General features: G+C 42.5%; 1 pseudogene; it reads right to left on the reverse strand.

Annotated features, from left to right (window-relative positions):
- Positions 1-25,878: 25,878 nt before the first annotated feature.
- Positions 25,879-34,031, reverse strand: LOC137502873 (uncharacterized; annotated as a pseudogene).
- Positions 34,032-72,089: the final 38,058 nt, after the last annotated feature.

A 72,089-nucleotide genomic window follows, 5' to 3' on the forward strand; every position in this document is an offset into this window, starting at 1 on the left:
AATTTGATGATGTAGTTAAAGATTTTCTTAATTGTTGACTCTCGTTCATTCTTGTGAGGTGCCTATAAATCTTCGGTCTTCCTCTTACGTATGGTGTCTCTGATCTTCTCTGTCTGTTTGTCTGTACAGACCTTCCTTTCTCCTCTTCCTCCATGTACCATCCTTTCTTTTCTCGGGCCCTTAGATCTTTCCCTTTCTTTTCTTTCTTAATCGGTTTACCCTCCAGGGTCGGTTTTTCCCTCGGACTCAGCGAGGGATCCCACCTCCACCGCCTCAAGGGCAGTGTCCTGGAGTGTAAGATATTGGGTCGGGGGATACAACTGGGGAGAATGACCAGTACATTGCCCAGGCGGCCTCGCCTGCTATGCTAAACATGGGGTTTGGTGAGGGATGGAAAGATTGTATGGGATAGACAAGGAAGAGGGAAGGAGGCGGCCGTAGCCTTAAGTTAAGTACAAAACCACTTCCAGGATGATGAGGTGGGATTCGTACCCACCTCTGTTCAGATGTGCTCCCGAGGCTGAGTGGAACCAGTTCCAGTCCTCGTACCACTTTTCAAATTTCGTGGCAGAGCCGGGAATCGAACCCGGGCCTCAGGGTGTGGCAACTAATCACATTAACTGCTACATCACAGAGGCGGTTAAGATATTTCTCAAGATTTTTCTTTGTTTCTTCTCCAGCTCATCCAGCCATATGAACTGTAAAGTCCTTCTGGCTCGATAACCGTGGCACGAGTAGTGTCTGATCCACCGAGCTCGATAGCTGCAGTCGCTTAAGTGCGGGTAGTACCCAGTATTCGGGAAATAGTGGGTTCGAACCCCACTGTCGGTAGCCCTGAAGATGGTTTTCCGTGGTTTTCCCATTTGTACACCAGGCAGATGTTGGGGCTGTACCTTAATTCAGGCCACGGCCGCTTCCTTCCCACTCCTAGCCCTTTCCTATCCCATCGTCGCCATAAAACCTATCTATGTTGGTGCGACGTAAATCAAATAAAAATACTCTGTACGCAGCAGTAATCCTATCTACCGGAGATGAGGGGCAACAGAAGACACAAAGCACATCACGACAAACAATGGTCAATGTAATGGTATTGTTGATCAATGTTATGAGCTTTCTATATTGTAGGCCTTCACATTTAGTTTTCTTTCAACTCTGTGATTTGTAAAATATTTTATACCCTCAAACTGTAGTTTCTTATTCTCCGACTTTACAAACCGATTTTCATTAAACTCTGTTTACCCATTTTCTCGTTACTCGGTGCTGATATGGACTTAGTAACAAAAAACCAAATTCATGAATATCTTTGTGATCATAGCCAGTACGGTAACAATGTATAAGACATGAATAATAGGAAATTTAATATTATATAACCTTTGTTATGTAGCATTCATCGATTACACTTCTAATAAGAAATATTTGAGAATTACATTTTAGGCCTTCCCCTAAACTACCGTTTTTCTCAGCGTGAATACAATTATTGATAGCCTAGATTGTAGCAGCTTATTCCCCGACTTTGAATACCCATTTTCTTTAAAATACGACCACTAATAACATAATTGTTGAGAAATCAATTTTAGGCCTTCCCCTGAACTACCATTTCACTCAGCGTGAGTAAAATGATTTATAGCTTAGATTGTAGAGGTTCATCCCCCGACTTCATATACCGATTTTTATTAAATTCTCTTCAACCGTTTTCTCGTGATGCGTGTACAGACAGACAGACAGACAGACAGACAGACAGACAGACAGACAGACAGACAGACAGACAGACAGACAGACAGACAGACAGACAGACAGACAGACAGACAGACAGAAATTACGGAAAAGCAAAAAGTGCATTTTCTTTTTATTATGGGCATGACCGATACAGAAATACCATTATTTTCAAATTCTGAGCAGTGTACAGACAAAACTCTTATTTTATATATACACTGACTGACAGAGCAAATGCAACACCAAGAAGGAGTGGTCAGAACTTTATGCCAATTGCAGGGTAGACTGACGTCACTGAGGTATGCTCATGATGTGAAATGCGCCGCTGTGCTGCGCACGTAGCGAACGATAAATGGGACACGGCGTTGGCGAATGGCCCACTTCGTACCGTGATTTCTCAGCCGACAGTCATTGTAGAACGTGTTGTCGTGTGCCACAGGACACGTGTATAGCTAAGAATGCCAGGCCGCCGTCAACGGAGGCATTTCCAGCAGACAGACGACTTTACAAGGGGTATGGTGATCGGGCTGAGAAGGGCAGGTTGGTCGCTTCGTCAAATCGCAGCCGATACCCATAGGGATGTGTCCACGGTGCAGCGCCTGTGGCGAAGATGGTTGGCGCAGGGACATGTGGCACGTGCGAGGGGTCCAGGCGCAGCCCGAGTGACGTCAGCACGCGAGGATCGGGGCATCCGCCGCCAAGCGGTAGCAGCCCCGCACGCCACGTCAACCGCCATTCTTCAGCATGTGCAAGACACCCTGGCTGTTCCAATATCGACCAGAACAATTTCCCGTCGATTGGTTGAAGGAGGCCTGCACTCCCGGCGTCCGCTCAGAAGACTACCATTGACTCCACAGCATAGACGTGCACGCCTGGCATGGTGCCGGGCTAGAGCGACTTGGATGAGGGAATGGCGGAACATCGTGTTCTCCGATGAGTCACGCTTCTGTTCTGTCAGTGATAGTCACCGCAGACGAGTGTGGCGTCGGCGTGGAGAAAGGTCAAATCCGGCAGTAACTGTGGAGCGTCCTACCGCTAGACAACGCGGCATCATGGTTTGGGGCGCTATTGCGTATGATTCCACGTCACCTCTAGTGCGTATTCAAGGCACGTTAAATGCCCACCGCTACGTGCAGCATGTGCTGCGGCCGGTGGCACTCCCGTATCTTCAGGGGCTGCCCAATGCTCTGTTTCAGCAGGATAATGCCCGCCCACACACTGCTCGCATCTCCCAACAGGCTCTACGAGGTGTACAGATGCTTCCGTGGCCAGCGTACTCTCCGGATCTCTCACCAATCGAACACGTGTGGGATCTCATTGGACGCCGTTTGCAAACTCTGCCCCAGCCTCGTACGGACGACCAACTGTGGCAAATGGTTGACAGAGAATGGAGAACCTTCCCTCAGGACACCATCCGCACTCTTATTGACTCTGTACCTCGACGTGTTTCTGCGTGCATCGCCGCTCGCGGTGGTCCTACATCCTACTGAGTCGATGCCGTGCGCATTGTGTAACCTGCATATCGGTTTGAAATAAACATCAATTATTCGTCCGTGCCGTCTCTGTTTTTTCCCCAACTTTCATCCCTTTCGAACCACTCCTTCTTGGTGTTGCATTTGCTCTGTCAGTCAGTGTATATAGATTATTAATATTATTATTGTCCGCCTCTGTAGAGTAGTGGTTAGTGTGATTAGGTGCCACTCCCGGAGGCCCGGGTTCGATTCCTGGTTCTGCCACGAAATTTGAAAAGTGGTACGAGGGCTGGAACGGGGTTCACTCAGCCTCGGGAGGTCAACTGAGTAGAGATACGTTCGATTCCCACCTCAGCTATCCTGGAAGTGGTTTTCCGTGGTTTCCCACTTCTCCTCCAGGCAACTGCCGGGATGGTACCTAGCTTAAGGCCACGGCCGCTTCCTCCCCTCTTCTTTGTATATCCCTTCCAGTCTTTCCATCCACCCGAAAGGTCCCTGTTCAGCATAGCAGTTGAGGTCGCCTGGGTGAGGTACTGATCATCCTCCCTAGCTGTATCCCCCGACCCAGAGTCTGAAGCTCCAGGACACTGCCCTTGAGGCGGTGGAGGTGGGATCCCTCGCGGAGTCCGAGAGAAAGGCTGACCCTGGATGGTAAACAGATAAAGAAGAAGAAGAAGAAGAAGAAGAAGAAGGGTATTATTATTATTATTATTATTATTATTAACCAGTTCTGTGGTATAGGGGTAGCGTGCCTGTTTCTTATTCCAAGGCTCTGGGATCGTTTTCCGGCCAGTTCAAGTATTTTAATTCTGGACTGAGGAGTAGAACGGGGTTCACCGGGGAGATAGTGGGTTTGAACCCTACTGTCGGTAGTCGTGTAGATGATTTTCCGTGGCTTTCCATTTTCACAACATGCAAATGCTGGGGCTGTACATTCAATAATGCTCACACTAAGGCCGCTTCCTTCCCACTCCCAGCTCTCTCCTGTCCCATCGTCGCCATAAGACCGATCTGTGTCTGTGCGATGTAAAGTGGACTGCGTTCAAGGCCTCGGACCACTTTTCAAATTTCGTGGCGGAGTCGGGAATCGAACCCGAGCCTCCGGGGGTGGCAGCTAATCACACTAACCATTACACCACAGAGCTCATTAACTACTAACAGGGTTCATCTGACCCCATTGTGCTAACTATGTATGAGTTTTAGAAGTATGGTATTCCGGGGTTAAAAACCTGGCAGTACCGGCAATCGAACCCGGGATGGCGCCTAATGGTGCTAACACTACGGAGTTGGACTGAGAAGTGGTGAGAGGCAGTTTTTGACACCTGTAGGAGGAATGGCGGTGTGTGATGTCACACATCCGCTTGGTGCCTTGCCGTACTGCGCATTCCGTCACAAATGCTGTCCATGAAGGTGGCACGGACACTCTTCAGACGGTCAATGACCTACTCAGGCCCCGTTCACCAGAATTCTTGAGAATTTAAATCTACTTCCTCTTTTTGAGATAAATTCGACTCCAAGAAGAGATGTATCACAAAACAGACACTGCATCATTACGTATGAAGATAAATTCAGAGCCCGGAATTTTATTCATTAATACGTTAGAATGCAAACTTACTGAAGCGAGAAGCAAGTATATTCTACCTTCACAACGATTATGCTATGGGGATTGCATAAACATTAGGGGTACGACCCATCATAACCCCTATGGTTTATGTTACTCTTTCTACGTTATGGAAGAGCGGGTGGCCGGCATTTCCTACTAACCAAATTAGTTTGCAATCTAACCTATTACCGCACGAAAATCCGGGCTTTATATATAATAAACACATAGATCTTCATTACAGAATGTTATGCCCACTCTGTTTTTTTTTGGGGGGGGGGGTAGCTAGAATAACATCCACGGTATCCCTTACCTGTCTTAAGAGGTGAACAAAAGTGGTCCCCGGAGATCACTTCCCGTTAATTTCATTATTATTATTATTATTATTATTATTATTATTATTATTATTATTATTATTATTAACAAATATATCGTAGTTGGGAAATATCCCGATGGCAATGGACACTTACAGCAGTGTGATAATAACGTTAAAGCATAATTACCCAACAACAACTGCAACAACATCTACAACAGGAGTACAACAAGCAATTCCACGGAAAGAAAATATTGCAGTAAATACTACTAGTTTAATTTTCTAAATACAACATGACCATATACAAATTCATACACAACTTTAAGTATTTCCAGTACTTAACACTAAAGATTACAATACTATAGCTTCAGCTTACTACTAGCTTAATATTACAAGTGATAATACCGGGCCAGTTGGCCGTGCGGTTAGGGGCGCGCGGCTGTGAGCTTGCATCCGGGAGGTAGTGGGTTCGAATCCCACTGTGAAGGTGGTTTTCCGTGGTTTCTCATTTTCACACCAGGAAAATTCTGGGGCTGTACCTTAATTGAGTACACAACCGTTTCCTTCCAACTCCTGTGCCCTTCTTCTACCATAGTCGCCTTTAAGACTTACTTGTGTCGATGCGATGTTCATCAAATTAAAAAAAAAGTTTTCTGATAATATTTGACGTGTTTTCAACTGTCTAGTGCGAATAAGTGGAAAATGCACACTATTCTATAGTACACAAGAAAATATTACAGATCTCTTCATATACAGTACATTTGAGAACATTTAGGCGTTGTAGTAAAGATGTAAAGGCGAGGGAATATAAATATCTGGTAAGACCCCAATTAGAGTGTGGTTCTAGTGTATGAGACCTTCACCAGGACTACTTGATACGAGAACTACAAAAGTAGAAAAGATCCAAAAGGAAGCAGCACGATTTTTTCTGAGTGATTTCCGACAAAAGAGCAGTGTTACGAAGATGTTACAAACTTTGAGCTGGAAAGCCTTGGGAGTAAGGAGACGAACTGCTTGACTAAACGGTATGTGACGAGGTGTCCAGCGGAAAAATGGCGTGGCATGACATTAGTAGTAGCTGGGCTCAGTAGCTCAGACGGTTGAGGCACTAGCCTTCTGACTCCAACTTCGCAGGTTCGAACGTGGCTCAGTCCGGTGGTATTTGAAGGGGCTCATATACGTAAGCCTCGTAAACGAACGGATGTGGGACTAAATTCCGGCACCTCGGCGGCTCCGAAAACCGTAAAAGTAGTTAGTGGGACGTAAAAACCATTAACATAATAATAATAATAATAATAATAATAATAATAATAATAATAATAATAAAATAATAAATATCTCGGAAACGTCATACTACCGTCTGGACTGGGCAGTAAAGTCAATTTGTCAATTTAGAAAGAGCCACCATCATTGGCTTGATGAGTTTCGCCTTCCTATTGATTAAAAATCTCTTCATGAACTCACTGTGTTGCCTCTTCTGGTCCTCTGACCACTTTGTACCAGCTCTGCTACCAGTTTTCACAACATGTGTGTGTGTGTGTGTGTGTTTATTTACTAAGGTCCTGAGGACTGCGATTTTTCATGTCTTCCCTGATGTGGATTCCATTCAGGTCTTCTCTTGTTTCCTCGAACTAATTTATTCCTCTGTTTTGGGAATCAATTACAATGAATAACCTCTTTGTGAGTCTATTATTATCCATCCTAAAAATGTCTCCACCGAGCTCGATAGCTGCAGTCGCTTAAGTGCCCTAGTATCCAGTATTCGGGAGATAGTTGGTTCGAACCCCACTGTCGGCAGCCCTGAAAATTGTTTTCCGTGGTTTCCCATTTTCACACCAGGCAAATGCTGGGGCTGTACCTTAATTAAGGCCACGGCCGCTTCCTTCCCACTCCTAGCCCTTCCCTGTCCCATCGTCGCCATAAGACCTATCTGTGTCGGTGCGACGTAAAGCAACTAGCAAAAAAAAAAAAGTCTCCAAAATTTTTCAAAAAAGTCTCCTCTGTACAGTATTACTAAAAATACCTGTGTAACTATAAATGTCTACAGTTCATCTTTTGATCCAAATTTCATTTTCTTGTATGGGACCAAACATTATCCTAAGTATTTTAAGTTCTTGTTTTTCAATATCAGCAGTTTTGGAATGACTTCCTAAAGTTAAGGTTTCTGACGCATCGCCGTCAGTAGATGCAGAGTGGGTTTCGGCCGTTGGGTTTCGTCCCTTAAGAGGCCACGGCTTGTCTGTGGTCCTACAGATCTGTACTCTGACCGGCTAACCGAGCAGAGGAAAGTTGGCCACGGCTCTACCGTGGCTCTACGCCTCTGCATTCGGGAGACGAGCCTGGGGCACAGTGCCGGACTTCACGCCTGGCCCCACCTGTCGGCTGTCCTGAGAATGGTTTTCCGTGGTTTTCCATTCTCCTGCACTAAGGCGAATGCCGGGACAGTTCGTAGTATAGGCCACGGCTGCCCACCCCGTCACCTTGTCCGCATCTCCTTCACCGTAACAAATCTCCCGGCCCGAGAGACGGCGTCACCGTCCAAGAGGCCCGCCTCCCCCTTCAAGGGAGGAATGAAAACGTAGTTTCTGATGCATATAAAGCTTCCGCTAGAATAACTGTTTTGTGATGTTTCAGTTGAGCTTTATGTTACATTATTCGTTTATTGTCCGGCTCCATGGCTAAATGGTTAGCGTGCTGGCCTTTGGTCACAGGGGTCCCGGGTTCGATTCCCGGTAGGGTCGGGAATTTTAACCATCATTGGTTAGTTTCTCTGGTACGGGGGCTGGGTGTATGTGTCGTCTTCATCATCATTTCATCCTCATCACGACGCGCAGGTCGCCTACTCGCGTCAAATCAAAAGACCTGCACCTGGGGAGCCGAACATGTCCTCGGACACTCCCGGCGCTAAAAGTCATACGCCATTTCATTTCATTCGTTTATTGTGGTGGCCCCAAGTTAGTCTAAATGCCCTCTGAAATTTTGAGGCCCTTTCTGTATTGGCTAACAATTATGTTGATTATGAATATTAATATTATTACTTGGAAATGCTATTTGTTCGAGGCGTCGACCTATAGAGATATGAACCAGCGTGTAATTGGCATGGAGGAAGTGTAGTGTTGAATGTGAGGAAAGGAACGTTAAGGACGACACAAACACTCAATCCCAAGGCCAAGGATATTAATCATTTACAGTTAAAAAACCCTGACAGCCGGGAATCGAACACCGCCCTACACTGCGTGGTCGGACAATATTATTACTTTCTTTCTTTATCCGTTTACCCCCCAGGGTTAGTTTTTCCCTCGAACTCAGCGAGGGATCTCATATCTACCGCCTCAAGGTCAGTGACCTTGAGACTTTGGGCCAGGGATACAACTGCGAAGGAGGATCAGTACCTCGCCTAAGCGGTCTTACCTGCTATGCTGAAGAGGGGCCTTGGGAGTGGGGAATGGGAAGATTGTAAGGGATAAACAAGGAAGAGGCCGTGCTCTTAAGTTAGGTACCATGCCGGCATTTGCCTGGAGGAGAAGTGGGACACCACGGAAAACTACTTTGAGGAAGACTGAGGTGGGAATGGAACTCACCTCTACTCATTTGACCACCCGAGGCTGAGTGAACCCGTTCCAACCCTCGTACCACTTTTCAAACTTGGTGGCAGAGTCGGGAATCGAGCCCGGGACTGCGGGGGTGGGAGCTAATCACGCTAACCACTACACCACAGAGGCGGGCATTATTATTATTATTATTATTATTATTATTATTATTATTATTATCGACGTTAGTAGATGAATAAGTACGGAGTAAGTTGGCCGTGCGCTTAGGGGCGCGCAGCTGTGAGCTTGCATCCGGGAGGTAGTGGATTCGAACCCCACTGTCGGCAGTGCTGAAGATGTTTATCGGTGGTTTCCCATTTTCACACCAGGCAAATGCTGGGACTGTAGCTTACGGTCACGGCTGCTTCCTTCCCACTCCTAGGCCTTTCCTATCCCATCGTCGCCATAAGACCTATCTGTGTCGGTGCGACGTAAGGCCAGTTGTAAAAAAAAGGAAAAAGAGAAGAATAAGCTTCTAAAGATAGAGAAGATCATAGTATGAAGATAAAGTTGGAATTCAAGAGGACATAGTACGGCAAATATTCTTTTATAGAAAGAGGTACTGGGGATTGGAATAATTTCCAAATTCTTCGAAATTGTTTAAGAAACAATTGATAGAGAATCTCCAACTTGGACAACACTTAAATGCATATCTATTATGATTGATTGATTGATTGATTGATTGATTGATTGATTGATTGATTGATTGATTGATAACCGAGCTCGATAGCTGCAGTCGCTTAAATGCGGCCAGTATCCAGTGGTCGGCAGATAGTGGGTTCGAGTTCCACTCTCAGCACCCCTAAAGATGGTTTTCCATGCTTCCCATTTTCACACCAGGCAAATGCCGGGGCTGTACCTAAAATAGGCCACGGCCGCTTCCTTCCAGTTCCTAGGCCTTTCCTATTCCATCGTCGCCATTAAGACCTATCTGTGTCGGTGCGACTTAAAGCAAATAGTAGTAGATTCATCAACCGGAAACGTGGCTTTAGCGGAACATGCCTTGGTCCCTTGCGTTTCCGTTTAATACAATTTTAAGTCTATATTTTTCTAATCCCTGGGGGTATTCTTGTGAATTGAGGTGGTCTAGTATATGAATGGTATTCTCTCTCTCTGCCTGTGTGAATGAGTCAGTAAGGAGGGCAGGGTTGAATGAGGCCCACGTATTTCTTTTCCAATTCCAGAGCATACTCGCGCATACCTCAGTGTCTGCCCAGGGGCTCAGCAGGAATGTCAAACAACGGTTCCGCGCTGTTCGGTACTCCTACCGGCAGCCCGCCGAAATACTCCCCGGAGTAGCGGTCAGCTTTCACAAGTTGGCAAACCCACACACACTCACTCATTGTAGTTTGAATAATTCTAGCTACGTCTCTATTTTATCAACTTACAACACACGAGAATGGATGGCACTCACTGCTTTCCCTTCAGATGTTGCGACAAACACTGTAAATCACGAACGAGTTAAATATAGACTTTTTCGGATTCCTTATAAATAAAGAAAGCCTGCTGTCAACTGCTATCCACGAAATGTTGAAGATTATTGTACCGAAACGGGTTTCTGAAATACAATACTGTGCGTATCATAAGATATTATTCTTTTCTGCGACCCTGGCTACTGGGGGTAGTTAGTTTATTGTTTGAAGTGGAAGTACAATCAGGTAAATATCCTCTCGTAATAATAATAATAATAATAATAATAATAATAATAATAATAATAATAATAATAATATAATAATAATAATAATAAATATCTCGGAGGAGCCATACTACTGTCTGGACTGGACAGTACAGCCAATTTAGAAAGAGTCACCAAACTCCAGAAAGCGTACAGAGTAACGTGAAATCTTCTTTCTTCATCTGCTTACCCTCGGACTCAGCGAGGGATCCCACCTCTACCGCCTCAAGAGCAGTGTCCTGGAGTTTCAGACATTGGGTCGTGGGATACAACTGCGGAGGGTGACCAGTACTTCACCCAGGCAGCCTCATCTGCTATGCTGAACAGGAGCCTTGCGGGGGGGGGGGGATGGGAAGGTTGGAAGGGATAGACAAAAATAGGGAAAGAAGCGGCCGTGGCCTTAAGTTAGGTACCATCCCGGCAAGTGCCTGGTTGAGAAGTGGGAAACCACGGAAATCCACTTCCAGGATGGCTGAGGTGGGAATTGAATCCGCCTCTACTCAGTTGACCTCCCGAGGCTGACTAGATACCGTTCCAGCCCTCGTACCACTTTTCAAATTTCTTGGAAGAGCCGGGAATCGAACCCGGGCCTCCGGGGTAGTCAGCTAATCACGCTAACCACTACACCACAGAGGCGGGCAACATGAAATCACTACAGTAAAAGAGTGATATCGCGTAATACAAAACTTTTTATCACAGGCCTGTTATTTTGTCGGAAGCATGATATGCCATATTTAGGAGGCTACTCTAAAATTGATGAAATTGGAAAGTAAGAACGAAAATTTCTCAGGGAAATATAGGATCCCACTCATATAAATAGTATACGGATTAAAAGAAACAGGTACACAGCAACAGATAAGTTTACTAAGGCTGTACTTAGGAGACGCTGAAATTCTATGGTCACATTTGTAGAATGGACAATAATAGATTTTTCTTTTTCTTTCTTTTCTTAAAAAAAATGCTATTTGTTCGGGGCGTCGACCCCTACTTGCACCGTATGTTAGAAACCTGCGTGTATTTGGAAACTGCCGAAGTGTAAAGTGTTGAATGTGAAGAAAGGAACGTTAAGGACGAAACAAACACCCAGTCCCCAGGCCAGGTTTGTTAATCATTTACAATTAAAATGCCCTGACCCGCTCGGAAATTGACAGGCGGACACGTTGCCCACTACACCGCGGGGCTGGACAATAATAGATTTGCTAAAAAAACCTACTAATTATAACCAAATCAAAGAAGGTGAATATCAACTGGTTGAAAGAAATTAAGCAGGATTTGCAAGAAATAAACGCTACAGTCGATATCACAAATGATCGTAAAATCATTGGAATTCTGGTTGCACATCACACATTCATGGAACAATCTAAAAAGACCATTGGAAAACAGTGGACAGAAGAAGAAGAAAAAACTAAACACCACACAGAATTCATGAAGAGATTTTGGAAGCGGAAGAATAAGCAGAAGAAGAAGAAGAAGAAGAAGAAGAAGAAGAAGAAGAAGAACGGGAAGAGTCGTCAGACGAAGATAACTAATTCAAACGTGCTCTTTAATTGGGAATTACGAAGAGAGAAATAATAATAATAATAATAATAATAATAATAATAATAATAATAATAATAATAATAATAAATTACAGAAGGTCTATAGATTCAGCTGGATCAGACAAAACAAAATATCGACATCCAGGAACGCAAAATTAATTCATTACAACTGGTAACTTATGTCCGCCTCTGTGGTGTAGTGGTTAGCGTGATTAGCTGCCACCCCCGGAGGCCCGGGTTCGATTCCCGGCTCTGCCACGAAATTTGAAAAGTGGTACGAGGGCTGGAACGGGGTCCACTCAGCCTCGGGAGGTCAACTGAGTAGAGGTGGGTTCGATTCCCACCTCAGCCATCCTGGAAGTGGTTTTCCGTGGTTTCCCACTTCTCCTCCAGGCGAATGCCGGGATGGTACCTAACTTAAGGCCACGGCCGCTTCCTTCCCTCTTCCTTATTTATCCCTTCCAATCTTCCCATCCCTCCACAAGGCCCCTGTTCAGCATAGCAGGTGAGGCCGCCTGGGCGAGGTACTGGTCATACTCCCCAGTTGTATCCCCGACCAAGTGTCTGAAGCTCCAGGACACTGCCCTTTAGGCGGTAGAGGTGGGATCCCTCGCCAAGTCCGAGGGAAAAACCGAACCTGGAGGGTAAACAGATGATGATGATGATGATAATAATAATAATAATAATAATAATAATAATAATAATAATAATAATAATAGTAATAATATATTACAGAAGGTCTATAGATTCACCTGGATCAGAAAAAACAAAAGATCGACATCCAGGATCGCAAAATTAATTCATTACAACTAACTTATCAAACCTCAAGCATTGTACGCCTCGGACACCTTGATCATTGGAGGCAGATCATTTATTGAAGACGAAGAAACAGGAGAGGAAAATATGTGGCCCAGTCCCCTGAGAGCAAATCTGGATGAAAGAGAATTCTCGGGAGCTTTATTAGCATTCTGAAAAATCACCGGGACCATCGGAAAAGGCGATTAAAATTCTATGGCCACATTCTCGGAAAGAACAATGAGAGGGCCGGGTTGAGTGGCTCAGACTGTTAAGGCGCTGGCCTTCTAACCCCAACTTGGCAGGTTTGATCCTGGCCCAGTCCGGTGGTATTTGAAGGTGCTCAAATACGACAGGCCCGTGTCGGTAGATTTACTGGCACGTAAAAGAACTCCTGCCGGACTAAATTCCGGCACCTCGGCGTCTCCGAAGACCTTAAAAAGTAGTTAGTGGGACGTAAAGCAAATAACATTATTATTATTATTATTATTATTATTATTATTATTATTATTATTATTATTATTATTATTATTATTATAACAATGAGAGGCTCACCAAAAGGATTCTCAACCTCGCTCTCTCAATGAAAGTCAAGAACAACTGGCGTAGTGAAACAGAAAAAGACTTTCAGGAAATTGACATCCCACAGCAAATTATTCAAGATCGACTCCAGTTCAAAAAAAAAAGCAGTCAACAACCATAATTTTGCTGAGAAAATTAATACCAGGGCCAATAAATCATGAACTGAAGGACGGAAGAAAAGTTTTCAGTGCCCAAATGAAGAGATTTTGGGAGACGAAAAATCAACATCAGTTACATAAGTTCTATCATCATCATCATCATCATCATTTCGGTACAACCACTGATCACTCTGCAATTCGTTTCATTTGTGCGTAACCTTGGCACCCCATGATCTCAGTTACCTCTTCTGGGATCTTCTTGCATCGTTTTCCTCTACCTTTCTTACCCAGTACCTTGCCTTCAAATATATTCTGCAGGATGTTTCTGTGCCGGAGAGGATGACCAAATACCGATGTTTTCCTCTTCTTTACTGTTGGCAGAAGAAGCTCCGGAGTGTTTATTTCTTTAAGCACTTCAGCATTGATTTTCCTATATGTCCAGTTCGTTCTCGCCATCCTTAGAACGGAAGAAGAAGAACGTTGAAGATGATGGCCTTAGAACAAATCTAAATTCGTGTCGTCTTGACATGAACTTTCTCCCCACAGATGTTTTCAGTTCTTGGAACCTTAAGGTTTGCTTCCAGCGCCTTTCTCTCTTTGGTACGTGGACATCCTTACAGAGAGAATTTGGTCTGCTTGTCAGGATTTAAGAGTTTTGTCGGCTTGTGTGACCACATTGCCTTCTAACCCATATAATTTCTTCAGTCTGTCGCGACAATCCAAGGGATTACCCTAGAACACTAACCTTCTTTCACCACACATTATTACCGAAAACCTACAAGCTGTTTTCCAGTCATTGACTGGGTCAGGGATGTAATGAGGGTCGCCACTCCCAAAGTGATTTATTAATGATTGATAGATGCTATGAAATGAGAATGGAGAGTGTTGCTGATATGAAAGATGACAGGGAAAACTGGAGTACCCGGAGAAAAACCTGTCCCGCCTCCGCTTTGTCCAGCACAAATCTCACATGGAACGACCGGGATTTGAACCACGGTATCCAGCTGTGAGAGGCCGACGCGCTGCCGCCTGAGCCACGGAGGATCTTCCACACTATTACTAACCCTTCGTAAATTTGACCACTCCAATTTACAATTGTATGTTTTCTACGTAACAGCTAATATTTTGTGAGGTTTTTGAGATTTGGTGTTCTAACAGAGTCATAAACTAATATGAATCAAAATACGTAATTGTTTATTAAATATAGCAAACTTGTTACGCAGAAAAGGGACTGCCTGGCCGAGGCGGTAAAGGCGTGCTCGGTTCGCCCGGAAGGACGTGGGTTCGAATCCCCGTCAGGAAGTCGTAAAATTTAAGAAACGAGATTTCCACTCCCGGAGGGTGCATATGGCCTTGAGGTTTACTCAGCCTACACCAAAAATGAGTACCAGGTTAATTCCTGGGGGCAAAGGCGGCCGGGCGTAGGGCTAACCACTCTATCCCATCACGTGCCGAGGTTAACAATGGTGGAAGCCTTTACCTTCCACTCCTCCAAGGGCCTTCATGGCCTGTACGGAGGTGACTTTACTTTGCTTTGTTACGCAGAAAACATTACATTAACACGTTTTATAAAACTTAATATTATTATACAACATATTAAAAAACCATAAAACTACTATTGCTATTTGCTTTACGTCGCACCGACACTGATAAGTCTTATGGCGACGATGGGATAGGGAAGGCCTAGGAGTTGGAAGGAAGCGGCCGTGGCCTTAATGGGCCTTAATTAAGGTAGAGCCCCAGCATTTGCCTGGTGTGAAAATAGGAAATCACGGAAAACCATCTTCAGGGCTGCCGACAGTGGGGTTCGAACCCACTATCTCCCGGATCCAAGCTCACAGCTGCGCACCCCTAACCGCACAGCCAACTCGCGTGGTAAACCATAAAACTATGAATGTGTTTTTATAGCACAAAGAATCCAAAACTACCATGGAAAAAAATAAAGCGTATATGTAAACAAAGGCATAAATACATATTTTACAAGTTCAACGGCAAGAATTTCCTCTCAGTTCTAATTTGTTGACATGCCTCTCAAAAACATCCTTTAATGATTCGTCTTTTGATAAATATTATTTTGCGATCAAGAACCGAATTTTCTGATTAATCACCTCCAGAGGAATCATATGTAACTGGAGTCTGTTGGGGGTCTGAGGATGACAAAGGGTGAAGTGATGTACCACAAACGCTATTTTTGTATCCTCCTTCAAGACTTTGATGCTCTTTCTCATCTTCGTAATTCAAATATTGGTCACTATCGCTGGCATTACGAACACATTATCTTCCACGAAGTCGTCTTCTTCACTCTTTGCCTCATCTTCATCTGATTCGTAAAATAATCGCTTATAATTTTATCTGGTATTCTGGTAGTCATTTGCGTTCTTCTGATTTTTCTTCTATAATGCCTTATGATAACAAACACAGAGTTCATAGAAACATACTGGCTGAGAAAGTTTTCATTCCCCATCCCTGAGGGTGGGGCGGGCCACCTAGAAGGCCGGGCGAAGTGAGAGAAGCAGGAGATGTGTAGGACGAAGAAGGCGAAGTGAAGAGTAGGGAAGATGTTATGTTGGGGTCTCTTGGCTGGGGGAGATGGCTATGGATGGAGATTTATACAGGAGTGTCGAGAAGGAAGTTGCGTGGAAGTGTAAGGTGGTGAAGTGTTGAAGCGATGTGATAGAGGACAGTTATGAGGTGTCGGAGATGTTCAAGGGTCGGTAGTGGTGGTGGGATGGAGATATTAGCAGAAGAAGGAGGTGAACGGACATAGATAGAGCGCTGGAAGGGAGGATGATCAGGCCGGGTATGGCGACGAGATGTGGAGTGGGGATATCTAAGGCGGGGAGGTGAGCGAAAAGGTTCGACGGGATGATGACGGCCGTAGAGAAGTACTCCGTTGGAGGTCAGATGGTCGACGGCTGCTGCGCTGGGGAGCTGAAGTCGGATTAAGTACGTTGGACCGGTGGAGTTGTAAATGCGGAACGCACTCCGGACGGGTATTTCTTGAAGGCGGAGTTGATCTGGAACGTCGGTTGCCGGGATGAGTGGGCTTACGCCGCGGATGACGCAACTGAAGACTACAGGTGTGGCTGATGTTGCTGACGGTGATGAATGGTGTCTGGCGGCTGCTGCTGCTGGCATGCTGGACGGCGGTGGTGACGTAGTGGTTGGCAGGGCAGACGTAGACGGGCGGGTGAAGTAGCGGGGAGGAATGCGTAAGAGTAGAGGTGAATCAACTTGAAGTAGCGGGGGAAAGGAGATTGATACAATCGGTGATGGATGGGACGACGTAACAGTTGTGATGGAGAGAGAGGAGAAGGTGGGAGCAGGGGTCGTAAAGGTGGTGGTGGTCGTCATGATCAGGCGTAGAAGGGAGGCTGACATCCAACGAGGAGTCGGCCTATATGCTGATTCGGGTCGGCGGTAGCTTGTAGTATAGATGAGTAGCCACCCGGTCGATCAAAAATATGTGGAGTTTCTTCGACGAGGATCTTGGATGTCCGTGTCGGAGATGTCGTTGAAAGACCTGTAGAAAGATAAAAAGTACGTGTATACTTAAGGGACAGTAAGTGTTTAAATCTTAAGGATAACGTACTTACCTTTAAGTCCACTGAAAACAAAGTCGCTGTTAGATCCCATAATTTCATTCTATTTTGCACTATCATTAACGTCAATATGACGACACCTACTCAATTATCATAGCTATGAACAAAGATATCACCAATCGCACACGCCATAGTAAAAAATACCTCGAAAAATTCAGCTACATAAAATGGCAGTGTACTACCTACCGTCGTAAAAATTACGAGCCGAGCTGAGTGGCCCAGACGGTTGAGGCGCTGGCCTTCTGACCCCAACCTGACTGGTTCGATCCTGGGTCAGTCCGGTGGTATTTGAAGGTGCTCAAATACGTCAGCCTCCTGTCGGTAGATTTATTGGCACGTAAAAGAACTCCTGCGGGACTAAATTCCGGCATCTCGGCGTCTCCGAAAACCGTAAAGGTAGTTAGTGAGACGAAAAGCAAATAACATTATTATTCATTAAATATTACGAAGAGTTATTAATATTGTAGTGTTAACAGAGTGCTTTCCACCTCGCTGTCCCGGGTTCGATTTCTGTATCCATCACGATTTTAAAACTAGGTTGAGGAAATGGAAATTAATACACACAAACTCAGATAACACAAAATTGTGCATAGAATTGAGTTTTAAGTACCTTTCATGGGCATTGTCGGTTTTCCGTTGTTTTCCACGGAGACAAAAATACATGTGTAAATTTCAGGAATAGATTCCTCAAATATAGAGAAGAAAAATATGTTTAATCAACATGGTTCCGGAAATGCTTACTTTCTCAGATATCCAACAGTCAAGCATGTAACTTCAATGTTTTTGGTCTCCTTGAAGATAATTTTGAAGCAATGGTAGTAGTGTCGTTTTGCACTGACTATCATTCCCTAAGTGCATCTATGTTCACTTCAAAGTATTGTAAAATTTGTATTTACTGAAACGTTTTATTGACAAACAGTTAGACTAGATGCATCTTCTGAATATCTTGATAAATACAAGTATTTTCAAATTTATACTTAAACATAATTTCCCACTGGCGACAAAACAGATATATTCAACATATTGTGTGAAATGCCTTTCTTCGAAAGGGTGGTCATATTTGATCTCGAACAGACATACAGTCAAATTGACTGACAAACATACATTCTGGGGAGGCAAATTGGAATGTTGAGTTTCTTTATGTGTACCCTTTCATTCCCACTTGATCATTGTTATTTTTTGCCATTAAGTTATCAAGGTAAATGTTCGATACATTTTTCCAAATTCTTTGAAGTCATTTCAGAAAATGCTAGGTAAACATTTGATAGGGCGACAGCCCAAAACGCAAATCATTGATGATTAATTGACTAATTGATTGAAGGATTGTTTGATGGAAGTTTCATTTTACAATTTTCATCTTTCTTTCAGAAATCGGAACAATGTCGTTGCGGTCAAACTGAGCCCGCCTCCTTTCGGCTTGGCAGCCTCTCGAATAGAGAGTTCTATTTTTAAATGTTGGTCTCTAGAATTCTATGCAGTTCTTATAAGGAACCACAATGAAGTTCTCAAGTTTTCTTTGCAGTAGCAGCGACAGGATATGAAAGAACAGGATGGTTCGAATCGGTACTGGGAATAGCGACCAGGTACAGTAGCTGTACCATCCAATAAACCACAGTGCCAGCGGTCTGTTGTAGCTATAATCTCTGGTCATTTATTGAGGATATCCTCTCCTGGAGTCTTGAGAAACTTGGGGAGAGCCAGTGGTGCGTTAAAAGAGGAAGTGGTCTCGTATTTAGTTGTATTAGCACCAATCACTTTGCGCACGTGAGGACTCGGCTAGAGTTATACTGGTTAATTCTACCAATTGATTAGAATAGCCTGTATAGAACCTGTAATCTTAGACTTCCCTACATACTTGATAGTCAATCATCATCAATCACCATTGATCTCCATTTAGGGCAGTCACCCATGTGTTGATTTCCTATCTCCTTTTCTTAATTTGTTTTACATCGTACCGACATAGAGAGGTCTGATGGCGACGGTGGGATAGGAAAGGGATAGGAGTGGGAAAGAAGCGACCGTGGCCTTAATTAAGGTACAGCCCCAGCATTTCCCTGGTGTGAAACTTGGAAACCATCTTCAGGGCTGCCGATAGTGGGATTCGAACCCACTAGCTCTCGGATACAAGCCCCTAAGCGCACGGCCAACTCGCCCGGTATCTGTTGTTTTCCTAGCCTTTTCTTAAATGATTGCAAAGAATTTGGAAATTTATTCAACATCTCCCTTGTTAAATTATTCCAATCCCTAACTCCCCTACCTATAAAAGAATATTTGCCCCAATTTGTTCTCTTGAAGTTCAACTTTATCTTCATTTTGTGATCTTTCCTACTTTTAAAAATACCACTCAAACTTGTTCGTCTACTAATGCCGTCTCTCCACTGACAGCTCGTTACATACCACTTAGTCGAGCAGCTCGTCTCCTTTCTCCCAAGTCTTCCCAGCCCAAACTTTACAACATTTTCGTAACACTACTACTTTGGCGGAAATCACTCAGAACAAATCTAGCTGATTTTCTTCGGATTTTTCCAGTTCTCGAATCAAGTAATCCTGGTGAGGGTCCCATACACTGGAACCATAGGCCTAGTCTAGTTGGGGTCTTACCAGAGACTTATATATCCTCTCTTTTACATCCTTACTACAATCCTTAAATGCCCTTATAATCATGTGCAGAGATCTGTACCCTTTATTTACAATCCCATTATTTGGTTACCCCAATGAAGATCCTTCCTTATACTAACACCGAGGTACTTACAGTGGTCCTCGTAAGGAATTTTCACCCCATTAACGCTGTAATTAAAACGAAGAGGACTTTTCTTATTAGTGAAACTCACAACTAGACTTTTAACCCCATTGCCTGCTGTCCATCTCACAATAGTGTCGAGGTCTTTTTGCAATTGCTCACTATCCTGTAACTAATTTATTACTCAATGCAGAATAACATCATCCGCAACATAACATCACTCACCACCAATTTACTGTAGGGAAGCTAAAAAATATTTATTTATTTATTTTATCGAACACCACTTTTACAGAGCATGTTAAATCAATACTTCAGTTCTTGCTATGTTCCTTCTTTCTCTCCACTCACATTTGTTTCATCCGTTCTGATCTCTGTTTCCGGAGCTGTTCTATGCTATGTGGTTGCTTTCTTTTTCTTTCTTGTTCATCCGTGAAGATTACTTTTAGAATTTTGTCCCTCAACAACTTCTTATTATGTGTATCCTAAATGCAAAATTTTTGCTTCTTTGATGTTATTTAATGTTTGTGTAAACCATGCTGGTTGTACTTTAAGATTTACGATTTTGTTAAAAATTTGTTTTTTTTCAGTCTGTCATTATTAATTCTGTTCAAATATCCGAAAAACGACAATCTTCTTTTATGCCTTGTATGTACTATATTCTCCACATGTACGTAGATTTCTTTATTAGAGCGTGGTCCCTTTTATTATGCTTCTTTTGCCCTTGGACCAAGAAATCTTGTAACCAGTCTTCATTTTATGTCCATAATTTCATTTATTTCACTTTTCCGCATTAGTTTTAGAGTTTCGGCTGCTTAAAGGGCTTCAGGTCTCAGCACTGTATTGTAAATAACGTTCAGGAAACTCAATCGTCAATTCGCCCCAGTGTGGCATGGGCTCATCAGTTGGATACCACACCTTCCCAAGATACTGTCCGACTAACACACCGGTAGGGTCACCACTCCAAGCTATACATGTGATAAGCACAATGCAGTGCCGGCTACTAGAGGAGAATTGCACCTCCAGTTGCATCATGTGTATAGCTCGCACTGGTGTCGCTATCGGCGTGCTGGCCGGCCAGTGTCTTAGGAAGGTGCCTTATCCAACTGATGAGCCCGTGCCGCACTGGGGCGAAACACTGGTAATTTTTGACGATTGAGTTTCCTGAATGTTATTTAGCTATCTCTGTCAGAAGCCATATTTTTGGCCACTGTATTGTACTGTTTAATTCTGGCGTCCCACGACAATGCCCTTTTCTTTTGGGTATATATTTCTAGTGATCTGGAATGCTACGTTCACCTTCTTTGCTCTTACCTCCAAACTGGTGTTTTTGGTTGTTGTTTATCTTTATCCATTCACATACGTTAAGGGAGTTGAATTTTTTGATTTCTGTTTTGATTTACCATTATTCCATCAAGACAATTGACCTTCGCTATAAATTCTGTCTTTGGGAAGGAGGGTTGTAAACCTATTTTTCCTGCTTGCTCTAGTAAGTTTTCGATTTGGATTTTTGCGTACTCCGGTGTGTCCGTAAACAAGGCAATGCCATCCGCGAAACCAAGCAATGTATACCAGGCGGCTCGCGAGCGCCATACTTCCTACTTACAACTGTCCTGCATGCACTAGTGATGTGTGGGATGCCTAATCACTCGTTTTCGGAGGAGTGCTACAACGTGCTGTATTCTGGATGTTGTGAAACAAATAGCAGTCATTTTACTGCCCATGTTCCATAACAGGGTGTATTTGTAAATACGCCAAAGGTGCAAAAAAGAAAATTTCATAACTCATTAATTTATACACGTGTAGACATTCCACTCTATAAAAGGAGTTGTTTGTATGAAACAAAAACCAATACTGTTAGGCGAAATACGTGTGTAGAAGGCAGACGTCTGTTTAGAGTTTCGGCTACCCTCTCACTAGATTCTCCACAGATTAAAATGATGTCTGTGTATTCGTCGTTGCTGAATACATTAGCTATTGCCGATATGCAGACGGCAAATGTAGTGCTCCTGTACACTAGTACATATACCAGCCTAGTACTATGCGGTCTTAAACGAGGTTGCATTAGACGGGTAGCGCTGAGGAACATGCTGCGAGCGACTGTCCGGTTGTTATCTCTTCATATTCTGATGCAACCTGCCTGCTGGCAGTTTTGCCCCTTTGTAAATCAGTTAGTAGATACCTCATTCATCATTTGTGCATGTGGGACATTCATAAGTAGAAAGGACGACGTTCGCGAGCCGCCTTGTATATTTGTTATCTTTTTGATATCCCAATTGAATACCTTTCTTGTCTGATTTTCTCCACCCGCTAATCACATTCTCCAGAGCATAGTTAAAAAGTAATGGTGAGAACCCATCTCTTTGCCTGACTCCTCTTTTTGTTGAAAAATTATTATTATTATCAATTCATTAATTCATTCGCCGTCTGTGGGGCACCTCTACACAATCTACCGATCCTTCTCTTCGCACTCTCACTAAAGATCTTTAAATCCTTGGCTTCTCCTTTTTCGTTCTTCCGCTGAGATGTTGCATGGCTTTTTGGCTGCATCCCTCACTCCTAAAACCAATTTCCTCAATGTTGTTCTGCCCTGTATCTCTTGCTCCTTGACACCCACTGCTAGGTCTTTGTGCACCTGTGCAAACAACCCAGGCTATGTTTTGAATTTATTTATTTATTTATTTTTTTGCAGAAGGAGTATTCTGTTGGCCATTCTCACTTGATTCACCATACTAATAAAAGGTCAGTCTTACTTTCTCCATCGTCGTAATTTTTTCGATGGTTTTATAGATTTACTGGTTCGATTCCAACCAGGAAGCATGTTTGTTATTTTGTAACTTCTTTGGGCCCAAGATTTTTCGTAGGAACTACCTTGTCAGTGTTTCCTGCTTCATAAAGGCACTGCGTTTTGACCACTCTGCAGTAATGTTTTAATTTGGCTTGAATGGAAATGGACTTGGACTTGGACTTGTACGTCTCATGGCATTGTCCATCTCCATCCTCCTGACCCTCTCCTTTAATGCCTCCTTTTCATTTCTATTGGGAGTGAGAATTTCTCTCAGGTATTTAAATTTATGAACGCGGTGGATGTCCCCAAACTCCGTTAACATTCTGTCCGTGAGATGTGCTTTGGTTCGCCAGCATGATTAGCTGCTACCCCCGGAGGCCCGGGCTCGATTCCCGGCTCTGCCACGAAATTTGAAAAGTGGTACGAGGGCTGGAACGGTGTCCATTCACCCTCAGGAGGTCAACTGAGTAGAGGGAGGGAGGGGGTTCGATTACTTCCTCCGCCATCCTGCAAGTGGTTTTCCGTGGTTTTCCACTTCTCCTCCAGGCAAATGCCGGGATGGTAACTAACTTAAGGCCACTGCCGCTTCCTTCCCTCATCCTTGTATATCCCTTCCAATCTTCTCATCCCCTACAAGATCTGTGCTGCATAGCAGGTGAGGCTGCCTGGGCGAGGTACTAGTCCTCCTTCCCATTTGTATCATCTCGACGCAATGCCCTTGAGGCGGTAGAGGTGGGATCCCTCACTGAGTCCGAGGGAAAAGTCAAGCCTGGAGGGTAAACCGATTAAGAAAGAAAGAAAGAAAGAAAGAAAGAAAGAAAGAAAGAAAGAAAAGATCTGCTTTGTCTGAGTCTATGAATGCTGTGATCTTTTCAAAGGAAAATCTTAATCCTGATCTGGCCGCAACATTTTGTAGTTTTTCCACCTAATTCTTGGCTGTGTGAGAGTTTTCTGTCATCAGAGCGACGCTATCTGCGAAGTCTAGACTGTCCAATATGAGGACACCGAGCTCGATAGCTGCAGTTGCTTAAGTGAGGCCAGTATCCAGTATTCAGGAGATAGTAGGTTCGAACCCCACTGTCGGCAGCCCTGAAAATGGTTTTCCGTGGTTTCCCATTTTCACACCAGGCAAATGCTGGGTTGTACCTTAATTAAGGCCACGGCCGCTTCCTGCCCACTCCTAGCCCTTCCCTGTCCCATCGTCGCCATAAGACCTATCTGTGTCGGTGCGACGTAAAGCAACTAGCAAAATATGAGGACATTGTTCCCAAAAACCTATCTTTACCTCATTCTGAGTTTCATTTTCAACCACTCTCGATCTCAATTACCTTGTGAACTTTTCTAGGATGCAATGAAGGAGGGGTGGAGAAAGTCGATCTTCGTTTATTTTTTCTACTTGTTTAAAATCGACGACGGATGGATAAGAAAGGGCTAGGACTTGTGAGGAGCGGCTGTGGCCTTAATTAAGGTACAGCCTAGTGATGGCATAACCGAACACGTTTAATATTGGAATAACCTCCATCCAATTATTTAGATAATGGAATAAAATAAACGAATGAGTTTCAGATATCATTCGGTTGTATCGCATAGAATATTCGGATGCGTCATTAATCTAAGTGTGTCGGATGGATAATCGACTGAAATATGCGAGTAGATGAACTCTTGTTTTGAAACTAAATGAGTGAAATAACTGTCTTAATAACATCACTTTACATTCGAAAGCATTCACTAGCCAGTTGCCTCATTGATTCGAATGGAGTTTCGAATGAATAATTGAAAAAATATTCGGATGGAAAAAATGTTCACTATTCGATTCTCATTCATTCGAAGGAATAGGAGCCTAATCAAAAAAATAATCGAATAGGAAACATAATCGAATAAAATTAAACAATCGAATAAGATATTATTTTGTATTCGATTATTCCATCACTAGTACAGCCTCAACATTGTGCTGGTGTGAACATGGGAAACCATCTTCAAGGCTGCCTACGGTGGAACTTGAACCCACTATCTACCGAATGTAAGCTTACAGAAGCGTGACCCTAACCGCACTCCCAACTCGCTCAGTACCTGAAACAGTGCATCTTCAGTAAAATAAGATGGACACATCGGACATTGAAGCATGTGTTTCATGGTTTGATCTTCACCGCATTCGCACTTGATGTCAGCTTCTTTACTGTCGGACAAAAAAAGGTTGAAGCACCTAGAAGGGGAGGAGGGAACAAAATGAAACGTAGAGTGTTGAGAGGGAATGTGATCTTATTATAGAGATTATAAAATCGCGACAAATTTACTGGATTCGGTTGTGAAAGTTGTCATAAAGCCGTTGTATCCTCATCTGAGGCAAGCTGTCACACACCTGTTGTACTTGGTCCTTGATATCCTGGATACTGGCGCTGGGACAGAATTGACGTCCGAGCTCGTCCTACACTGGTTCTATCGGGCACAGGTCTGGAGACCTTGCTGGCCGCGAGAATACCTCAACATCCGTACCATTTTCCATCGTTTTAAAGTTTCGGACACTTCCTTTCCCTACTGGGCGAGTTGGCCGTGCGGTTAGAAGCGCGCAGCTGTGAGCTTGCATCCAGAAGATAGTGGGTTCAAACCCCACTGTCGGCAGCCTAAATATGGTTCTCAGTGGTTTCCCACTTTCACAGCAGGCAAATGCTGGATCTGCACCTTAATTATGGCCACGGCCGCTTCCTTCCCACTCCTCCCCCATCGTCGCCGTAAGACCTGTCTGTCGGTGTGACGTAAAGCAAATGATAAAAAAAAGAAAGACATTAAATCAGCAAGCTAGCAAAGAAAGAATTGCAAAATTTGAAAGACAATACAAAATTACTTGGAAGTGATGTAACATAAGAACTGTATCAAAAACGACAACATTAGGACATTATAACACAGTAGTTAAAACAGAAGCACTTTATGCATCTGAAACTGTTATAATTCGTGGTGAATCTCGAATAAAGGTGATTGGAAAAGGAGAAAGAAAATCCTGAGGAAAATGTTAGGACCAAAATGCGAAAATGTAATTTGGATGAAAAAGAAATCACATGAAATATATCAAGTTAGAGAAAAAAATCACAGATACAATCAGGAAACGGGGATTACAATTTTATGGTCACTTATACAGGGTGTTTCAAAAAGGACTTTACAACTTTGACAGTTCATAGTTATTTATCCATTTTACTTACAGAAATGGTTTTGGTGTCATCTTGACTGACAATACATCAAGTTTTACCTAAACAGGTTGAATGTGACCTCCATCGGTCATGGGTTACACACCCCATCTGAAGTCAATTTCTTGCCAAACTCGCTGCAGCATGTCAGGCGTGACTTGTTCAATTGCGATGCAGATTCTACGTCTGAGTTCTGTTACAGAAGCTGGCAAGGGTGGAACAAACACTGTATCCTTGACGAATCCCCACAAGAAAAAGTCAAGAGGTGTGAGGTCTGGTGAACGTGGGGGCCATGCAATTGGTCCACCTCGTCCAATCCACTTACCCGGAAAGCGTACATTGAGGAAATCCCGGACGTCTGAGAGGTAGTGTGGCGGTGCACCATCTTGCATGAAGTGTATGCCGAGTTCTTGGTCATCAGCGTCAATCTGCGGGATTAAAAAGTTTTCTAGCATATCTAAGTACACTATTCCGTTGATAGTTTTCTCACTGAAGAAGAAAGGCCCGTAAACTTTGCTCTTGCTCAATGCACAAAACACGTTCAATTTTGGGCTATCACGTTCATGTTCTAGCACTTTCACTGGATTTTCACTGCCCCAGATCCTACAGTTGTGTCTATTAACTTTACCACTTAAGTGAAAAGTTGCCTCATCCCTACAGATAATCTTACCAGTGAAATGTTCATCTTCTTCCAACCGATGTAACATGTCCACACAAAAGTCTTTACGAGCAATCTTATCAGTGTCTTTTAGTTGCTGTGCTATTGTGAACTTGTATGGTTTGAGATGTAACCGTTTTTCTCAACACACGCCAAATAGTCGTATGTGCGACGCCCAGCTCTCGAGAAGCACGCCGTGTCGATTTTCGACGACTGTGTTCAAAGCGTTGTCTCACTTGCTCTACGACATCGTCAGACGTACGTGGACGACCTGAGGATTTCTTATGGCTTACCGAACATCCAGTTTCAATAAGGCACTTATGTCACTCATAAATAGTAGGCCTACTGGGAGGATCTTTACCATACTTTGTACGAAAATTACGTTGTACAGATGTCGCCGACTTCGACTCTTCAAACCAAAACACACAGCGAGCGCGCTCGGGACCGGTGTAGGCAGCCATCTTTGCTGCAACTGCCACTAGCGCTTGCCACTTTCTGTTCTAGCGTACCATGCGAGTCAAAACTTGATCTATTGTCAGTCAAGATGACACCAAAACCATGCCTGTAACTGAAATGAATACATAACTAGGAGCTGTCAAAGTTGTAAAGTCCTTTTTGAAACATGTATAGAGTGGATAATAAGAAGGCCGGGCTGAGTGGCTCAGACGGTTAAGGCGCTGGTCTTCTAACCCCAACTTGGCAGGTTCGATCCTGGCTCAGTCCGGTGGTATTTGAAGGTGCTCAAATACGACAGCCTCGTGTCGGTAGATTTACTGGCACGTAAAAGAAGTCCTGTGGGACTAAATTCCGGCACCTCGGCGTCTCCGAAGACCGTAAAAGTAGTTAGTGGGACGTAAAGCAAAATAACATTATTATTATTATTATTATTATTATTATTATTATTATTATTATAACAGGATCACAAAGAACATTTTAAACTGAGCCTTTTTATTGAAAAATCACAATAATTAGCTAAAAGAAATCAGTGAACACCTAAATAAATTGACATTAGTGAAGAAAACCATTCAGGATAGAATAAAATTCACAATCTTAATTCACAAACACAAATTTTCTGTAAAGCTCACTCGATTAAATACAGAACGGATTGAATGAACATCCTAAAAAGGAACACAGCGAGAGGATGAAGAGATATTGGGAAAATAAGAAGAAAAACGAAAAAAGTGCCAAGACGCTGAAACACGCCCCTTAGTTGGGCAAAACAGAATCAAAAAGAAGAAAACACCGCACCTGTTTCAGGGAATGCAGAATGTGTTTGGCGTTGCAAATTATTGGTCACAATTTGTGTAACATAATTTTGGTCCTTTTTCTCTGCTAGGGGCTTTACGTCGCACCGAAACAGACAGGTCTTATGGCGACGATCTTTTGGTATTTCAGAATAATAGTTGGTTTTGTACGAGATGTTTCGGACACGAGAATAATATCGAAACTTGGGAAGAAGAGGGCCACAAGTGGAAAAAGTGATACTTCTGAGATTATTGCAATGTAAAACTATGTAAATATATAAATATATAACATATAAAATATATTATAAATGAATTCATCAGACCTTTTTAAATCTTACCTTGCCCTCTTCTTCCCAAGGTGCGATATTCTAATAATGTAAAACAAAAGTCAAAAAATATTTCGTGAAGAAAGAATCAGCTTATCGTCTTGCCTTGAAAATCCACAGCCTGTTTCCAGTCATTGACCGGGTCAGGAATGGAATGAATGAAGGCCACGTCTGTCGGCGAGGATGTCCGACTCGTTGGCTGAATGGTCAGTGTACTGGCCTTCGATTCCCGGCCGGGTCGGGGATTTTAACCTTCATTGGTTAATTCCAATGGCCCGGGGGCTGGGTGTTTGTGCTGTCCCCAACATCCCTGCAACTCACACATCACACATAACACTACCCTCCACCACAATAACACGCAGTTATCTACACATGGCAGATGCCGCCCACCCTCATCGGAGGGTCTGCCTTACAAGGGCTGCACTCGGCTAGAAATAGCCACACGAAATTATTATTATTATTATTATTATTATTATTATTATTATTATTATATCGGCGAGGATAGGAATTGTGCCGGCTGCCGAAGCCTGTCGCACTCCTCGAGGGCAATGATTAATGACAGACAGATGAAATGTTGTTGGAGAGTATTGCTGGAATGAATGATGACAGGGAAAATCGGAGTACCTGGAGAAAACCTGTCCCGCCTCCGCTTTGTCCGAGACAAATCTCACATAAGGTGGTCAGGATTTTAACCACAGAACCCAGAGATCTTACTTTAAACAGTGTAAAAAAGTTATTTGACTTGGACATGAAAATGCAAGGACTTGGCTCGTATCTCTGCATCAAAGTGGCCATGCTAACTCTTGGAATCTCTACTGTGCGCTGGGCACGTTTGAAGACATTGGACTCGTTCGTCCAGGTGACAATAACCTACAATTTGCCTCTACTTCTCTCTTATTTTCACGTCTCTTATTACACGGGCGACTAGCAGAAACTCTTGCATTTCTCTTTTTGCTTTAGTAACGTTTCGTCTCATTTCTCTGTCTTGTTTTGTACATCATCAGTACGGTGGTAATCACGGTTGTAATGGCTCACGTCTCGGACACGCCCACCTGGGATGAAGGGGTGTTGTACAGAGTGACTGTCACCGCCAATTAAGGAGACTCTTTCAGCTACTAAAAAGGGAGTTAAAACACAGACTGAAAGACACGTACCTTTGGTCTAAGTTTCTTCTTACTGCTCGGGGTCTTTCATAATGTGCGAGGCCTTTATTAATTCGCCGTCTTCTTGGGTAAGGTCGTATCAATGCGAGGTGCTCAATCAGGATCAGATAAGGTCATTGCCATGCTTAGCCTAATGGCCAAGTGAACGAATCCTGTTTAGCCTAATCAGCGTTTAAGATTCTTCCTAAACCTTGTTTAAATGAACCTGCGGAGCATCATTTAAATCCCTGATTGTTGTCGGTTGAACAGTCAAGTTCGAACGATTACCAAACATAAACAGTGATCAGCAGTGAACGTAAAATGGCTGCCAGATTTGAAGATGAACTGCTGTATCGGTTTCCTACTTTTTCTCCCCCATGGCTAAGTGGTTAGCTTGTTGGCCTTTGGTCACAGAGGTCCCGGGTTCGATTCCGGGCAGGGTCGTGAATTTTAACCTTCATTGATTAATTCCCCTGGCACGGAGACTGGGTGTATGTGCGGTCTTCATTATCATTTCATCCTCATCACGACGCGCAGGTCGCCTATGGGATTCAAATCAAAAGACCTGCACCAGGTCTCTCCGAAGGCCACATGACATTTCATTTCTTCCCCAGGCAAATGGAGGGAGGGTACCTAACTCAAGGCCACGGTCGCTTCCCTCCCTCTTCTTTGCCAATCCCTTCCAATCTTCCCCTCCTCCACACGACCCATGTTCAGCATAGGTGGCACCGCCTGGGCGACGTAATGGTCCTCCTTGCCAGTTGTATCCACGACCAAATGTCTCACGCCCCAGGACACTGTCCCTTGAAGTGGTAGATGTGGGATCCCTCGGTAAGTCCGCGGGAAAAACCAACCCTGGAGGGTAAAAAGATTTAATATTTTTTTTGCTAGTTGCTTTACGTCGCACCGACACACATAGGTCTTATGGCGATGATGGGATAGGAAAGGCCTAGGAATGGGAAGGAAGCGGCCTAGCCTTAATTAAGGTGTGAAAATGGGAAACCACGGAAAACCATCTTCAGGGCTGCCGACATTGGGGTTTGAACCCACTATCTCCCGGATGCGAGCTAACAGCTGCGCGCTCCTAACCGCACGGCCAACTCGCCCAGTAATGATTAAATAAATAATTATGAGCCACGCTTTTTCGCCAACTGTCGGCATCACCAGTGTTCGCAGATAATGCTTCTCTCTGCACACTGCCTGCTCCGTGATATTGTGACGCTCTTTAAAACGCTGAGTACAAGCGAATTATAATTTCACTCAAACTTAGCAACTATGAAACACACTGTAGACACACCGAAGCTACCCCTGCACGTTCCGGAAGACGCGTTCTATCGAGATGCCAAGATAATTCGAATTTAAATTACTCTGTAAAATACTATTTTAAAAATGTAATTGCAGTTTTGAACTAGAAGTCTGAATTGTTTTCCAATTAAATATGACACTTGGGGGGTAGTTTTCTTCCATCTGCGGTTACACAAAGCATAACTGTACACCCAACTACGTGGACCATGAGCGTGTTGCCAACCTTGACGCAAATAAAACCCGCACCCCAATTTTGTGCCCCAATTGTTTAAAAAAATATGCGGGGATTATTCGCGTAAATACGGTAAATATGGGATGAATATTTGCTTAAGAAATGATCCAATTTCTCAGTTCGTAAATAAATTCTTACAACTACCTACAAACATATTGTACAATTTTTCTCTGCGTACTACATTACTATGGTGTCCGACTCGTTGGCTGAACGGTCAGCGTACTGGCCTTCGGTTCAGAGGGTCCCGGGTTCGATTCCCGGCCAGGTCGGGGATTTTAACCTTAATTGGTTAATTCCTATGGCACTGGGGCTGGGTGTATGTGTTGTCTTCATCATCATTTCATTCTCATCATGACGCGTAGGTCGCCTACGGGAGTCAAATAGAAAGACCTGCACCTGGCGAGCCGAACCCGTTCTGGGATATCCCCGCACTAAAAGCCATACGACATTTCATTTCATTACTATGGTAATTTATTATATGTATAAGGTTACCAAAGGCCACTTCATCTTTGAAGCTCAAGACAGTGAATATCTTAAACGAGGCCACGAAACTGAACCATTCATTTAAGCAGACTAGACACCCCTGATAAACATTAGTATTATCTCTCCTAAATATTTCCAGGTCCAATTTCTAGCGAGCACTACGCAATTGCATTGCTGTCAAACTGTAAAAACTTGCTTTTCACATCATAACCCAATTCGACTTGTATAGATCAAGGTCCGCCTCTGTGGTATAGTGATTAGTGTGATAAGCTGCCACCCCCGGAGGCCCGGGTTCAATTCTCGACTCTGCCACGAAATTTGAAACGTGGTACGGGGGCTGGAACCGGGTCTACTAAGCCTTGGACGTCAACTGAGTAGAGGGGATTCGATACCCACCTCAGCCATCCTCGAAGTGGTTTTCCGTGGATTCGTCACTTCTCCTCCAGGCAAATGCCGGGATGGTATCTAATTTAAGGCCACAGCCGCTTTCTTCCCTCTTCCTTGTCCCCTTCCGATCATCTCATTGCCCACAAGGCCCGTGTTCAGCATAGCAGTTGAGGACACCTGGGCGAGGTACTGGTCCTGCAACCCAGTTGTATCCCAACCAAATGTGTCACACTCGAGGACACTGACCTTGAGGCGGTAGAGGTGGGATCCCTCACTGAATCCAGGGGAAAACCAACTCTGGAGGGCAAACGGATTAAATAAATGAAGGCTGAGGGTTTGCTGAACAAAATAACCATTTCTCAATTTGTAAATCACTTCTTACAACTACCTGCAAACTCATTGTACAATAATTTTTCTCCGCTTACTACAGTACTACAGTAATTTATTCTATGTACACGTTTATCAGAGGTCATATCATCTATGAAGCTAAAGACAGTAAAAAAAAAAAAAAAAAAAGTCGTCCCCGTACAGGCCATAGAGGCCGTTGGAGGGGTAGATGGTAAATTAACCTGGTAGTCATTTTTGGTGTAGGCTGAGTGAACCTCAGGGCCATATGCACCTCCGGAAGTGCTTGAATGTTTCAACTTCCTGACAAGAAATCGAACCCACGTCCTTCCGGGGGAGCCGAGCACGCCTTTACCGCATTGTCCAGGCAGCCCCTTACATTAGGAGAATATTTTCTAAATATTTGCAGTCCAAAATTTCTAGCGAGCACAACGCAGATGTACTGCACTCAAGCTTGCAATTTCCTTGACATGTCGTGACCTACTTCGATTTGTATAAATCCAGATCGTTGTTCGCACGTGCACATATTAAAGAAAGGTTATTATTAAAGGGAAATGTTGTCCGACTCATTGGCTGAATGGTCAGCGTGGAGGACTTCGGTTTAGAGGGTCCCGGGTTCGATTCCCGGCGGGGTCGGGAATTTTAACCATCATTGGTTAATTTCGCTGGCACAGGGGCTGGGTGTATGTGTCGTCTTCATCATCATTTCATCCTCATCACAATGCGCAGGTCGCCTACGGGAGTCAATTAAAAGACCTGCATCTGGCGAGCCGAGCTTGTCCTCGGACACTCCCGGCACTAAAAGCCATACACCATTTCATTTCAGTGGCGAATTACCCGCTAGGAAGGCTAGGCTGCCGCCTATTGGCCCCGCGCAGATAGGGGCTCCAAGACGGCAGATCAAGTTCAGACCCCATATAGTATCTACATTATATGGTTCTGTGAACTCAGTAAAGAAGGGTACTTCGCACTCTGCGACCAGTTAATCCTTCACGATATCGACTTCAAAATTTTAACAGATAATGTTGGCACTGAGGACAAACAAACACAAACCAAACCCCGAATTAAATACAAACACAAACCAAACCCCCAATTAAACACAAAGACACGCAAACCAACCCCCCACCACACAAGTACACCAAATATTCCCAAACACACCCAAACACAGCCAACCAACCCACGCAAACAAAAATCACACTTCGCCCAAACACTGATACTTCTTTCACTTCCCCTCTCTCCCCTCAACCATCAACCGAGCCCGGGACTAGGACCCCATTAGTCCCACAACCGGGCACGGACACTCAAACAAAATACACTCAAACTGGGAAGAGGCGTAGCAAACCTGCCCCCAGGCCGAAAATGACACCAACGCACGACATCCCCAAGACAAGTACTCACTCCTGCCACCCCGTCCCTCACTCATTACCCAATGCGTTAATTGCCTGGGACTAAATCACTCTGCAGCCTCGTGCTCAGAAGCAACCCGCTGTAACAGATGTGGCGGTTCCCACTGTCACACTGATTGCACGGTACCTCGGGACCAGGCGAGGTGTGCCAACTTCGAAGGCAGTCTCGCCGCCTCATTCCCTGGCTGCCCCTTCCTAAAAAAGGCAATCAAATCACACTACAGAAGAGCAAAACACCTAAACATACACACGACATCCCCCATCTCTTCAGCCTCCAAATCCCTAAACCTCCCCACCCATAACCATACCTTCCAACCTAATCAAGACACCTCCACCCTCTTAAACATCCTCCTACTAAAGTTAATTACTGCCCAGAACCCGCAACAACCCACACTATGCCAAGCAGACAGCTAATTATAACTAAACCAACCCCTCTCCCCCAAGAACAACCCAGCCATGCAGCAACATCTCCCAACAGCCACTTAAACTCCCTTTCTCACTCCTTAAAGCACTGGAACAGCAGCGTAAGCCATCATCGAGAGTTAAGCAACATCGGGCGTGGTCACTCACTGGATGGGTGACCTCCACCCGCATCGTGGCCTAACTCCTCTGGCACTCCACGCCATCACTACTGCTTCCAACAAGCACTGCATCCAGCGCACATGCGCCAGGCCACACACTGCCCAATGATGACAGAAGAATACAAGAGTAACAACACCATCAACTGCAGAGAACTCATCATTAAGACAGGGCAGACCTTTTAGAGGTCGACAAGCCAGGGGTTCCGCCCCAGAGCCGACGAAAGACGGGTTCGTCGTCATCGTTGTGTGAACTGAGGGTAAGTTTACGAACACGTTTCCGAGTAGTTTCTGAGTTACATTAGCGAGCTGAGTTCCTTTAACATAATGTTTGCCGTGCGAATAACACGTCTTTCACACAGTCTATGCAGTGTAAATATGAAGTATGCAGCTCAACATCTGTTACCATAAAGCACCCATATTCCAAAATTCCGATTTAGAATTAGAGTTCCCAGTAGAAAATCTGCCACCAACATCAGAGGCCATAAATTCCGAATAATGGGTCGCCGCACCTGGGTGGCACAGCCTGAGGATATAACCCCGTAAAACAGGAAGCTGTTCAAATCAAAGAACTACCTGACATAAATGTAAATAGGTATACATGGTACTAACGTGAGGTCATTAATTGATGCAGGCGCCAGGACAAGCATTATGTCGCGGGCCTTATTTAACGATGTAAAAGACAGACTCAAACTACCTGAAATTCCAATATCGAACGTCAAGATCCGAGGGGTAATCCCAGATCTATCGGCCATTTGCAAGTCGCGGACTTGACTCATAAGTCTGACCCTAGCGACCTGTTTTCATCATCATCATCATCATCATCATCATCATCATCATCATCTGTTTACCCTCCAGGTTCGGTTCTTCCCTCGGACTTAGCGAGGGATCCCACCTCTACCGCCTCAAGGGCAGTGTCCTGGAGCTTCAGACTCTTGGTCGGGGATACAACTGGGGAGTATGACCAGTACCTCGCCCAGACGGCCTCACCTGCTATGCTGAACAGGGGCCTTCTGGAGGGATGGGAAGATTGGAAGGGATAGGCAAGGAAGAGGGAAGGAAGCGGCCGTGGCCTTAAGTTAGGTACCATCCTGGCATTTGCCTGGAGGAGAAGTGGGAAACCACGGAAAACCACTTCCAGGATGGCTGAGGTGGGAATCGAACCCACCTCTACTCAGTTGACCTCCCGAGGCTGAGTGGACCCCGTTCCAGCCCTCGTACCACTTTTCAAATTTCGTGGCAGAGCCGGGAATCGAACCCGGGCCTCTGGGGGTGGCAGCTAATCACGCTAACCACTACACCACAGAAGCGGACTGCGAATTCTCTTCGGTGTCATATAGACTCATTTTTTAGAACAAAGTGCAATTAATATTTCTAAGTGTCATGAAAGCATTGAGAATTGATAGGAGTCTCATGATAAGAAATTCTCTGCTGATCGGACATTTTTCAATTAGAACTACTTCACGGTTGTCATCGAACTTCAGCCTCCGTAGCGTAACGGTTAGTGTGATTAGCTGCCGTGCTCGGGGGCCCGGGTTCGATTTCCGGTACTGCCAGAAATTTAAGAATGGCAGGAGGCCTGGTATCTGGTTGAAATTGTTCATGCAGCTCACCTCCGTTGGGGTGAGCCTGAAGAGAGCTGCACCACCTCGGGATGAGGACACGTGTTTGATCTGATTCTCTGGCACACATTCTCTTTTCATTATTTCTACTGAAAAAATATCGAGATAATCTCAATGATTTCATTGCAAAAATGTTAGGAAAGAGAATGTTTAAAGTGATGTTTGTTTGTCAAGATAGGGATGAGATATGGAAAAAGAAGAATTATCTACAGTCTGTACAAAATTCATCAGTGATAAGAATCAAAGGCAGCGGCAATCCAGAAAGGAGTGAGCCAAGTCTGCAGTTTGTCCACTCTCCTTTTCGATGTTTATATAGAAGAGGCGATAAGGAAATCAACGGGGAATTTCGAAAACGAATCGCAATCCAAGGAGAGGAAATCAAAACTCTGAGATTTGCCGATGATATTGTTATTCTCTGCGGAAGTTCTGCAAAAATTGCTGAATGCTATGGGCACAATCTTGGAGAAGGAGCCCAAGATCAAAAATCAATCAAGATTGTTCTACATTTAGGGCAGACGCCCAGGTGGCAGATTTCCTATCTATTGTTTTCCAAAGCTTTTCTTAAATGATTGCAAAGAATTTGGAAATTGAACATCTCCTTTGGTAAATTATTCCAATTCCTAAATCCCCTTCCTATAAACGAATATTTGCCACAATTTGTTCTCTTGAATTCCAATTTTATCTTCATACTGTGATCTTTCCTATTTTTAAAAACATCACTTAAACTTATTCGTCTACTGATGTTATTCCACGCCGTCTCTCCACTGACAGCTCGGAACATACCAGTTAGTCGAGGAGCTCGTCTTCTTTCTCCCAAGTCTTCCCAGCTCAAACTTTGCAACACATGTGTAACGCTATTCTTTTGTCGGAAATCACCCAGAACAAATCGATCTGCTTTTCTTTGTTTTTTTCCAGTTCTCGAATCAAGTAATCCTGGTGAGGGTTTGCGATGAAAATTAATAAATACAAACAAAGGCAATGGCATGCAGTCGAATGAAGTGAGGTGATGGAGGAGATATAAGATTAGGAAACGAAGTCTTAAAGGAAGTGAATTAATATTGTTACTTGAGTAGTAAAATAACTAACGAAGATAGAAGTGAGGAAGTATTAAAATACAGACTAGCACAAGCAAGGTAGACCTTTCTTAAGAAAAGAAATTTGCTCACTGCGAACATTGATATAGGGATTAGGAAGAGTTTTTTTGAAGACTTCCGTCTGGAGCGTTGCATTGTATGGAAGTGAAGCATGGGTGATAACTAGATCAGAAAGAAAGAGAATAGAAGTGTTTGAAATGTGGTGTTACAGAAAATGATGAAGGTGAGATGGATAGATCAAAACAGAAATGAAGAAATACTGAATCGAATAGGTCAGAGGATAACGATTTGGCTAAATTTGACCGGAAGGAGAGACAATGATAGGGCACGAGAACAATTGAGAATATTCTATACATTATAATCTATGTATTGGACACTCTAGAAGATACCCTGGATTTGTTCAGTTAGTCTTCGAGGGAAGTGTAGGCGGTAAGAACGGTAGAGTAGATGCCGTAGTTAGGTAGAAATGAAAAGCTTAGCACCGGATAAGGTGTCATGGACAGCTGAGTCAAACCAGCCTATGGATTGATGATGCAAAACAACAACAACTACAGTGCTGTACTATGCCTTTGCTGGCGAGACCTAGTGTTTACAGTGCACTAAGTCTTCTGGTATTGGTTAGAGCAATTTTGTTACGTTCATTGACCTGTGTCTTATCCTTGGCTTTGACAATATGAAATTGACTGAGGTATGAGCGATGCCAGTAATGCCATTCCTTATGCAGCCAGTCCCTGCTCTGAATGGTGTGAAAATGTTGCTCATAGGGTCGGTTGGTGCATGCATTTCATTGGGCTTGGCAGACTGATATGTAATAGCAACTCTGGCATAGCGAGGGAAGCAACGGGAAACGACATCACTCCTCATTTCTCTAGTACGCCTCTTCAGTGATGCCTAGGCTGTTTATGACAATTGATGGCGGAGCTGTTGAGGATCCAACCAGCCTTATGTCTGGAGACTGAAATTAAATACATTGGTTAACCATGTTAATATTATGTAATACTGTTTTCTTCCGAAGTAACTGGAATTTTAATATAAACTTAAGTATTTACTAGCTGATGTGCTCGTGCTTCTCTACGGAATGACCACGCCGCAGACAGCGCTCTGTCGTATTCCGTTAAGTTTGCACAGTGCTTGACGCAGGTGCGAAAACAGGTATAACTTAAAAACAATAGTCTCTCACCCATGGGTAACTAATGCAGATATCGAGCTCGAATTATTGTTATATTTCGATTATTATTTTTATTTTACGATCTTGATTATTATTATTTCTTGCATGTATAGCTGTGAAGTGTTACATCCATTTAGTATTATTATTATTACATCATATGGACATACACAATGATCCCGTTGTTTTTGAAGTTATGTCAGGAAAGTGGCACTGTATATAGACATTGATATGTAAATACCTGTTAATTAATATTATAATTTATTCTTACCTGTATATATACATTGTAATCCATAATTGTGAAACACACTGTAAGTTCTAGAATGGTAATATGCACGAGAACAATTGAGAATATTCTATACATTATAATCTATGTATTGGACACTCTAGAATATTCAGGAAAGTAGGTTTTTTTGTAATGTATCCTTCTGGAAACCTGGCCAAGATATATATAAATAGGCGATCTGGACAGTGAAGTCAGTTGTGGTTTGGAAGTTATTGTTTAGTAGCACGTGGCTGACATGCCGAGCCAGGCAGTCTCCATGTTGAATTGATCGGTAGTCATTTGTTTTCAACTGTGTTTCAGAGTGTAACCTCTGTGGTATTGGGTGTCAGTTGTCGACTGTTTAAAGATGGCGGCTTTGTTGATATCCTACAAGTGAAGTGTTTTTGTTTTGTGATACGGTGATTAAGGTTATGCGTGTATTAATTTGTGAATGTATGTAAATAAAAGTATTGTACCAACTGACAGCATCTCGTGTGCGCCTTTGTGGATACGTTATGCTCATTCCAATCAGTGCCTCAGAGTAGGGATCGAATAGCTGCAATACCACAATGACCCAGGCTGTTACATGCAAAAAGCTCTTAGAAAATTTATGAACCCGGGGAATGGCATGCTGAAAAAAGAAAGTTATCTAACTCTTCAGGTACTTCCCACCAATATTCAGGAAGGTTGTTTTACACGGGATGCAACAGTATTCCCATCTATCTGAGATGAATTGCAGCAGAAGAATCAAAGCACATCACAACAAACAATGTTCAATGTAATGTTATTGTTGATCAACTTTGCTTTCAGTATTGTAGGCCTTCACATTTAGTGATATTAAAGAGAGTTCCTCCCTCTTTCTTGTCTTCAAGTGATCGTTATCTTGAAGGGATCATTCATTTACGATGTTTATAATCGTCTTCACAATTTTTCTTGTCGATATGGACCGATGACCACGTAGTTTTACACCATCGCCAGTTAACACTATTGAACAGTACTTCCATGTTAACAGTGATACGGACTGAGCAACAAATGTCTAAATTCATGACTTGTGTTAACATAGTCGGTACGGTAAAACTGTATTGAGGCATAATGATCGGAAATTGCATTCTGTATAACTTTTCTTATGTAGTACTTTTCGATAGGACCAATGTCATAGATTTAGGCCCCTTCCCTAAACTACCATTTCATGCAGCGTGCATAACATGATTTATATCCTAGATTGTAGGGCCTTATTTCCTGACTTAAAATACCGATTTTTATTAAATTATGTTCACCCATTTTTTGGCGGTTCGGCGTTGATATGGACTTAGCAACAAAAATCGAAAAGTATGAATGTATCAGTTGTAATAGCCGGTACAGTAAAAATGTGTAAGGCATAAATGATCAGAAATTTAATTATATATAACTAGTTATGTAGTATTTATCGATGTATGTATGTTCAGACTTCAGCCCTAACGCTGGTTGGATCCTCAACAGCTCCGCCATCAGCTGTCTTAGATGTGTTAAGCATCGCTGAAGAGGCGTACTAGGGAAATAATCAGCGAGGTAGTTTCCCGTTTCTTTCCTCACCGAGCCAGAAGTTGCTATTACATATCAGTCTGCGAAGCCCACTGAAATGCATGCACCAACCGACCCTGTGAGCAACATTTTCACATCATTCACAGTAGGAACTGGCTGCATAAGGAGTGACATTGTTAGCATCGCTCATACCTCAGTTACTTTCATATTGTCAAAGCCAAGGATAAGACTGAGACAGATCAATGAAAGTAGGCTAACAAAATTGCTCTAGCCTATACCAGAAGATATAGTGCACTGTAAACTTTAGATCTTGCCATTAAAGCATTATTTACCGATAGGGCCACTAATAACATCGATATTTGAGAATTACATTTCGGGGCCGATGACCTTAGATGTTTTTTTTTTGCTAGGGGCTTTACGTCGCACCGACACAGATAGGTCTTATGGCAACGATGGGATAGGAAAGGCCTAGGAGTTGGAAGGAAGTGGCCGTGGCCTTAATTAAGGTACAGCCCCAGCATTTGCCTGGTGTGAAAATGGGAAACCACGGAAAACCATTTTCAGGGCTGCCGATAGTGGGATTCGAACCTACTATCTCCCGGATGCAAGCTCACAGCCGCGCGCCTCTACGCGCACGGCCAACTCGCCCGGTACCTTAGATGTTAGGCTCCTTTAAACAACAACAATCATCATCATCATCATCATCATTATCATCATCATCATCATCATGAATAACATTTTAGGCTTTCCCCCAAACTACCATTTCACTCAGCGTGAATAAAATTATTTATAGCTTAGATAGCTTACATACCGATTACCGATTTTCATTAAATTCTCTTCAGCGATTTTCTCGTGATGCCAGTGCAGACAGACAGACAGACAGACAGACAGACAGACAGACAGACAGACAGACCTGTAACCTATCTGAACAACCTCATTTATGTGATTTTTTGCTAGTTACTTTACGTCGCACCGACTCAGATAGGTCTTATGGCGACGATGGGACAGGATAGGGTTAGGAGTGGGAAGGAAGCGGCCGTGGCCTTAATTAAGGTACAGCCCCAGCATTTGCCTGGTGTGAAAATGGGAAACCACGGAAAACCATTTTCAGGGCTGCCGATAGTGGGGTTCGAACCTACTATCTCCCGAATACTGGATACTGGCCGCAATTAAGCGACTGCAGCTATCGAGCTCGGTCATTTATGTGATTACCCCAATGAAGATCATTCCTCATATCAACACCTAAGTACTTGGAGTGTGTACATGGGCCCAAAATGGGGTTTAATCTGGCACTAAAATGAAATGGAAATGGCGTATGGCTTTTAGTACCGGGAGTGTCTGAGGACAAATTCGGCTCGCCAGATACAGGTCTATTGATTTGACTGCCGCAGGTGATCTGCGCGTCATGATGAGGATGCAGTGATGATGAAGACGACACATATACCCAGCCCCCGTGCCAGCGAAATTAACCAGTCATGGTTAAAATTCCAGACCCTGCCGGGAATCGAACCCGGGACCCTGTGACCAAAAGCTAGCACGCTAACCATTTAGCCATGGAGCCGGACAAATCCGGCACTGACTGTAAGAAAAGTAGAGGCAACATGGTGTCCTTATCAAGGTAGGTACGGGATAATGCTAGGAAAGTAGGGACAATCCTTGCAAAACTGGAATGGGTAGCTACTCCGGTAACTTAATATCTACCTATTTACGTCTGTTATGGATGTACAGGAGAAGTAAGGGTCGTTGTTTACCGCAGGGAATGTGATAAATGACAGGAGATCAGCTCCCTGAGGTCAGTGACCACTTAGCACGTCTAATGTCGGATTCTAGGAAAAATATTACATTTCTTTAAAAAAGACAACTTAAAATTGTGTTCTCAGAGTTTATAGATTAGAACAAGGAGTCTCTGCATCTGGTGCTCCTGCGGCTTGTGGGACATGTAAAACCACAAGAAATACGGTAAACCACAGGCTGAAAATTACAGGTTAAACAACGCTAATGACCGCGGACACGCTCTGCCGAGTCAACACGGACCTTATGCGCTCTTGTGGTCTAGACTTCTTACAGGTAAACCTCTCCGACCGAGCCTACTGGATAGGGTCTTCCTTATCAGACTCATTCAGCTGTGTTCACCGCCGTAGGCCAAGGTGTACCCCCCCCCCCAAAATGTCTCCGCTACACGGAAAAGTATAGAATGCTTCTGGGTTTAGAACACGTGAGAGTGAGTACAGATTCTTTGGTTGCTCCCCTCTTAGTAGCCTCTTACGACATGCAGGGGAGAAAAATAGTTCAGATAAATCGAAAGAAAATGTGTGTAACAGCAAAATAATGGTAAGGCTCATGAATTGTGAGAACATGAAAGGCATTCTAGACCTTCTTCTTCTTCTTCTTATTCCGCCTATTTCTTTCTTTCTTAATCTCTTTACCCTCCAGGGTTGTTCTTTCCCTCGGACTCAGCGAGGGATCCCACCTCTACCGCCTCAAGGACAGTCTCCTGGAGCATGGGTTTTGGGTCGAGGATACAACTGGGAAGGAGGCCCAGTCAGTGGCCTCACCTGCTATGCTGAACAGGAACCTTGGGGGGAGATGTGAAGATTGCAAGGGAGAGACAAGGAGTAGGGAAGGAAGCGGCCGTGGCGTTAAGTTAGGTACCATCCCAACATTTGCCTGGAGGGGAGGTGGGAAACCACGGAAAACAATTTCGAGGATGGCTACTCAGTTTTCCTCCCGAGGCTAAGTGGATCCCGTTCCAGCGCTCGTATCACTTTTCAAATTTCGTGGCAGCTAATCACACTAACCACTACACCACAGAAGCGCGGCTGTGAGCTTGCATCCGGGAGATAGTAGGTTCGAATCCCACTATCGGCAGCCCTGAAAATGGTTTTCTGTAGTTTCTCATTTTCACACCAGGCAAATGCTGGGGCTGTACCTTAATTAAGGCCACAGCCGCTTCCTTCCAACTCCTAGGCCTTTCCTATCCCATCGTCGCCATAAGACCTATCTGTGTCGGAGCGACGTAAAGCCCCTAGCAAAAAAAACCACCACAGAAGCGGACATTATTATTATTATTATTATTATTATTATTATTATTATTATTATTATTATTATTATTATTATTATTATTATTATTATTCACAACGTTGTGCCAGGTAAGGGGCGCGATTGAACTCATTTAGCAGATGAATTTGCTTTCCCGCCTCTGTGGTGTAGTGGTTAGTGCGATTAGCTGCCACTCCCCGGAGGTCCAGGTTCGATTCTTGGCTCTGCCACGAAATTTGAAAAGTGGTACGAGGGCTGGAACGGGGTCCACTCAGCCTCGGGAGGTCAACTGAGTAGAGGTGGGTTCGATTCCGACCTCAGCCATCCTGGAAGTGGTTTTCCGTTGTTTCTCACGTCCCCTCCAGGCAAATGCCCGGATGGTACCTAACTTAAGGCCACGGCCTCTTCCTTGTCTAACCCTTCCAATATTCCCATCCCCCGCAAGGCCTCTGTTCAGCATAGCAGGTGAGGCCGCCTGGGCGCGGTACTGGTCATCCTCCCCACTTGTATCCCCGACCCAATGTCTCACCCTCCAGGACACTGCCCTTGAGGCGGTAGAGGTGTGATCCCTCGCTGATTTCGAGGGAAAAACCAACTCTGGGTCGGTAAACAGAAGAAGAAGAAGAAGAAGAAGAACGTGCTTTGTCTTGGGGGTTTTCAGCAGAATAATGTTTGTTCACCAACGTTCTAAAGCTAGGCCTGTCCCATATAATTTCACTTCACCGGTTATGCTGATTTCTTGAAGGTCTTTTTCAACTTCCATTATTCAATTATTCTTGATTTTTAGTGAAGAGGCGCAATTAAATATCTTTTTAGTAAGTCTTTCATTGTCCATTCTTTGAATGTGGCCATAGAATTTCAGTCGTCTTTTTTCTAACAGTGTCTGATATTTTAGAGTGCTGATATAATTCAGGGGACTTCGTTTTCATCCACACTCCTTCTATGCATATTGGGTCAAAGATTTTCCTGGCGATTTTTCTAAAGTTTTAGTGATTTGCCACAAATGATCAACCTTTCTGATGCGTGTAATGCTTCAGGCTTAATGACCGTGTTATAGTGTTTAAATTCACCATTCCGAGATATTGATTTTCTTTTTGTACCTGTTCCATGTGTTTTGGTATTCGGTTCGGATGTTGGAATGATAGAAACATAATGTTTGACGAGACCTGAAGTAGCAGAGAGGATAGATCCTTCCTCGATATTTGGCAGGGACCAACCTACGAAGTATTCTTATTAATAGAATTAAAACAGTAACAGCCTGAAACTAAATAATGCCACCATTTTCCTTGTCTGTATCAGGACCTAACCATTCCAGAGCAATACTTGCTCTAACCGTTCATATTTCGTGTTATTCAGTATCTGTGGTTCGAAGCCCACTGTCGGCAGTGTGTGAAGATGGTTTTCCGTGGTTTCGCGTTTTCACTCCGTAATGAAGGCCACGGTCGCTTCCTTCCCACTCCTAGCCCTTTCTTATTCCATCGTAGCCATAAGACCTATCTGTGTCGGTGCGACGTAAAGCCAATTGTAAAAAAAAAAGTATCTGTGAATAATGCGCCGTCGTTGGCAAGCCTGTTTAGTGAATCGCGAGTTCGCCGCAGCCGTTATGTTGGATCTATAACCTACACATTCATTTCTTCGTTGTATGAAGACCATTAACCACTAGAAATCAGCTAAAAGTGTTTTGTTTCAGCAGTTGATATCGGGAGAACCAACCTTATACATAGAGGAAACACAAGTGCTGTATTTTGCAGATTATGCATTAGTGCATATGAAACTTTTGGTATCAAGAGGAGCAATCTCCACCCTCCAGCATTTTACGGTACTATTCATTTTTTATCCAATATATTTCTGTCCACTCTACCTGAATAGCTTTTGCCTTACATAAACAGGAAAACGGTTTGTATGCGAATAAGCAAAGGACACCAAGCATATGATTTTGTAAAATTTTATTTTGGAGATGGCCCTAGTCCGCCTCTGTGGTGTAGTGGTTAGCGTGATTAGCTGCCACCCCCGGAGGCCCGGGTTCGATTCCCGGCTCTGCCACGAAATTTGAAAAGTGGTATGAGGGCTGGAATGGGGTCCACTCAGCCTCGGGAGCTCAACTGAGTAGAGGTGGGTTCGATTCCCACCTCAGCCATCCTGGAAGTGGTTTTCCGTGGTTTCCCACTTCTCCTCCAGGCGAATGCCGGGATGGTACCTAACATAAGGGCACGGCCGTTTCCTTCCCTCTTTCTTGCCTATCCCTTCCAATCTACCCATCCCTCCACAAGGCCCCTGTTCAGCATAGCAGGTGAGGCCGCCTGGGAGAGGTACTGGTCATTCTCCCCAGTTGTATCCCCGACCAAGAGTCTGAAGCTCCAGGACACTGCCCTTGAGGCGGTAGAGGTTGGATCCCTCGCTGTGTCCGAGGGAAAAGCCGACCCTGGAGGGTAAACAGATGATGATGATGATGATGATGATGATGATGAGATGGCCCTAATGATACAAACTGAACTATTTTCGTGAATATTGCCCTTTTTGATATCAACTTGCATGGAGATTGATCTTTCTGTTAATAACATACAGAATTGTGATACCTGCACTCTTTATTTATTTAAATGCCATTAACATATTATTTATATTCTTTACACTAAACCGAAATATCAAGAATGGTAATATAAGGTACGTTTATTCGATATTTTTAAAAATGTCATGGATAGTACCGTATTTACGCGAATAATACCCGCACATTTTTAAAAAAAAATTAGGCACGAAATTGGGGTACGGGTTTTATTTGCGCCAATGTTGGCATTTTTTTTTCAAAATCAGCCTTCCTAAATTGAGGGTGCGGGATTATTCGGTGGCGGGTATTATTGGCGTAAATACCCGTATTTACGCGAATAATAACCGCACATTAAAAGAAATGAGGCACGAAATTGGGATGCGGTTTTTTTGCGTCAAAGTTGGCATTTCTTTTTTTCAAAATAAGCCTACCTAAAGTTAGGGTGCGGAGATTATTCGGTGGCGGTGATTATTAGCGTAAATACGGTATTATCTACACGGAAAAACACACTTAATTCATAAGCCCAGTACATTCTCAGCTTTGACTTATTACAGCAATAGTGCGATTCAACACACACTGAGGAAGATAAATTTCACAAGACTTTCTTTCTTGGTCAGAATATTTCTGTCTTCTTATCACCCCTGCGATTTTCAGCGGGCGGGGGGTTTACCTGATTGAGCATAATGTTTTAGGTACAGTACCAACACGATTTCTGAAGACATGAAGGATGTTAAAACCTTGCCGACATACAGGAACCTTTGTACTTGTACTGCTTCTAAAATAAAATTTACCGAGCTCGATAGCTGCAATCGCGCAAGTGCGGCCGGTATCCAGTAATCGGGAGATAGTGGGTTCGAGCCCCACTGTTGGCAGCCCTGAAGATGGTTTTCCCGTGGTTTCCCATTTTCACACCAGGCAAATGCCGGGGCTGTACCTTAATTAAGGCCATGGCCACTTTTTTTTCACTTCCTAGACCTTTCCTATCCCGTCGTCGCCATAAGACGTGTCTGTGTCGGTGCGACGTTAAGCAAAATAGCAACAAAAAGAAGGTTTCAAACCGCTTTCCAATATGTTTATCATCTTTCGGCCTCCTCCATTTCCTTTGATACCAGGTCCATTTGCTCGCTTTTGTGGTTGACACATGTGGGATCGTATCCATCACAGAACACTACGAAGAAAGCTACAACTTGTTTGATAATACAGTAGAACCTCGATATGTCGAGCGTCCATTACTCGAATTTTCAGTATCTCGATGTAACTTAAATTTCCCGGCCGTTTGTCCTATTATTTGCATTTATTTCTCTATTAATCGAAATTCGGTTACACGAATTTCTTGAAACCAATATTTCCTCCCTTGCAGCAAAACATATTCTATAACTCGAATTCTATGCAACATTAACTGTGAAATACGGCATTTGTGGTTTGTGACGGACAGTTAACAAGTAAAGAAAGGCTTACAGTGATGCTGGAAGCTAATATGACGGGAAGCGAAAAACTAATACTTCTAGTGATCGGAAAATCGACGAAGCCTCTCTGTTTCTCGGGTGTGAATTAATTACCGGTCGCGTAAGAAAGCAACCTCCGGAGTCGCGGGTGACAAGCTCCATTTACGAATCTCGGGTGCGTAGTATTGACGAGAAATTTCGGCGAGAAGGGAGGAAAGTTTAACAGTAACAAACAGAAGAGACTAACGGATTTTTTCCAAAGATGTTAACCGAGGCAGGTTTCTTGTTTCACTGCTGTATGTATTGTACCCTGTCTTCTAAACAGTTAGTATAATCTTTCTTTCTTTCTTAATGTGTTTCTTGTCCAGGGTTGGCTTTTCCCTCGGACATAGCGAGGAATCCCACCTCTACCGTCTCTAAGGGCAGAGTCCTGGAGCTTCAGACATCGGATCGGGGGATACAACTGGGGAGAGTGATCAGTACCTCGCCCAGGCGGCCTCACCTGCTATACTGAACAGGGGCCTTGATGGGGGATGGGAAGATTGGAAGGGATAGACAAGGAAGAGGGAAGGAAGCGGCCGTGGCCTTAAGTTAGGTACCATCCCGGCATTTGCCTGGAGGAGAAGTGGGAAACCACGGAAAACCACTTCCAGGATGGCAGAGCCGGGAATCGAACCCGGGCCTCCGGGGGTGGCAGCTAATCATGCTAACCACTACACCACAGAGGCGTACAGTTACTATAATAACGGTTTTAATTAATGTGATGCCGTAAAATAGAGTTTGTTGTTATATTTTTAAATACTGTTAAAATAATGTAGTCACTATCGGTGTCCGACCTTCGGACTATTGAAAATGTAAAGGCCAGAATTCTGAAACGAACACTGGTCATCTCCAAAATGGCACCATCACGACTTGCGTATGAATTATCCAAAGAAACTTTTTTACTGGAAGATTTGAAAGTGAGAATGCAGCTTCCACATACGCAGCAAGAAGAAGTTCTCCAAGAGAGAAAGAAAAAGCAAGCTTATCAGCCTGGACTTTTACTCAACTGATGCTATGATTGACCGCAACTGGACCGGTCCAAATAATGATATGGGAAGTGCTTTGAATAAGCTGGCGGTACATGGGTTTCACCATCGTCTTTGCCGGCGATCAGGCCTTCATGAACCGTCTCTACATTGTGTGTGTATGTTGTGTGACAAACATTGCGATCGCTATCATTTCAGCAAGTCCAACAAGAGAACAAAATCTTTACTAGAATATGCGAAAGATTGATGATGATGATGCTTGTTGTTTAAAGGGGCCTAACATCGAGGTCATCGGCCCCTAATGGCACGAAATTAAATGACAACAAAAAATTCAAAATCATCCACTGACCAAAAGAAAAAAAATCGTCATGAAGAAGGAATGGGTGGACATGAAGCAAAAAACGAGCAAACAAAAAAATTAGTGGATTCAACTAATAAAAAGGATCATATATAATTTATTACTGACCAAGGGACCACTCATAAAGCAGAATCCTGAGTCGAGGATGCTTGATGTCTAAAGGGGTGCAAAATCCATGTCTAAGGCCCCACAGAATGGTACATGTCGCGAGTAAAGCAGAACCATGCTATTTGTCATGTTGGGGTACTAATCAAAAGTAGCGAAGACTCACGGTGTTCCACACAACATGTTACTAATCACAAGTATTGTACTTCGTACAGGTAACGCAGACCTATGGTGTTTCGCACACAATGGCGCCACTCATAGCCAACGCAAACCGATGAGTTTCCTCACCTAGGTGTACTAGGCACGGGGCCCCGTGGTGTTCCTCACATAGTGGGTAGTAATCACAGGCAACGCAGACCCACGGTGTCGCTCATATAGTGGTACAACTCACAGGCTACGCCCAGACCCGCGGTGTTGCTCACATGGGTACGACGCACGGGTACTGGAAACCCACAGGGGAACCACTCTCTGCTGCTACTAATCACAAACCTATTGTGTACCAAATATAGTGGTACTACTCGTAAGTAAAGGCGACCCATGGTGTTCCCCGCGTGATGGTACTAATCAATAGTAGTTTCATGGTTCTAATACCAGCATCCCTTGGTCGCCCCTTTTAGTCGCCTCTTACGACAGGCAGGGGATACCGCGGGTGTATTCTACATGTGCGTCCCCCACCCTCAACGGGTAGTATGTTTGGTCCGCGAGAGGTATTTTATTTCCCTTAAGTCCGCCGGCAAGCCGGTTAGGACCCCCCTATCCGCCACCTGGGACGCGCCACGTGGGAGTATAACCTCTCCCCCTGCTACGCGAGCGTAGTAGGTTCGTGGATGCGAAAGATTAATGTATATTTTATGCACATTTGTGCGCTATTAATATATTATTATAAGCCCGTAGATTTGTTTTATTTGTGTGGCTATTTCTAGCCGAGTGCAACCCTTGTAAGGCAGACCCTCCGATAAGGGTGGGTGGCATCTGCCATGTGTAGGTAACTGCGTGTTATTGTGGTGGAGGATAGTGTTATGTGTGGTGTGTGAATTGCAGGGATGTTGGGGACACCACAAACACCCAGCCCCCGGGCCATTGGAATTAACCAATTAAGGTTAAAATCCCCGACCCGGCCGGGAATCGAACCCGGGACCCTCTGAACCGAAGGCTAGTATGCTGACCGTTCAGCCAACGAGTCGGACAGCCCGTAGATACTATACATATGATTCAATTAAATCGATATTCTCGATATCTAGAAATTTCGATAACTCCAAATAAAATTTAGTTCCCGAGTGATTCGAGATACCAAGGTTCGTGAACCTTCATATAGTTTCAAAACACCGAATATACCTCCAATATAACTAAAAATCCGACAAATTACTAGGGCAATCTCACTTTATAACTCCACTGAAACAATATGGCAGCATTCTCATGACCGGAAGGGAAAGAGCTGATTGGTACTTATGGAGATTGTCCCACTTGATTCCAACAGGTGGCGGAGATTGTTCTGTTCTGTTGTACTTTCATCTTCATACCCTGAAACGATTGGATTTTGTTCTCTTTTTTCTTGCAAGGAAGAAAAACACAACAATATTACATAAATGGGATTGCAAATAAAGGGTAAAGATCATGGTTATGAGGGTATTTAAGGGTTTTTGTAAGGATGTAAAGGAGATGGCATATAAGTCTCTGGTAAGACCCCAACTAGAGTATGGCTCCAGTGTGTAGGACTCTCACCAGGATTACTGGATTCAAGAACTGAAAAAAAAAACCAAAAAAACAAAAGAATAGCAGCTCGATTTGTTCTGGGTGATTTCCGACAAAAGAGTAGCATTGCAAAAATGTTGCAAAGTTTGGGCTGGGAAGAATTGGGAGAGAAAGAAGACGAGCTGCTCGACTAAGTGGTATGTTCCGAGCTGTCAGTGGTGAGATAGCGTGTAATGACATTAGTAGACGAATAAGTTTGAGTGGTGTCTTTAAAAGTAAGAAATATCACAATATAAAGATAAACTTGGAATTCACAAGGAAAAATTGGGGCAAATGTTCGTTTATAGGAAGGGGAGTCAGGGACTGGAATAACTTACCAAAGGAGATGTTCAATAAATTTCTGATTTCTTTGCAATCATTTAAGAAAAGGCTGGGAAAACGACAGATATGGAATCTGCCACCTGGTTGACTGCCCTAAATGCAGATCGGTAATGATTAATTGATTGATTGATTGATAGTAGAGGGCTGGTAGTACAAAAAATGATGTTAGTAACTCAATTTTGACTTTCCGCCAATATCCAGGCATGTTGTTTGTTGTTTTGTATTTTAGCGGAGATGAGTGGTAGCAGAAGAGACACATCACAACACTGGCCAATGTTGACCAGTTTTATGAGCTTTCGATATTGTAGGCCTTTACATTGAAAATTTGAGGTTGCTCGTTTTGATACTAAGCCGGCCCCGTGGTGTAGGGGTAGCGTGACTTCTTCTTACCCGGAGGCCCCGGGTTCGATTCCCGGCCAGGTCAGGGATTTTTACCTAGACCTGAGGGCTGGTTCGAGGTCCACTCAGCCTACGTGATTAGAATTGAGGAGCTAACTGACGGTGAGGTAGCGGCCCCGGTCTAGAAAGCCAAGAATAATGGCCGTGAGGATTCGTCGTGCTGACCACACGACACCTCGTAATCTGCAGGCCTTCGGGCTGAGCAGCGGTCGCTTGGCAGGCCAAGGCCCTTCAAGGGTTGTAGTGTCATGGGGTTTGGTTTTTGTTCGTTTTGATACTAATGGCTTCATAATTACACGAGTTTATATTTTGCCGTTTTTAATGCATATGAACCCTCCCTCTAATTGTGAGGTTTCTGGTAGAATCGTGTGAATAAAACAGTTTTAAATATACTGTTACTTTTACAATGTATTATTTTGCCATAATATTCTGCATGCAACTGTCGGGGATAGTTTAATGATCATTACTATTATTAGTTCCCTATTCATGTATATTATATTCGTTAAATGGTAAGTATTTTATGGCTTTAGAAACCCGATATTCTCTTCACGGCATGGAGTTCTGTGTTATAGAAGAAACTGCAAGCGACATACACACATGTGAGCTTTACTTAACGGATGGTAGGAGAAATCAAAGCTGGCAAGTTTTATGAGTACTAATGTACGAATTAAGCTATGGCACATCACCAGCTAACAAATTCTTGTAATGGCCGCCATAATTCTCGGAGCAGCCGCAATAACTCGCCATTACCACCACTAAAGTAGACATCCAAGCCAGCCGGTTGGGGAACTCCTCAACGTACCAGGGCTGTCAACCTTCCATGACTAAAGCTGGCTGGTTCAAGAGTACGTGCTCTTCTTTTTTTTCCCCCAACATTATTAAACACTGAATACCTTGGGAGCTAAATTTTATTTAGAGTTATCGAAATTTCGGCATATATACTCCGCACGGCCTTACTTCTAAATTGAAGTTTCGCAAAACAAATGAGCATCGCCTTCCCTCTGTTGCCAGCGCGCTACGCCTGCGAGAACAGCTGATGCAATATGACCGCGCTAAACAGCCCTTTTAAATTGTAATACCGTACTCAGAAAAACGAATGAATATGGATTAAAAACAAATTCATAAGAACTACACTTTCTAACAATATCTGGCACTAAAAGAGAATATATTATTAACAATAAAAGAGAATGAGGAAATAACAACACATCATTAACGGCTAATGGCTAGCACAGAAAGGAGGTTATGGCCTACAAAGGGAACACACTACTGATCTCAGAGTCACTGGAACCCTCCAACAATATTAAAAACACACTAAATATTGAAGGAAAATGCAAAAGATGGCGAACCGTACCGAATACCATACACGCTGAGCGAGATACAGTACCGGTCAAACGTTTAGGACCACATTAAAAAATCGTGAAGTTCCATCTAGAACCTACAATTTTGCTACTAGACCTCTGTATTTTGTTTCCTGAGCTCTTGCATCTAATATGATATATATCGCCTGATTGCAGTGATTTACGCCAAGTATTGTATAAGTTATACAATTTTAAATGTTATAAGGTCACATCAGAAAGGCACCATTTTGGGAAATATTATGTACTGTATCCTCTAATTGGTTTCAAGTATCACCGCCAAGATTCTTGTAGAGACTTAGCAATAGTTAGGGGTCATTTTAGTATAAATATGAAAATTCTGAAAAAATGCGGCACCCATTTTTGTGTCTTTATTTTTTTTTCAAACCAGTGCTAAAATAGTCAATTTTTCCTTGTTCTTTTCATAGGTCTCAGTATGAACTATCGGCATCAGAAACGTATTCTTGGATGCCATCCACAGAGTACAAATGAAACTATCAGGGCAGATAAGTTTGACGCCGATAGCTCACACTGAGACCTTGGGCCATACATGAAAAAGGCAAAGAAAAATCAACAATTTTGGCCCTGGTTAAAAAAAATAAAACACGCAAAAATGCCGATGCCACATATTTTCGGAATTTTTATATTTATACTAAAACGGCCTCCACCTATTCCTAAGTCTACAGAAAAATCTTGTTGGTGATACTTGCAACCAATTAGAGTATTCAGTACATTATATTACCAAAAGTTTTGATTTTTTGGTGTGACTTTCCAAGAGTTAAAAATTCATAACTTCTACAGTATTTGGACTAACTCAATGAAATCAGGCGACATATATCCTATTAGATGTGAGAGCTCAGAAAGAAAATTACAGAGGTCTAGTGGCACAATTTTAGGTTCTAGATGTCATTTCGTGATTTCTTTATGTGGTTCTAAACATTTGACCGGTACTGTAGGTTAACCACGTGGCGAATGTAAATATTAGAGTTGGCTACTAGGTTTCCAGATTGTGCTCTGCCGATATAAAGCGATATGAATGGCAGCTTGGGATTGGTTGGATGTCTATGCTTCAGCGCATAACCACCAGACAGAGCCAAAATCTGCTAAAACGTCAATTTAGAAGTAGAGCCATACGGAGTATAGAGAATATCGTTTTTGAAGATGTATAGCACATAATTGAATCATATGTATCTACGGGCTTATATTGAATACATTATTTTTAACAGTACTTAAGAATATACAAACAAACTGTATTTTACGGCATCACTTTAATTATAACCCTCCTTGTAGTGAATTTTTAGAAGACAGAATATAGTACACAATGTAGTGAAACGAGAAACATAACCCCGTTAACACCTTTGGAAAAAAATCCGTTAGTCTCTTCCCTTCACTCTGAAACTTGTCGTCAGTACCACGCAGGCGAGATTCGTAAATGGAGCTCGTCATGCGCGACTTCGGGGGTTGCTTTCGTAGTGACTGGTAATTAATTCACACCCGAGGAAAAGCGAGGCTTCGCCGATTTTCCGATCACTAGAAGTTTCAGTTTTTCGGTTCCCGTCATATCAGCTCCAGCATCACTGCAGTCCTTTCTTTACTTGTTAACTGTTCTTCACAAACCACAAATGCCGTATTGCACAGTTGATGTTACACAAAATTCGAGTTACAGAGTATTTTTTGCTTCAAGGGAGGAAATGTTTGCTTCGAGAAATCGAGAAATTTGTGTAACTGAATTTCGAGTAACAGAGAAATAAACACACGTGAAAAATAGGACAAACGGCCGCGAAATTTAAGGTACTTCGAGATACTGAAAATTCGAGATACCGAGGTTCGAGATATCGAGGTTCGAAATATCGATGTTCGAGATATCGAGGTTCGACTGTATCTCTTTTATTTTGTAAAGTTTATTGACGCTGACAGGAATTTGATTCTCTTTTAATGATAATTTAAATCTAATTCAAAGGAAGTCCCGCTTGGCGATGTTAAATTATTAAATTTAATTTCAGGTTCCAGATCAACTCTTGTTCTTTTCTGACCTCGATAGTATTAGATTATCGAGGCCTATGGAGCCTTTGATTTTCACGCTCTTCGTGAACCTCCAGTTCCTTTTCCCGACACCTACATTGATAATAATCGAAAATATCGTCCAATCCATAGTTTTCGAGATCACAGAGACGAATAGTGAAGCTCCTGATGCTGTTTAAATCCAAGTTCACCCCCTTCGACATTACGGCCAGGGACGATGGAGAGGGAGCGGGGAGAGTAGGGGAGGGAATAATAATAATAATAATAATAATGAAAACTCAAAGCCTTTTTCCAATAATTTGACTGGGTCAGGAATGGGATCAATGAAACCCCCAACTAGCGCCGAGGATAGGAATTGTGCCGGCTGCCGAAGTCTGTCGCACTTCTCTGGGGCAATGATTAATGACTGATAGATGAAATGATACTGGGGAGTATTGCTGGAATGAAAGATGACAAGGAAAGCCGGGGTACCCGGAGAAAATCCTGTCCCGCCTCCGCTTTGTCCAGCACAAATCTCATATAGAGTGACTGGGATTTGAACCGCGGAATCCAGTGGTGAGAGACCGGCGTGCTGCCGCCTGAGCCATAGAGGCTTGAGATAATAATAATAATAATAATAATAATAATAATAATAATAATAATAATAATAATAATAATTGGAGCATCAGGCATCATAGAGACAGAAAAAATAGAACGTAAAATTGTGAGAAAAATATTTGGACCAATACACGGAGATGGAATATGGATGAAACGACCTACCGAAGAGCTGTACCAGCACACTGACAGACTCACAGACACGATGAGGGAACGCAGACTAACTTTCTATGGGCAAATACATATAATGGAAAACAACAGACTTACAAAGAACATCTTTGATGTAGTAAGCAGTTAAGGCAAAAAAAAAAAAAAAAAAAAAGATTGGTATCATGAAATAGAGGAAGACTTAAGGGAAGTGGAGATCAACAGCAAATGATTGGAGACAGAAAATAATTCAGAAACAAAATTAGGAATACAAAATTTATAGTAAATGACAAGAAGAAGACAGGAGCATTGTGGATAGAACAAAGGAAACAGGAGCACAGCCAAACGAAGAAGAGATTTTGGGAAGCGAAAAGGAAGAAGAGAAGGAAGTGAAAATTGTGTCATCATGAGATATTCTAGTTCAAACACTGGCCATCAGGGCAAAAATGATATGAATGAATGGATAATAATAATAATAATAATAATAATAATAATAATAATAATAATAATAATAATAATAATAATTTTGTCTGACTATTGCTAGCCTGGTAAGGCGTTGTAACGCAGACCCTCCGCTGAGGGTGGGTGGAATCTTCTGTGAATAGGAAATTGCGTGTTATTGTATGTGGTATGCGAGTTGCAGGGACAGTACAGATATCCAGTTCTCGAGCCAATGGAATAAACCACGTACAGTTAAAATCACCAACCCGGTCGAGAATCGAACCCGGAGCCCTCTAAGCTTACCATTCAGACAAAGAGCCGGTCAGCATGGGGAGAGGAGGGGGTGAGGAGGGGTGAAAAAGAAAATGCCCATAATGACCGAGGTTATGGATGTCTGTGTGTGGGTATGTTCCAGCAGAGCTCCCATCCAAACTGAGTAACTATGTGGGGGTAAGATACCCCTACCACCCCTAAGGAATTGGGTGACATGTAAAAAAGTATCCAAAACTATCAGTATTAATGTCAGATCCATGCTTTCGGGGTCGATGAGATAAATTGTGACATTCTGGATGCCGTTTAAGTCCAAATTCAGCCTCCGTGGGCATGGGCTGATTTATGACTGTACCAGTGACAGTTGGAATCGTGTACGTCATGTGGTAAATACATTATTTTCTAACTTACTTTTTTTGGAAGGATCATCTTCTTCCCAGACTATCCGGACTGTCACAAGGGCAAAATTTTAAGCGAAGCTAAACAGTCTCAAACTAAAACTTATCATTAAACAATAACTCTAAATTTACATAATATTTCGTAAAATATAATTCGACATGTTAAAATAAGTACAAAAATCCTTAAAGTAAACATTAACCCTTTACTGCATGAATTATTTTTCGTTTTCGTTTGGTGAAGAAAATTTCAAGCTTCAATGTTCAACTTACGTTCAGTGTTTTAGATTTACCAGCAATTCTTAACTGGGGCTTAACACTCGTATGTGATGTGGATTGCCATAACGGGGTATATATACGATTTTTCACGATTTCACGCTAACCTTTTAATATTCAAAGACCGAACATTACTCCCTACTGGCCATGGGTACGTATTGCAGGGCGCAAGTATACTTGCACGACCGTGGTATACAGGTGAAAAGGTACGTTGCCTGAGGGCAACAGTATGCAGTAAAGGGTTAAGAAATGTATCCGAGTACTAAAACTAGTACATAAAACAAAAAAAAAAAAACTGCAAGGAATTCCAATTACTCAGACACTCACCACCCCTCTTTTGCCATGCCATTTCTCACATAATTTATCTTCATTATTTTTCTTCTGGCTTCTTCCCTCATCTTCCATTTCCAATCAATCAATACTTATCTGCATTTATGGCAATCACCCAGGTGGCAGATTTCCTATCTTTTGTTCTCCTAGCCTTTTCATGAATGATTTCAAATTTATTTGAACATCTCCCTTGATAAGTTATTCCAATCCCTAACTCCCCTTCCTATAAACGAATATTTGCCCCAATTTGTCCTCTTGAATTCCAACTTTATCTTCATATTGTGATCTTTCCTACTTTTAAAGACACCACTCAAACTTATTCGTCTACTAATGTCATTCCATGCCAACTCTCCACTGACAGCTAGGAACATACCACTTAGTCGAGCAGCTCGTCCCCTTCCTCCTAACAAGTCTTTCCAGTCCAAACTTTGCAACATTTTTTGTAACGCTACTCTTTTGTCGGGAATCACCCAGAACAAATCGAGCTACTTTTCTTTGGATTTTTTTTTCTTTTCAGTTTTTGAATCAAGTAATCCTCGTGAGGGTCCCATATTCTGGAACCATACTCAGTATGCGGTGTTACCAGAGAATTATATGCCCTCTCCTTTACATCTTATAGATAGCATTCCAGCTACGTCCCGAGTAAATGAGTATGTCTGAAAATTGGTGGACAATAGCGCATTATACCTGTTTAAAAAAGAACTCCCTAGTTTTAAGTATAAATTGAATGGGGAAATTAGTGAAAACTACATCAATGAGTGCATAGTATGAAAGAGAGTTCCTTCAAGTTTTGTTTAATGTTAGTAGACTACAACGTGGGATCCATTTGTTGCCCTGCACACGTCGAGACTATATTCCACTTCTCGTCACGTATTCACCAATATTTTAGGTGTAACTGTCCCAACCGCCGCGATGATTCTTTCCCGCAAACGATTGAGGTCTCGGATCTTTTCACCGTACACAACATATTTTATGTGGTCCCAAAAGAAGAAGTCCAGTGGGCTTAGTGGTGGCCAAGGTATTGGGCCAGTGTCAAGAGCCACACGCACATGGTTTAGCCAATGACGGATAGTGTTTGCTGTAAGTGGTTCACCACCATGCTGACGTCTAAAATTACGTTGCACTGTTATAAGTGACTCAGTTTTCACAAGCCAAATAACAGTGCGCTTTCTGTTGCGGAGTGCACCTTGCTACTGAGTTGCTCAGCACTACACTGCACTGCACGCCTGGACTGAACTGAGGGAACAGAGGAAACAAACAACGCTGGCGCCGTCTGAAGGTCAAGGAGACCTACCAACTGCAGGGGAGTCAAACTTGGAGAGTTGATGAATCACACACCACAAACTACAATAATGTATGTCACTTTGTACAGATTCTAGGACACATTAAAACTAGGGAGTCCTTTTTCAAACACCCCGCATATGATCGTGCTGTCAACGACGGGTTCTTCTTCTTCTTCTTCTTCTTCTTCTTCTTCTTCAGAGTTTGTCCCTCCTGCTGGCGGGTCCGCTACATGGATTCGTTGTCTCCATTATGTTCGATCCTGGGCCATATCAGGGTGGGGATTGATACTCTTCAGACCTTTGTGAAGTATATCGTCACATCGCTGTTTTGGTCAACCTTTTGGTCTCCTACCGGCAACTTCTAACATGTAACCAGTCTTCGCGATAGTGTCGGCGTCGGCCCTTAGTACATGTCCAACCCATCGTAGACGACTCTCGAACATTTTTTCTTGAATCGGTGCAACGCCAAATCTCTTCCTAATGGATTCAGCTGTCAACCTCAGCATCTTAGTCTCCATGACACCCAGTCGCGCTCTGTCTCAGCCGTAGTCAGCCAACATTCGCTACCATACAGTTCAACAGGTCGGAAAACAGTACGATATATTTTTGATTTGAGATTTTCTTTCATCCTCCGGTCGCAAGTGATACTTGATTTTTGTTCTGCATTTCCTCTAGGCTGCGGATATCCTTCCATTTAACTTTTCGACAAGCCGGTCACCATCAGTGATCGTGGAGCCAAGATACTTGAATCTTGTCACTCGCGCCAGGTCCTCACCGTCTACCTGAATGGTTCCGATTCCTTGTGGTTCTGACGTCATATATCCAGTCTTCTTTTTATTTAAGTGCAGGCCGTAATGCGCCAGCCGATCACTCCATTCTTGGGTTTGGCATTGCGGATCAACCTGGGTCTCAGAGGCCAACACAACATCGTCTACGTAGTACAGGTAGAAAATAAATAAATAAATAAATAAATAAATAAATAAATAAATAAATAAATAAATAAATAAATAAATAAATAAATAAAGAACATACATAGGCCCTACATACATACATTATCATTATAGCCTGTTATGCCTTTCTGCGTTCAGTCTGCAAGCCTCTGTGAATTTACTAAACGTCGCCACAATCCTCTATTCGCAAATAATGCTGTGGCCTCATTTAGTTCTATACGTCTTATCTTTAAATCGTTAGAAACTGACTCTAACCATCGTCGTCTTGGTCTCCCTCTACTTCTTTTACCCTCATGTCTGTTACTTCTAACTTATGAATAAGATATCCTGAGTCCACCCAGCTTTCGCTCCCGTAAGCAAAGTTGGTCTGAAAACAGATCACTGCATTTAAATAAATAAATAAATAAATAAATAAATAAATAAATAAATAAATAAATAAATAAATAAATAAATAAATAAATAAATAAATAAATAAATAACATACATAGGCCCTACATACATACATTATCATTATAGCCTGTTATGCCTTTCTGCGTTCAGTCTGCAAGCCTCTGTGAATTTACTAAACGTCGCCACAATCCTCTATTCGCAAATAATGCTGTGGCCTCATTTAGTTCTATACGTCTTATCTTTAAATCGTTAGAAACTGACTCTAACCATCGTCGTCTTGGTCTCCCTCTACTTCTTTTACCCTCATGTCTGTTACTTCTAACTTATGAATAAGATATCCTGAGTCCACCCAGCTTTCGCTCCCGTAAACAAAGTTGGTCTGAAAACCGATCACTGCATTTAAATAAATAAATAAATAAATAAATAAATAAATAAATAAATAAAATAAATACACAGCCTGTTTCCAGTCATTTGACCGGGTCAGGAATGGAGTGAATGAAGCCCCATTCTAGCGGCGAGTATAGGAATTGTGCCGGCTGCCGAAGCTTGTCGCACACCTCTGGGGCAATGATTAATGATTGACAGATGAAATGAAATAACATTGGAGAGTGTTGCTGGAATGAAAGATGGCAAGGAAAACCGGAGTAGCCCGAGGAAACCTGCCCCACCTCCGTTTTGTCCAGCACAAATCTCACATGAAATAAATAAATAAAAAATAAATAAATAAATAAATAAATAAATAAATAAATAAATAAATAAATAAATAAATAAATAAATAAATAAATAAATAAATAAATAAGGAGGCTGAAATTCATATAAGCATAGTACTTATTAATGACAGATATGGAACATGTGGTCGTTACATTATGATCTCACCAGAGGAATTTTTATCACCTTGTAAGTACCGTACCGAGAGTGACATTCTCAGTCTGGTACCGCGTATTCCTCTAACCTTGTAAGGTATCCGGTTGACAGTGGTAAATGTAACCACTATTACTGGTAAGTATCAGGAAAATACAATACTCCTACCCGTATCTGACTAGCATAATGAGTACTTTAATGTGCGCCGTGGTTTTGATCAGTTGTCGCTGTGGCGGAGGAAGAGGAAGGCAACAGGTGGTTCGGAGTAACTCAGGAGCGATGCTATCTGAGCGGCATGAGAGAGAGAGCACTTGCAAGAAGCACTGTCGCTATAAAATGTCCTGCTTTACACTCACTTCCCGTCGCAAATGGAGCACCAATTACTGGGACGTAAATTCTGTAATTTCACTGATATACCTTAACAGTCATCTGCCCATAAATTTAGACACTCGGAGGCGCTTGTGTCGCGTTTTATCGGCTTCTTAAGAGGGCCTTGGACGATCATGACGTCACTGAAATGTGATCAAATGGCCTGCTTTTCGCAAGCAAGCAAGCAAGCCAAGCAAGCAAACAAGCAAGCCAAGCAAGCCAGCCAAGCAAGCAAGCAAGCAAGCAAGCAAGCAAGCTAAGCAAGCAAGCAAGCAAGCAAGCTAAGCAAGCAAGCAAGCAAGCTGGCCATCGTCAGAAGACCTATACTATTGCTTTGTTTACAGCTTCTCTTTAGGCTACAGGTCTAATACGTCCAACAAAATGTTGTCGTTCTTCCATCCATATGGTGTACACTGGTTGCCTGATTACGATATATCAGTCGTGAATGAGACAGCGGAGTGAGCGGATGTGCTGTGTAGAGTGCTGAATATGGGCGATTCCCTAGTGCAGTACAGGGCAGCTATAGGAAGTTGAAATGGAGGAGTGAAATGTAAAAATGTGATTGGAGAGATGAAAAATGGGCAGCAAATGGGTGTATTGGCAACCTTGATGGTAGTTGCAGTGATAGCAATCGTATTGGAAATTGGTGGAGTTGAGCTAAACCCGGCAAATGATTAAGGAACTGATCGAAGATGCATGTCAGGATGAGCAAACAAGAGACCTAATTAGAGAACAAGCCAAGGAAATAAAGAAGGAAATACAAGAGTTAAAACAGTGTTAATGAGGAGATGAATGTGATAAAAGAGACAGTGGCTCATAACACGGAGGAAGCAGAACGCATGAAGACCAAAAGTCAGGGATTTAGAGGAGGAATTGAGTCAAGTAAAGCGGTCTGAAAACAGGACTAACCAAGACCTTAGGAAGAAAAACCTTTTTATTTATGATGTGCCGGAAGGAGACAACGAAAGTAAGGTGGAAATAATATATAAAGTGGTAGAAGTAATATAAAGTTAAATGAAGATAAACTATAGCCAGGTGGACATAGACGATGTATATAGAGTGGGGAAAGTGAAGGCTAGGAGACCGACCAAGGATTACGATATACGTTTTTTTGTTTCACTAATTCCATATAGACCTCCGGCCCAAACACATATCCGTATTAAACTGACACAAAGTCGTACTAAAATCTAATATGAATAAGTGCCAGATTGATATCGGCAACTGGGAGGTTCACTTTGAACCAGATGATCTGGTGAAAGAGATCTTACAAACTAATCAGAAATTCAGAGAAGAATTGTCCGTAAGGCTGTACAAAAACAGAGGGGATAGTAACGATGTGTCAGCATAGTTTGTGACTTTCGGTATTGGTCTCTTTAGCCATCTAAGAACCCACAAACGGCGCGTCATTGATGCACCCGAAATGTATCATATATCATTATTCTCATCAGCGAATGATTGCGTATGATAGCATATATTTCAAATTCAAATGTCACGTAGCTACTTGTAAATTTTTGAGTTGGCAACCCTATAGTCTTCTCTTCCAAGATGATATGTTTGATCCTGGCCGAAGTCATTGTCATTCACGGAATCCGGTCAAAAAGCCAAGCGTTAGGCTACGCTGACCACGTTTAACTCCAGTTCATCTGATAGCCATATGGAAGGACAGTAGCTATATAGGCAGACTTGCCCACATTCACAATGATTAAACAAAATAATACTGTCCTAATTGTAATATCTATTAATGGTTTTATCCTAAATATAAAAGACTATTTTGTATTGGAAAGGTGCTTTTTATTAATATAATAACTTCTTATACATTAAAGGAATGCATGCAGACAGACTTACAAAACAAATAGCCCAATTCTCTGAAAAAGGCAGTGAGGCCAAAACAAAAACCACACGAAACTAAACCATGGCACAAGAGTCCCGAAGGACCATGGCCTACCAAGCGACCACCGCCCAGCCTGAAGTTCTGCAGATTACGAGGTCTCGTGTGTTCAGCACGACGAATCTTCTCGGTCTTTATTCTTGGCTCTCTAGACCGGCGCCGCTATCTCATCGTCAGATAGTTCCTCAATTGGGAACATGCATCATTTTCAAAAATATTTTTTTTGAAAAGTACACCAATGAAATAGTACGTAAACGTATTACATTGTGGTATGTTGCCTTGTTTTCTACCATTAAAAAAATATTTAATAGTGCCTTTCCGCAAGGCGAGTGAAACGGCCTCTGACGTAGGCGGCGCGCTGTGACGTCACGATCCAGTACCGCATGGAGCTCTACCAGCCGTTGTGCATCAGCCGTTGCTAAAAGCGGATTGTTTATTATTCATGATCGCGAATAACTTCGAAATGACAGAAGAAAGCTTCAAAACAGCACAGTCAGACAATCTACCATGTGCAGACGTCATCATTCTTGAAAAATGTGACTTTTGTGGCCGCAGATATTAGCGGATAACAAGAAAGTTTGTAAGTGGCGTCTTTTATATACGTGCAATGTACTGTAACCCATAGTATTAGGATAACAACGAACCTGGATAGATATCACATCACTTTCAACATTTCCTTCTAGACTGATTCCCCTATTAAAGAATAACATTACATTTTCGGGCTTTCAGCATTAGTAAAGTAAGAAATCGGATTTCAGCACTAACATAACATAACATAACATAGTCCGCTTCTGTGGTGTAGTGGTTAATGTGTGCCACTCCCGGAGGCCCGGTTTCGATTCCTGGCTCTGCCATGAAAGTTGAAAACAAATAGTACGAGGGCTGGAACGGGGTCTACTCAGCCTCGGGAGGTCAACTGAGTAGAAGGGTTTCGAATCCCACCTCAGCCATCCTCGAAGTGGTTTTTCGTATTTTCCTACTTCTCCTCCGGGCACCTAAGGCCACGGCCGTTTCCTTCCCTCTTCCTTGTCTATCCCTTCCGATCCTCCCATCCTCCAACATGGCCCCTGTTGAGCATAACAGGTGAGGCCGCCTGGGCGAGGTAATGGCCCTCCTCACCAGTTTCATCACCATACTCAAAGTCTCACGTTCCAGGACATTGCCCTTGAAGTGGTAGAGGTGAAATCCCTCGCTGAGTCCGAGAGAAAACCAACCCTGAAGGATAATCTGATTAAGAAAGAAAGAAAGAAAGAAGGAAAGAAAGAAAGATCATAGTACTGTAGGTCTATAACCTATCATTTCTGAAAAAAATATATATTTATGGTTGGGGCAACTGGCCTACCCACTTCCGGGGCCCATGAAAGAGAATTAAATATCTTTGTGGAGGGAAAAAGTTAAACATGATAAAGATAAATATGACTTCATCTAGTTTTCACAAGTTGGGCTGAGTGGTTCAGACGGTTGAGGTGCTGGCCTTCTGACCCCAACTTGGCAGGTTCGATCCTGATTCAGTCCGGTGGTAGTTGAAGGTGCTCAAATACGTCAGCCTCGTGTCGGTAGATTTACTGGCACGTTAAATAACTCCCGCAGGACTAAATTCCTGCACATCGGCGTCTCCGAAAATCGTAGAAGTAGTTAGCGGGGCGTGAAGCCAGTGACATTAATTACATTTGGCTTTTAACAAGCTGAGCATATCAGGAAAGAAAAGTGTCCTGGTGACATTTTAGTCGCTCAATACAGGAATGTCTTTGGGTGCTGTACTTTTACTTTTTTTTTTGCTGTTTGCTTTACGTCACACCGTCACATATAGGTCTTATGGCGACGATGGGACAGGAAAGGCCTAGGAATGGGAACAAAGTGGCCGTGGCCTTAGGTACAGCCTCAGCATTTGCCTGGTGTGAAAATTGGAAACCACGGAAAACCATCTTCAGGGCTGCCAGCAGTGGGGTTCAAAACCTTCTATCTCCCGGATGCGATCTCACAGCTGCGCGGTCCTAACCGCACGGCCAACTCGCGCGGTATTTTTACCCTTCGGTTTATTGACTTGGCTTGTATAAACTAAAACTTAGGCTAAGTTGGATAATATTTTAAACACCTACATCACTATTTTCACCTGTGTGCAATTATGTTATTTATTTCATTAATGTTATGATAATTATTATAATTGAGCATTGTTAACTTATAAGACCCCAACAGACAAGCATTGGTTTTGTGTAGAGTTATACATTTGTTAAATTCACGTTGTTTCCTTTCATGATGTACACGCCTATTCTTTGTTACATTATAGAGTATTTAGATATAGCCTAAATTTCTTTACCAATTAAGCTCTTCAATAAAGACATACATAACTGTCCCATGCCAAGATATATTGGTAGAATTAGAGCTGTCAAAATGGTTCATAACCCCTTTGATTTATTATCTTGACATGGATCACCCAAAACATAGGTTAGGTTTGGAGAATACTTTAATAATCAGCATTAATTAATGCACTGTTTATTACTTTCATATTCCAAGATGTAATTGAAGCATTTAAATAAAGCATCATACATTAAAATTTAAAGTTTTACCACTAGAACAGCTGACATGGAAAAGTGATTTGAAAATTCAAACAAATTTATCTTATGTTAAAATCTTCAAAAAAATAAACTGTAGACTCTTCCGATATATCACCAGCATTTCTCCGGCTCGCCAAAATCCATTTCTCCCTAGTTTTAGCGTCTTTGGAACATGTATAAACAATTTGTTTGGTATGGTATGCGATGTGCTATTGAACATCGGAACTCTACACCATTTATAAGTTTTCTGCCTCACTGTCTGCGCAGGATTCATTTTAAGTCTAAAATATACCACTCAGATTATTATCCGATGTATAGACCTTGAATTTAACCATACTAGACACTAACGTAAAGTAGAAATACGCGAAGTGTATCCTGCTTCTCACAGCGCACTATGTGTTATTTCGTCTCCTAATTCAGTCAACCTGTACGATGACGTCAGACCAATGAGATCGCGTACTTGCGTGACGTGACATTTTCGTAGATTTTTATCATGTTTTGAGTTATTAATTGTACATTCTGATCACATTTTTGAATTCTGCACGCAATTTTGAATCAGATTAGCATATTTTTAATTAAAACCCCGGATCATGCATGTTCCCTATTGTAATCAAGTAGACTGAGTGGACCTCGATCCAGCCCTCAGGTGCAGGTAGAAATCTGTGACATGTCCGGGAATCGAACCCGGGGCCTCCGGGTAAGAGGCAAGCACGCCTAACCCTAGACTGCGGGGTTGGCGAAATCAAAACCGATCTGAATCAAGTAAGAATTACACCAGCATATGTACAAAACCAGGGTAATCTCCAGATCCAAAACTGACAAATGGCAAGTTGACCAAGCGGAAAGTCCAAAGAAGAAGACCGGAACAACCTGGTCTGAAGACAGAAAGGAAATCCACAGTAAAAGAATGAAGAAATATGGGCACAAGGGAAGTCAAATGAACGCCTCTAAGTACTCTGCGTAATCCGAGTGGGCTTATTTGCTATTATTATTATTATTATTATTATTATTATTATTATTATTATTATTATTATTATTAACTAGCAGCGTTCTTCGTACGGGTTATCAGAAATGGGCTTTAGTTACTCATACTATCGGTGTGACTGACTTCATTAGATATTTATATCACTGGTGTATGTACGTAGGAATTATTTGTCATGTTTGGAATTTGTATCTTCTTCTTTTCCTCATGGGGCTTCTAAATATTAGTTCCTAATTAGCGTCGACCTCTAAGATCTTTTGCTACCATGTTTTTCCTTCATTTCCACCTAGATATACCTGCTCCCTTCACTGAGCTGCAGGTTTAGTGTAAGTATACTTCCGCTAGATAGTACCACAAATATAAATATTATAGAATGCATTTGTTTGACCCAACATTTCGTAACTATTACAAATGATCAAGGAAATACGCGATGCATAAAAGAAACTACTATAATTATCGAGAATTATAATTCTCATGTCGCACATCATATAATGTATCTGAGTATAAATGTTAAGAAATTTTTTCAAGTCATGGGCGCACCATCTTGACAATTGTATACAGTATATAGGTTTTCATGGTTACAATGATCGTAAAAATGGACCAAAATATCGGCACTAATAACATAAGTGATCCTACTACTCCTTTATTTGATAGAAAATAGATTAAACTATAGGTAACAGACTCCGCAAAATGCTGAACCCTAAGCCAGTACGTAAAAACGGATGCCCGCTGGTCGCTGTACTAAGGAGATCTCCGGGGCTATTATTTTTATACTTCACTCCGTTTCCATCCACGCCCAAAGGAGTGCTATGAGCGTCTTGCACAACAGTTTATTTTTTCCAGATAGTAAGTCATACGTGTATCAATTTTGGCTGGCAGCTATGCCCAAACGTACATGCATAATCTAGCTACTGTAGAATCCCGGAGCTGATGTTGCCATGGTTACGGCCGTTCGTTTCTTTATCCGATTTCTAGAGCAGGGAGAGTGTGGTTCCAATATCTCCCTAACGGTTGGTTTTAGGGCCTTAATACATGGTCTTCGGGCCCGAAGGTTTTACCGAGTTTTGTTCTTTGCGTCAAGGGGCTTAAAATGAGCTTTGTCTCGTCCTTGTACGACAATTTCGATTTCGCTTATGTTAGCCTATTATTTTAATATTGTTATATCTCCCCTCGTCGCCCCCCCCCCTCGAATTGTTTTGAAAATAAAATACAGCCCATGTTACTCACTGGCAATGTAGCTCTTATAGGTGAAGTAAGTTTTAAAATCCCTTCAGTAGTTTTTGAGTCTATCCGTTACAAACAAATATGCAAATTTTTTCTCTTTATAATATTAGTATAGATTACATCCCTACACATACGGTGTCCGTCAGGAAGGGCATCCAGCCGTAAACAGGATCGATCCACATGTGCGACACAGTTCGTAGCCGCAACCTCACAGGTGTGGGTAAAGCGATAGAAGAAGAAGATACTCATTTTTAAAAAAAATTCACCCGCATTTTTATTCTTTTCACCCCCTTAAGTGGATTTTCCAAAAAGAGTGGGTTCATTTTTAAAGGGATTCCAAGTACCAATTTTTAAGTCTGTAACATCTTCATTTTTGAGATATATATATCCTCATATAAATAATTCAACTCCTTCCTCACTTTTCACCCCCCCCCCCCCCGCCTTAGGAGGATTTTGTGAAAACGAATATTTGAGTTCTTTAAAGGGGATCCAAATATCAATTTTCATGTCTGTAACATGTTAAGTTTTCGTGATTTACTGTAGATAGTTTCGCTGCTGTAGAATCCTGAAGCTGACGTTGCCATGGTTACGGCAGTTCATTTCTTTATCCGATTCCTAGAGCAGGGGTAGTGTGGTGCCAATATCTCCGTAACGGTTGGTTTTCGGGCCCGTAGGGCTTACCGAGTTTTGTTCTTTGCGTCAAGAGGATTAAATTGAGCTTTGTCTCGTGCTTATACGACAAGTTCGATATTTTGCCTATATTAGCCTATTATTTTTATATCTCCCCCCGTGCCCTCCACCACGAATTGTTTTGAAAATAAAATACAGCCCATGTTACTCACTCGCACTGTAGCTTTCTATAGGTGAAGTAATTTTTAAAATCGGTTCAGTTTTTTTTGAGCCTATTCGTTACAAACAAACAAATTTTTCCTCTTTATAATATTAGTATAGACTAGCAAATGTACCCGTGCTTCGCTACGGTGTTCAACATTGTATTCGAATATCGAAGTAAACAGTGTACATGCAGTAAATAAGATTGTTTTAAAATTGCATGTCTCTTAGCGTTATCCGAGAAAGAGCATGGGGATGTCCCCATACGTTGTTTCCAATGTAAAGTGTTTGTTACGGATTTGTGATATAACGGCTGGCTCACTTGTCTACTGCCATTCACAATCGAGTTGGGAAGTTTACATTATAATTGGAGGCCCCATTGCCTACTGCGCGGTCACAATCAAGTTGGGAGTGTTCGTTACAATGGCAGGCCCCATTTTCTACTCCCAAACAGATTACAGTCGAGGAGATTTTCTTATTATGGCAGGCAAATTCCCTACCACCATTAAAAATTGAGTTGTGCCGTTATCATTATAATGTCAGGCCGATTTTCCTACTGCCAGCCAGCTTACTGCCAGTCACACCAAGTTGGAGAGTTTCCATCAAAATAGCAGGCCACTATGCCTAATGCCAGTCACATTTCAGATGAGGACATTTGTTTATAATGGCGGGCACCCTTGCCTTCTGCCAAACACAATCGGGTAGGGAAGTTTTACACAAAACTGCATGCTCACTTGCCTTCTGCAAGTCAAATCGAGAAGCGAACTATTCATTACAATTGTAGACCTTCCTTACTAATGACAGTTACACAGGAGTTGGAGAAGGGCCCTTTCATACAGCCAGTCAAAGTCGGTGTGGGGAGTACTCATTACATTAGCAGACCCACCCTTTCTCGATCGCTACAAATCGACATCAGTGAATATATATAGATCGACATACGAAAGTATATGCGTGTTTACAATATTGAAGACCTTCATTTACAGATTAACTGCTACTAAACGTACGTCATATCGACAAAGAATTATACTATAAGACACGCCGGATTTAGTGCCCTAAATGGCTGGTCCTATGATATGTCATCTATTCTAGGGTCAGATTGAGTTAGAAACGTGGAACAGGGTAACGTTTTTGTAAGATTATCTCACATTACATTACTTTTCGGATAATTATGTGACAGCTACATACATAGAATTTGGCTCACAGATGGCTACTGGGTGGGCCAATTTTCGTGAAGAGTTTGATGATTCTGTATTTCATATAAGTAATCGAAAGTATGAATTATGCTTGTGAAAATTCCAAACTGACTTAACATCGATTAATAGAGAAAAATCAAGCGTAAAAGGGATACAGATACGGCAAAAAGTCATAAGACCAAGGTTGTAGATCATTCCAAATTGAACGGAGATTGTGCAATCTGTTATGTGATAGGAATTTCCGAAGGTCTGCACCATCATTAAAATTGCCTGCATATTTCGATATTCTTCGGGGATAAAAAATGAAAAATTTAATGATATAGGATTTTTCATTCGTTACAGGCTAAAACGTATAATTTTGTCAAATTTCAATTATCTTCTTATTCTTCTGGCAGATTATGCCACAATGTGGATTTTGGGCGAGGCGGGTAAAAATTAGGACTTTCAGGAAATCAAAAATTATGGAGATTGTTATTATTACCCCTTAAACGGAAAGCTGTACGAAAATTTCGCCAAAATAGTCAGTGTAGAGGTACACAGTCGTTACGATTTGATTTATATAGATAAGGAATCTGCTCCATGTAAAACACCTTTTGGGCTATGTCCGCTGGACTTAACCTGCAAAAGTGACCATTCATGATATCTCCCTTATTAATCCTCCTGACGAAAAAATGCACATGAAAAAAAAGGTTTAGAGGTGGAATTCCATCAGGTTTGGTCGATTTCCAGTCAGGTTGGTCTTGTTCTGTATATATTGTGGAAGAGTAAAATCACCATTTCGGTTCCTTATAAACCGCCAGTCCATTCCGGAACATGAAATGTTATTTACGTTTAAAACCTACCTTTGGACAGGTGGATGCTAAATATAAATTTTGTTTCGAATGTCTTCAGTAGTTTTCAAGTTGTAAGGAATACGCTTTACACGCACCCGCTCGTGAGTTAAGTCCGATGGGACTTGTACAGAAAAACGGTCCTTTAATGATATCTCCCTTATTGATCCTCGTATCGAAATGATGCACATGAGAAAAAAAGGTTTAGACATTAATTTCTACCAAGGTAGGTAGACTTCCATAAACTTTTGTTGTGTATATTTTTTGGAAGTGCAAAATCACTGTTTCGGTTTCGTATAAACCCCCAGTTAGTTCAGGGATTTAGAAACAATATTTGCCCTGAAACCTATCAAGGACAGGTGTATTCTAAATACGAATCTTGGTGGAAATGCATCCAGTAGTTTCTAGCATTCACGTACATACGGCGTAATTAAGGAAGAAAATAATACAGTTAAGAATGTTGAAACTAATAGAAAATGGATTATAACTGAGGACAGCCGGATAACGACAAATAAATAAATGCCGTGAGTTATGGATATAATAAAGCGCTAACAGAGGAGAAATTTAGGTTCAGTGATTCTTAGGTAAACAAATATGAAGATGACTAATGGTGTTATTACTTAATCTATTCGAGGGCGGTTATAACCTCCAACGATATTCCGCCAATATCCCGCAGATGAGCCGATTGATGCCTCTCTTGCCATCTACCCAAGGAACAACCACGAATTTAAAAGCATGATGAGGAAAATGGCAATACGTTACTTCCCTACTGGCATGCAGTCAGAGACGTTGCCATGGTAACCTGTAGGTTCGTTGTCGGTCTGTCGGTCACTAAATGCAGAGCATGATACCAGCAGAAAATTGTAAATTTCTCCGTCATGTGAAGAGTAAGGTAAATTATGAACATAACGAAAGTTGTTTATAATGAAGAGACGTTTCACGTACGGTAAACGAAGTTTACAGAAAATCAATAGTATAAGAGAAAATAGAGGAAAACCACTGTGGTTTTCCTATAAACACCCCGTCTATTCAAAGATTTTAAAATTATATGCATATCGGAACCTTTCCTGGGATGAGTATACTCTAAATATGAAGTTTGGCTGAGATCTATCCAGCCGTTTCGACGTGATGGTGGGAAAACCACTCTGGTTTTCCTATAAACCCCCCGTCTATTCAAGGATTTTAAAATGATATGCATATCTAAACCTTCCCCGGGATTAGTATACTCTAAATACAATGTTTGGTTGAGATCCATCCAGCCGTTTCGACGTGATGGTGGAAAAACCATTCTGATTTTCCTATAAACCCCCCATATATTCAAATATTTTAAAATGATATGCATATGGAAAACTTCCCCGCGATGAGTATCCTCTAAATATGAAGTTTGGTTGAGATCTATCCAGCCGTTTCGACGTGATGGTGGAAAAACCATTCTGGTTTTCCTATAAACCCCCTGTCTATTCAAGGATTTTAAAATGATATGCATATCAAAACCTTCTCCGGGATGAGTATACCCTAAATATGAAGTTTGGTTGAGATCTATCCAGCCGTTTCGACGTGATGGTGGAACAGACAAACAGACAGACAAACAGAAACAATTTTATTTATATAGATTTTTACACTCGTTCTTCACCCCCTTTCCATCCCCGCCCAAAGGAGTCCTATGAGTGCCTTACACAACAGTATATTTTTTTCCCAGATATTAAGTCTTATTTGTACCTATTTTGGTTGACAGCTATGCCCAAACGTACATGCATAATCTCACTGCTCTAGAATCCTGGAGCTGACGTTGCCATGGTTACGGCAGTTCATTTCTTTATCCGATTCCTAGAGCAGGGGTAGTGTGGTGCCAATATCTCCGTAACGGTTGGTTTTAGGGCCTTAAAACATGGTTTTCGGGCCCGTAGGGCTTACCGAGTTTTGTTCTTTGCGTCAAGAGGATTAAATTGAGCTTTGTCTCGTCCTTATACGACAAATTCGATATTTTGCCTATAATAGTATAAGAGAAAATGGAGGAAAACCGTTTTTCCTATAAAACCCCCGTCTTTTCAAAGATTTTAAAATGATATGCATATCGAAACCTTCCCCGGGGTCAGTATACTCTAAATATGAAGTTTGGTTGAGATCTATCCAGCCGTTTCGACGTGATGGTGGAACAGACAAACAGACAGACAAACAGACAAACAGAAACAATTTTATTTATATAGATAACTAGCGAATGTACCCGTGCTTCGCTACGGTATTCTACATTGTATTCGAATATCGAAGTAAATAGTGTACATGCAGTAAATAAGATAGTTTTAAAATTGCATGTCTCTTAGCGTTATCCGAGAAAGAGCATGGGGAGGTCCCCGTACGTTTCCAATGTAAAGTGTTTGTTACGGATTTGTGATATAACGGCAGGCTCACTTGCCTACTGGCATTCACAATCAGGTTGGGAAGTTTACATTATAATTGCA

The sequence above is a fragment of the Anabrus simplex genome, chromosome 13 (assembly GCF_040414725.1).
Source record: "Anabrus simplex isolate iqAnaSimp1 chromosome 13, ASM4041472v1, whole genome shotgun sequence".
Taxonomy (NCBI): Eukaryota; Metazoa; Arthropoda; class Insecta; order Orthoptera; family Tettigoniidae; genus Anabrus; species Anabrus simplex.